Genomic DNA, 54,662 nt, shown 5'->3' with positions numbered 1-54,662 from the left:
AGTTTCAGAAGCACAGGTTGGAGCCCGAGGTTTCGTCAGCACCCACCGAGCTGGCCTGCAGACGCCTCTCCCACCCACCAGCAGGACACCGGGGCAGACAAGCGTATGGGTGCATGTGAATTCCTGAGGGGGATGAGTGTGATTTCCACCTGATGTGCCATCCAGGCCTGCCACAGGGGCAGCAGGATCCCCAGCACTCAGGAGAGACTTGGCCGGTACCCCCACCCCACATAGGGTCTCCCCCTGGTGCAGCTCCCCTGCACGGATGGGCGCTGAGCCCAAGGACCAACCACCCCAGACCCTGGGGTGCCTGAGCTGGGCCTGGGTTAGTACTGGAGGGTTAGCAAACCCACCCTCTTCGCTCTTGGCTCAACAGGGGGAGATCACCACGCCACAGGTTTCACGTCAGGTTTCACAGCTGCAGCGGGAAACAGCTGATCTCCCAGCCCCCAGCAGTTTACAGGCATGGATAATCATTCTGGCATAATTACCAGCTTACTCCCTTGGAGGAATTCACTGGTGAGAAGTCACTAGGAGCTAATTACTCCAATTACTCCCCGACACACAGAGCCAGCAGGCAGAGCTTTCTGCAGGAGCAGGGCTCCCCGCCGCCAAGTCCCCCGTGCCTTCCCAGGCAGGTACCCATGGCTCACCCGGGGAGGCAGTTCCCCGGGTGTGCTGGGGGTGCACAGCTGGCTCCTTCCCTCACCCTCGCTCCCATCCTTCTGGGATGGTGCACCCAGTACCTGGCTGCTCTCCCCTACTGGACTACAGGTCTCTTTCCCCACTGTGGATTTTCAGAGGGGGGATTGGTGGCAGTGAGAGCTTGGCATCGCTTCCAATCCCAGTGCCAACAGAGTAGCCCACTGCCACCAGTGACAAGTAGCTAAATGCTTTCTTAAGAGATGCCTAACCGCTCCATCACATAGCTCAGGCCCCAGGAGTACCCTGAGCACCTATTTCTCTTGCAAGTTGATGCAGAAGAGAGCTTGGAGGGGCTTTCTACCATAGGTCCCCTCTGCCTACAAGGCTACTGGGTAAAGCTAGGCTATTTCAGGGCTGCAGCAGGCTGCGAGAGGCCTGACAGAGGAGGGTGCTGGAGCCACACACTACACCCTCGCAACCACAAGCACTGCCGCTACAGCACAGAGCTGCATCCAGCCACACCTCTGACCTGTGACACAGCTCCTGGCCTCTCAGTGGGCAGCACAGACCCTGCCAGGCCTCCAGAGCATGGTGTAGCACTCCATGCCTCTGCCCCATCACATCCTCACCCCACAAGCAGTCAGCAGCTTCCTCCCATTCTTGTGTTAGGCCCACAGTAGCACACAGCAGTTGAGAGCTAAACTCATCTGCTCTCTGCAGGAGACCCCTGCACAGAGACACGCGCACTGTGCGCTGGGCTGACCGTTAGCTCTGGCAGAGCCCAGTAAGGCCCTGCAGCCCAGGGGCAACAGGCAGCAACTGGAGAAGCAATCCAGGCAGTTGTCATCCCCAGTCCTGCCTTTCCTGGAGGTAGCCTTTGGCAAGCAGATGCCCTGTGGTCTTGCCAGTCTGAGTAGGCAGGAAAGGACCCTCACAGTAGCACGGCCTAAGGTGTGCACAGGCCCTCTCTGCTCATAGTGTGTCACTTTGCCCATAGGCCAGTTTTAAAAAAAGAGATAGGGAGAGGGGAACAAAACCTTGCCCAAAAAGCATGCATGCAAGACAGACACCACACAGTACTAGGAGTGGAAGAGTCTTTATTGCTTTAAATTCTTACAAGTCAGATGTATTCATCCATGTTTGCCATAGGCTTGCTGCAAGGAGACACCCACATCGCATTCAGCTTGTGGTATGGCTCAGGGAAAGCAGGGACTCTGTACCCACAAGCTTTGGTCTCTCTATCCCACAGCAGGCTGACACCTTCTCCCAGGCGAGAAGGGAGCCAAATGAAATAAGGCTGATGCCAGCTGTGAGAGAGTTAAGGGTCACATGAAGGTTACTGCTGCAAGAGCAGAAGGATCAGGTACAGTTTCTCCAGTGCCTACAAAGGACACCAGTTCCCAGCTTATCAAGGGAACCTAATGTGCTCCCAGCAGACTACAGAACAAATCCCCTCCTCTGCCAGCCTCTGGTCCCTCTGGGGAAGATCAGGGCAACCAGAGGCAGGTGCTAAAATCCAGAAAACCAAGCTGACATCAGTGCTGACCCTAAGTTAAGCCTTTATTCTCTCATTAGCTAGGAGGAGTACAAGCAGATTAAAGATACTGCTCCCCTAAAGCTGGGCCCTCCTCGAGATCTCTCCTCACCCACAGTTTAATCAACACTACTGTGCTTGCTGAAGGGAGGCTGGGCACCTCCATGCTTGGTTCTGCATATCCATATTACTCACTCAAGCACACCCCCAAGGCAGAGAGGCCTTCAAGTCCTCTGCCTCAACTACAGACTAGAGCCTGACAGCATCCTGTGACACTTACGCAGGACTGTCTCTCCTGCTCACCCTCTGAGCACCAGGAGAGGACAAGACCACTCTGCCCCTCTCCTTTGGGGCAGCTCAGACAGACCAGTGCCTTCCTTCCACTCCTCCCATCTCTGGGAATGGGCACTGTGCAGATGCTCCCATACCTGATCGAGCCACACAGAAAAGAAAACCAGAGACTAGGAACAAAAAAAACCAAACCAAACAGGAACAAAAGCTAGAACTGGGCTATGACCCAGACACCCCACCAGAGAGCCAAAGGACACGTCAGCAGAGAAGCTGTGGCTGAGCCAGCTGGCAAGCAGTGCTCACGCATCCACGAGAGTCAGCCCATCGTGCAGGGCACGCTTCCACATGTAGTAGGTGGAGCGGGCTGTGAGGGGGAAGCGGGCACTGAATTCTTTGTAGGTGGGGAAGGTCTTCGATTCAAAGCGCTGCTGCAGGAACAGCTTGGCTTGTGCCTTGAACTGGGCAGTGGCAATCACATCCATCACAAACATCCGACTGTTGGCTCTCTCTGACATGGCATAGCCTGAAACAGTGGCATTGTATGGAGTGGCTGGTGCTAGCTTGTGCAGACGCTTGGTAGCCATCTCCACTGGGAATTGGGGCTTGAGGCTTGCCTCAGCTCTCTGAGGTGCCAGGGAAGTAACCTGGTTCAACGGCTGGCAGGAACTGGTCCAGGGCAAGCGATGCTGGTTGAGGGCCCGGCTGCTGCCCTTCCAAAACCAGTAGGCTGTGGAGGAGAGAGCTGGGTAGCGCAGGCGGAACTTGCAGAATGGCAGCCGCCATTGCTGGACTTGCCTCTTGGCCATATCTCGCAGCTGCTTTCTCCAGCACAGGGAGGGTTTGAGCTGCAGGAGACTCCTGGGCGCTGGCCGGTGTCCATTCAGCCTCTTCCTAACAGGTAAGCCTCTTGGCTTCATTTGCAGGAATGGCTTTCCTATCACTAGAGGTTTCTGGTTATCCAAGGGAGACTGGGGGGGTTTGAAGTTGGGGTTCTCCTTGATTGCTTTTCTTCTCCAGTTGTAGTAAGTGGACCTGGAGATGCCAGGGAAGCTGCGCTTGAAGCACCTGTAAGGCACCAGAGTGTTCATGGAAATACATTTCTCCAGGTAGGATTTAGCTCCTTGCATGAAGATCCCTGCTTGAATGGGGTCTAGAGAAGGACTCTGAGATCTTAAGCTTCTGCCTGAATTTGCTGGCTCATCCACATCAGCCTTTTTTGGGCCATCCCTGTGAAGCTCCTGCAACCCCTGGGCCTCAGCCAGGGCAGAGGCATCACCATTGACCATGCTCTGCATCTCATGCTTCCAGGCATAGTAGGTGGATCGGGAGATTTCTGGAAACATTTGTCGAAAGTGCTGGAGGGGGATTATATTGCCCTCTTGAAAGCAAGACTGAAGGAAGTGTTTGGCTGCAAATCTGGCAGCAGCTTTTTGGCGGTGTTCACGAGACTGGCGCTTCCAGCGGTAGAAGGTGCTCTTGGTAATGCTGTACCTGTCACGCAGGTTGGAGTAGGTCAGTTGGGGGTCACTGTTCAGCAGCTCCAGGGTCTTCATGGGCTGGACAGGAGGCTCTGGCAAAGGTGTAGTGGGTTCTAGCTCCTCCAGGCCAACCACAGCCACAAAGTACTGTGCTTTGAAGACCTGCCTGGAGAGCTGCTGCCCTGACCACATGATGTGGAGCGTGGAGGTTCGTGGGCCACACTTCCTGGGCCGGATGAGCCGGTTGAAGTATGGCCGTATCTTCAAGTTGCTCATGGGGTAGATGGAGTAGATGTTACACTGCAGTACCGAGGCAAGAGCATAGACGTGCCACATGTTGGCAAAGGTGCCAGGAAAACAAGTAGCCTTGATGTCGGCATCGAAGATAGCCTCCAGGATAGCCATGGGGAGGCTAGTCATCTCTGGAGATTCCTCAGTGCAGAGGGAGTAGCGGGCAGCCTGCAGCATCACTTTGGAGTCAATCATGCCATTCAAGTAATACTGCTTGTGTAGCAGCATCTCCACAACTGTACGCACCTGCAGCTCCAGGCTCAGGCTGGTATTGCCCCAGAGCAGCACACTGGCTGCCTCAAAGAGGCGGTTCCCCTCTCCTTTGCAAACCAGAGGCAGCATGTTGCTTGGGGCATCCTCAGGATAGAGGCTCCTAGCTACACGGTCAACTTCCAGCTCCTCTTGGAACTGTCTCCCGCAATAGCCAGGCAGGGAGAAAGACGACAGGGTCCTCTCAGCCTCCAACACAGCACTGGTGAGGCCCTCCAGACCAAAGCATTCAGTGGCTTCCTGAAGCTCCTGCAGCACAGACTGCACCAGCTGGTGCCGCTGGATCATCCTGAGGAAAGGCAAAAAGAAGAGTCATCGGAGGCCAAGACAGTGCACGCTCCAGACTACCAGAGGCCAGGCCTCCAGGTCCAGCTCCTTCTGAAGGGCCAGGAAGGCTGGGTGAGGCAGGAGGGGGGAAAAGGGCCTCCACTCTCCCTCATTCCCAGGATACAGGGAGAAGCCCAAGTCCCTGCAGGCAGATCTGGCACAGGGACACCAGCTCGACCTGCTCTCCAGTGACCTCCTGTGGGCAGAATGCACAGCACACAGCCTCCAGAGACACTTGTCTGGAATGAAGGAGCAAGCAAGCCCACCCTCTACCTCCTGCACACCTGGCTTTGTGCTCAGCCTCACCCCTGCACTTGGCTCTCCCACAAGTAGGGGCTCTGTCCCTTACATTTTTACCACCTCTCTGCCAGCACCCAGAGCCAGCAGAGAACAGGGCCTGGAAAGGAAGCGTTTGTCACTTCTGTAGTAAGCCATCTGTGACAGCAACACCATGCAGGACTGCTCAGGGCATGGAGGAAGCTGACTTCAAGGCGGAAAGTCCAATAGAAAAAGGAGCAAGGAGCTTTCTCCCTTCTTCAAAGCAGGGCACAGAGGCATTTTTGCAGCTACAACCACTGTGTGCATCTACGACAACTGTTACAGAAAATCAGAGATGGGATGAACAGCCCAAACCAACCCAAGTGTTACTGTTACCTGAACTGACACTAGGTGTCACTTGCTGCTCAGCAGAGACAACCACCAGCCAGGGAGAAGGGGCAAGAGGAGGCTGCCCCCAAAAGCACTGTCAGTGGCAGAGGCAAAGAAGCCTTGACAGGCCCCAGCTGAAACTCACTCCCAGACAACCCATCAGTGCAGAGGGAGCACATGTGTGTGCACTGGGTGGGTAGTTCAGAAGCTGCATGGAGCTCCTTTCCTTCCCCATCCCAACGCTGTCCTCCCTCCTCCTCCTGCAGGCCAAGTCCCACTTAGACAACCTGAAGGGCCAAGCCTACATCCCCCCTTTGTCGACTTTGGTCCCAACACCCACACATCTCCGCCTCAATCACTCGAGGAGCTCCTTACCCAATGGATCAGCTCCATCAGTGTATCTTCAGCACTTTTCACCACAATAGGTCAGGCTCCTCACCCCTGCCAGCCCAGCCTCTCCCATTCCCATCAGCCCTGCTCACAGCAACCATCACTTCACTCAGCAGGGCAGTCCTTTCTAGTCCGTTTTCTGCTAATGGATAGCCCTGCCTCTTCATGTGCCATCCCCAACATGCAGGTCACTTTGTAATTAGGCTACCTTATTCATACCCCTGCTGAAGACCCACCTTTTCACAACACTTCATGGGTATCGTTGTACACCCACAACTGTGCAAGGAGATGGGGAAACAGCAGCACTAGGCAGGAAAAGCAACAGTTCTAAAGTAAAACAAAGGTCCTGCCTGAGCTTTCCCGACTTTCAGTCCTGGGCCCTACTGTAGATCATGTTACCACTGCTCTAAAATCTACAATCCCCAGCTGTGACCAAACATCAAATAAAACAAGGTGCTAAATAATCACACTGCTGCATCCCGGCTACTTCACCGCAAGGAGACCTCTGAGCTATTACTGACCCTTGTCTTTAATCGGTCCACAGCTAGTCACTAAATCAATTCCCTTCCCCTATTTCAAGTTCCTCCATGGTCTCCTTTAGGGTGGTGTGCAGAAGTCAGGGCCTTCTCTTACAGCTGTTCTCACATCTGTGGTACATCAGGTATCAGAGAAACAATACAGAAGAGCCAAAGCTGTGAAGCAGAGAGAGATTTGTCCTATTGTTCTGGTCCAAGTGAGTTTGTAGTTGTCACTTGGGGCCAGGTGTTTTTTGTTCTCCTGGAAGTTCATAGACACTTACTCTGCAGAGCAACATTTTGATTAAGCCCACGGTGAACAATGTGTGCTTGAGGAGCAGAAACAAGAGGATCCTTCAGTGCATAAAGCTAGGAAGAGAGCTGCAAGTACAGGCAGAGCTCAAGTCCTCAAACTCCATGGCCTGCCAAACCCTTTCAGGGCTTGCGACATCCCACCGCTGTGGCAGCCTCCCCTTTCAACCCACGCAGCCAGGCCGAGCATGTTGCCCCTACCACAAAGGCAAGGAAAAGGCAATACAAGGTGCTCCCTTGGAAGGGGTGAGGGGATGACACAGGCCAAGGGGCATCAGGAACATACTTGGTCTTTATGGCCTGATGGGCATTTCCCATACCCTTATATGGGGGGGGGGGGGGGGAGAAGAGCAGAAAGGAAGAGCTGGATGCACATACCTTTCTTCAGCAGTAACCCTACACGCTCAATGCCATTACCAGCTCCTATTGCCCAGAGCCTGAGCAACAGGATCTCTAAGACAATCCTAAAGCAAAACCTTCAATTCATGCTACCCCAGCAATTTCTCTCGAGTGTTTGGAGAGGGGCCCAGGTATGCCAAAAGCACTAGAAGACAGTTAAGTCAGATACTGCTAAGCTAGGAGCTTGGTTCATCACCCAATCAAACCTAGTAGCTCTAATATAGACAACCCTCTGAAGCAAGCATTTTCTCTGCACACCCCTAGCAGAGCCAGCTGAACACGATAGGCAAGTGCTCCCTAGACTGCCCGAGCACCAAGGCAACCAAGTGAGCTTTTCACCACTGATAAAGGTGATTTTAGCTAACCTGGCCACTTTTGCATTGTAGCAGATAAGCAAGCACTTGCAGATCACATTTCCTCACCTAAACTGATGGGCTGGTGGCATCCAGTAGTGCAAGTTCCCCAAGCCAGCCCAGAAAACTCCCCAGCCAGAAGGAATCCAAGAAACTTCAGCCCCCTGTACTAGGCAAAGGGCAGATAGTCTCTGCAGCCCATCCCAAAGCCCTTGCAGGAACAGTTTTGCTACTCTGGAGGGAGTAACAGGAGCAAGAGTATCTGTGCTACTGTACGCTCAGCTAGGCTAGAGATTTCTTGTTTCTGAGCCCCCAGCTGTGAGGCTCTCAAGCAACCACCAGCATAAAGGCTTTGGTTTGAAAGGAAGACATTTGAACCACCACAGCTGCACAAGGGAAGCACAAAAAAGGGAATCTCAAGGAACTGTCTACACTGGAAATACCACCACACTAGAGCTCTCTTGGGATTTTAGGTGGTGAACAGCACTAATGGGCCAAGTAGCAAAAAGTCTGCTCCAATAAACTACTATCTGCATCTCTACAGAAGCCTAGAAACAGGCTAACACTTGTATGGAAACACAAGAACAGATGACTTGCATTAGCCAAGGCCAAACCAATACAGTTCAGTCTCATTTAAAACTTGTCTGGTTGGAAGGGGAATTTGCTGCTTTGAGTGTAAGTGGCACCTGACAACAGCCTTAAGAAATGCGAACAGCCCCATTCGTTTAACACACCCATAAACACCTCCGCTGCCCCTGCCGCTCATGGCAGTCTCAAACAGATGGGAGCCAGCTTCACACAGCTCTCAGCAGCGAGGGTACCTTGAGCTTTTTGCAGCAGCCTTAGCTCAGGTGGGACAGAGAAGAGTCTTTAGCACTCATCGAGACCCAGGTTAAAGCACCTGAAGCTGTTCCTGTCGTCTAGGGGGACAAAGGAACGAACAGGCACGGGGGAAAAAAAGGTCACCAGGTGCTTCAGGAGCCCCCACACCGGCAAGGCACCGAGCAGCCAGCGAGGCACCCACCCGCCGGGTCAGGGGGGCTGCACCTCAGCACCGGCCGTCAGCCGCCTTCCCGGGCCAGGCGGGCCGGACCCACCCGGGGCAGGGCTGCTCCGCCCGGTGCGGGCAGCCCCTGCACCGGGGAAGGTGTCGCTCCGCAGCGGGGCCGGGCCCGCGGCAGCCTTCGGGGCGACCGAGAGGAGAAGGGAGGGAGGGGAGGATGCCGGCCCCGACGGCGCCCTGCTCGGCTGCCCGGCGGACGGGGCAGCCCGGGCCGGGCCGCACTCACCTGGCTCGCCGGGTCGCGCCCTGCCCGCGCCCTCGACCCCGCCGCACATTTAAGGGCGGCGGCAGGAAGCGGAGCGGCCCCGCCGCGGCCGCCGCCGCCGCCGCGGCCCGGTGTCAGGCCCGGAGTGACCCCTCGGGAGCGGGCGGCCGCGTGCAGGGCCGCCCCTCGCCGCTCCCCTCCCCTCCCCTCCCCCGCAGGAAGCGGGCCATCCCCGCGTGCCCCGGCCCACATGAAAGCCAGCGGGTCGGGGGTCACTTCCAAAGCTAAAGTGATAATGGCCATTGTCCCGGCCCGCGCCGCTTAAAGGGCCCGCGCCGCCCCCGCCCGCCCGCCCGCCCGCCCGCAGCGCCCCACGGCGCCCCGCGCCCCACGGCACCCTGCCGCCCTACAGTGCCCTGCTGCCCCACGGTGCCCTGCACCTCGCAGCATCCTGCGCCCCGCAGCACCCTGCCGCACTGCAGCACCCTCTGCCCCATGGCGCCCTGCTGCCCCACCGTGCCCTGCACCCTGCAGCACCCTGCTGCCCCAGGGCACCCTGCCGCCCCACCCCAGAGCACCCTGCACCCCGCAGCGCCATGCCACCCCGCAGTGCCCTGTGCCCCACAGTGCCATGCCACCTCGCAGCACCCTGCCACCCCACAGCACCCTCTGCCCCATGGCACACCGCGGCCTCACAGCACCCTGCTGCCCTGCAGTGCCCTGCTAGCCCACAGCATCCTGCCGCCCCACAGCACCCCTGCCCCACAGCACCCTGCCAGCCCCAGCCCAGAGCACCCTGCTGCCCCATGGCACCCCACTAGCCCCAGCCCAGGGCACACTGTTGGCCCTGCTCCACAGCACCCTGCCACCCCACAGCACCCAGCATCCTCACCACACAGCACCAATGCCTCAAGCCCATAGCACCCTGCCATCTCTGCCCCACTGTATCCTGCCACTCCACAGCACCCACAACACCGCCCCACAGCTTCGTGCCACCCCATGGCACCTACCAACCCACAGCACCTGCCACCCCTGCCCCACAGTAGCTCGACACCCCACAGCACCCTGCCGCCCCACAGCACCCACCCCACCACCCCTGCCCCACATCACCTTGACACCTCACAGCACCCACCAGCCCTCAGCACCCTGCCGTCCCACAGCACCCACCCCACCACCCCTGCCCCACAGCACCTTGACACCCCACAGCACGCCCCACCTGGCCCCACGGCACCTTGGCGATGCCCACGGCCCAGCCCCACAGGCGGGGCCCCAGGTGGCAGACGGCCACAGCGGGCCACCCCTGCCGGGGCTGTGGCTCAGCGTGGGGCACCCCTTGCGCCCCCCAGGGCAGAGGCAGGCCGGCGCCCCGCACGCGCCGGGCCTGGGCTGCCACCTCTGCGGCCATGGGGGCGGTGGGGCGCGCGGCCCACGCGCCTGGGCACGCAGGCACTGCCTCAGAAAGCCACCCGGCCTCGGCAGGCGCCTCCGCCCTCCCGCTGGCTCCCACCCGGCACGGCTCCTGCTCCGCAGCTCCTCCCTGCTGGACATTCACCCTGTCACGCTGCCCTCCCCAGGCAGTGCCCGTCCTGCCCCGGGCCGGGTAGCGCCGCCGGCTCCCAGAGGGCTGGTGCGGCTGATGAAGCGCAGCTGGGCTGCCTTGCAAACCCCGTCTCGTTCATGCGCGTCGTATCCTATCTAGCGCCGCGAGGCACCCCAACGATGGCAGCCTCCTGACCGGGACTCACGCCAGCTGGCCTGCCCGTGCCTGGAGCAGCCCCTCTCCCGGCCCTGTCTCTGTGGGGCAGCCTTCCTCCCTGGAGCCACCCCTGCTGTCTCTGCCCCTTCCCTCCTCAGCCTAATCTCTGGACCTGAAATCCCCCTCCTTGGTTCCTGCTCACACAATAGCTCCATCCCGTCCCTCGGGCCTCACATGAGGTTGTGCAAACAGAGCACGCAGCAGATATTTCGCTCCGACATCGCTAAGCCGCTAAAACCAACCGCACCCTACAAGCCCAGAGCCTCCAGAACTTCCTCCAGGACCTTCCTCTTGCAAAACTTTCCCTCTTTCTGCATCTAAACCTATGCCTGTCCCAAAGCCTTGGCTACCCTCCGAATCCTGGGGCCTCCCGCTGCTCTTTGAAGCCCAAGCTGGAGCACCACTAGCTCTCACGTGCCTCTCCTGCTGTCGCCCTGGGATTTGCCGGGAAGGAAGGAGCGCGGAGGAATGAATGGTATGGCAATTCAGCAGCCTGCCGGTCGCAGCCACCAGGGATTTCCGGTCTCCTCTGGGTGGGCTGGTCACCGATACAGCCAGCGTCCAGGCCCCAGGGCTGGGACAGTTCAGGAGTTTCACCACCTGTTTGGATTTAGAAGCACTTTTTCTTCAGAGCGAGCTCTACACCACCTCCAAAGAGGTCCCTGTGGAGCTGGTCTGTTCTTGGGTGTGAGGGCTCAGCGTGTTTTACTGCTTGGACAACAGGGAAGAGGCAGGCTGTCCGCCAGCTGGCTTGAGCGCTTCTTGTCCTGCACCCATTTTGTGCAGCCCCAGCTGCAGGCAGCCTCTGGTTTCCTTTCCCCAGCCTACTCTCTGGGGACAGCCCAGGCCACAGCACAAACCCCCATCCCTCGAGATGCCCAAACCCAGGCGTGAATGTGGGATGTGACACAGCGAGGGGCATGAAATAATTCCTGATGCAGGAATGTCAAACATGCCAAGGGCTTCCTTCCCCTGTGCAGCTACCTGCAGGGAACCTCACTTTGGCCATTCCTTCTGCTGTAATGTTTGGCAATAAGAGGACAGAGGAGATAACCAGTTAGGTGATTCTTGTGCCATTTGGGAAGAAAACAAAGTAAGGGCCTTTCAAACAAGGGAAATGTGCCCAGATCCCTCTTCAGCTGGGGCTGAATGAACCCAGCTGCCCTGCCCTACGCTTCAGTGTGGGACAAAGAATCGCTGAATAAATCAAGGCTCACCTTCATTGAGGTACTTTCTACCTCCTGCAAAAACACATACCCCAAAGCATTTTTCCCACTCCTCTTGTCTCACATCTTAGTGCAGGAGTGCAGGGGGAGGAAGGATGAGAAGTCTGACAGGAGGAACGGGCTCCCTGCAAGCTGTGGACTGGCCCCATTCTCAGCTACTTGTGAGTCCCCCCAGCTTGAGTTAGCAGCCGTCACCAAAGCTGACACTGAACCCTGGGATTCAGCATTCATTGAGATCACTCTTCTTAGACACAGAAAAGCTAAAATGCAAGGAAGAGAGACCTAAACAGTTGTCTGGTGAGCTTTATTCCCCATCAGGTAATCTCCATATCTCCAAAGCCAGCTCCACTCTCGCTAACAAGCTGGCCAGTCCTGATTCTTTTCCCTGGCAGGCTGGTGTTCATATCCACAGCTGCTGAGTTCCCCTTCTCATCCTTCATCCTTTTAACTTCTTTGGTTGCAAATGCAAAGTAGTGCTCACAGGGCAGTGAGACACTGGTAAATGCCAGAGTCAGCAGGGTCAGTGATTAACATAGGAGCTGGAAAACACACAAAGAGACAGCCTGAGCAGTTCTGTTATGCAGATCACTGCACACACAGGCTTCCAGCACATAAACAAGTAGTTAGCATTTTTCTGTTCCTTAGAGGACTTCAGTGGGAAACCAGAGTGCTCCCAGGTCCCTGATTTGGCGCAGGATGTTTCAGCAGGACGGCAGGTCATGGAGACCTCTGCAGTTTAGCTCTGGTTGCCAGAAGCTTTCTTTCTGTTGTGCTTTACCCTGCCTGCTGCAGCCTACCCTCTCTCAGACAAGTCCCAGAGCAAAGGTGCAGAGACATCTAGCCACATGTGGATCTCAAGGCACTTGTGTTCTCAGCTACACTGGATGTTTAACTGCTCTAAGATTGGCCACCGAGCCTTCCCCATGTTCAGTAGACAATAATTCTCGTTGGTTTGAAAGCAGCGAGGATGGGTGTCCCCAGGACATGGTGCTGGGTTCCTGCATGCAGCGAGGCTGTGTTACTGGAATGTGACAATCCTGACAGGGCCAGACATGGGGACACCATTCAAGCACTCAGTTATTCCCCCCAGCAGGAAAACTCCCCAGTCCCACCTCCACTCCCATCTGTGGGACCTCCAGGAGTGGAGCAAGTCAGAGTCCTCTGTCTACTGCAGTGTTGTCCATGGCTGAACCAAAGGAGACCTTGGGATAGGATTGGGCAGTAGGATGTTGTTGAAACTTCTGCTACAGCCAAATGCCATTTGGGCAGGTCAGATTGCCAGCTAGTTGCCAAAACCAGCTCTGGAATTGGAACAGGCTGACTTGAACGGGCTAAATTGGCATGTCCAACCCCCCAAAGCAATTGCTGGTGCCCTACTTCTGTTTTCCCCATATTTCTCCCTCCAGACCACTACAGTGTCAGAATCTGAGCACTCTCAGCCCTCTGGGAAGTCAGGGGCAGCTGGGGCTGCTGAGAGGCTGGCAGGACTGAGAGCATGGACTGATGGCTTCCAGGAGGGTGCTAAGTGTCTGCTGGGTTTCTCCCTTGCCTGACATGGCAGCAGAAACAGGGTCAGCTGCAGTCTGCTGACTAGTTTTAGGGGGAAGGAAGATCAAGTTGCATTACAGATGGTTTTTTGTGGTTCTGGTGCAACTAGGCCTGACAGAGACCTGGAAAACAAGGAGGCAACCCCAATCTTTGTAGTAACTTGTTCTAACTGAATGCTAGAAGTCCTGGTTTTGTGTTTACGTTGTCTGCACTTTTCATTCCCAGCCCAGAAACCAACTCTGAACCCACTGCCTCACACTTGTGCTACAGCTCTTAAAGGGATGCTCAGATAGACAGATTGGTGGGCACTGCAGAGATGTCCTGTGAGGCACCCTGATTTTGTGCATGTCCCTGGACAACGCTGGGTGCCAGCAGATGGGCTACCGTGTTCAGTTCTGCTCAGTCCAAGAGGGAGAGTGACAGACTACAGGGAATTTTCAGCCAGGAGCAACAGGAGTTGGAGTGATTGAATTATGGAAGAAGATGAGAAGAGCAAAATCTGTTTTTGCAGTGTTGAAGTGAAGACTGGAGAGCAGGGACAGCTGAATGCATACATCTCAGAGTGAGAGGAATTAATGGGAGTGACTTCAGCCATGTGTCCGAGGACAGGGGAATGGCACAGAGGGCAGAAGAACTTAAGCTGAACTTTAGGAAACTTGGTGGGAAGGTCCAGCCAGAAGTTTCATCCCCCCAAGGGAAGTGGGGAGTTGGCCTGAGCATTTGATCTCACCTTGAACAAGAGATTGGAGGCCCCTGAGGCTCTCCTACATCCTGTTGCCCACTTCCTCTGTATTGACTCAGAGTTCGGTGTCATTCCCCTTAAAGCCCTTACATAAGACCCAGCAGCCCTCAGTGCCTCCTCTTTCCCATCCTGTCCAGAACACCTGGGTCCTGGGTCCCTCATACTGTTTTTCTCTCTATGGCTTCAGATTCCCCCTTCATTCCTCTGTGGAACCAGGGGATCTTAGTGCTGTCCCCTGAAAGTGACCCAGAACAGCCAGTCCCTGTGGTAAAGGCGGCTGCCACCCAGTTCATATTCAGGGTGATGTTCAGGACTGGCCAGTCTAATGCATTAGGAGCAGACAGGAGAGCCAGGCTTGCCCTGTCCCCTGCCCTGGGGTAGCTGAGCCCTGAAAGTAGGTCTCATCTCTGATTACCCTCTGCCTCTGCTCAGGGCTCTCTTCCCTTCTGGCTTTTGTCTAGCTCTGTTCCCCCTTCCTGCCTGCTCTGTGAGACTGGAGGGAAATGGTTTGAACTTGGTGCTGGCACTGTCCCCTTGCTCCCAGAGACACCATGCTCCTGCTGAGACAGTAGGGAATTAATCGTGAAATACCAAGTGCAGTTCCATGGCACTGGGGCGAGGAGCAAGACTCTTAGCCATATCCTGAGCTCCCAGCCATAGGTGGGAGGGGTGGAGGACAGCCGGGAACCCCAGGAGATTCAAAGTCAAGATCAAAGCGTTTCTCTCTGAAGGCCTCACACTCTCCTTCCCTCCCACTTGCACATAAAAGGACTCTGCCCTCAGCAGGCTCTCCCCTCTGGAGGGTGGGTGGAGGAGGGGAACGGTTTCCCCCCTGCTTTTCCTGTGTTACTAATAACTCTTCGCAGAGGTGAAATGATGAAAATTCTTGCCCACCCCTCCTCCCTGATTCCTGCTTCTTTCCCAGATCCAGAGGACCTGAAGTTTATTTTAATGACTGAGATTTCATGGCAGACCTGGCCTTCTTTGGGGTGTTACCAGCCAATGCCAGCACAGAGGAGATGCAGTGAGCAAAGCCTTTGAAGTGTACAGTAGAAAGACACTGTTAGAGGCAAAGTAAAAGGAAGAAAGATTTGAAAGAAAGCAGAGCAGTTTGGCCCACAGGAGGGTGAAAGGCTAATTAAGGCACAGACCATGGAGGAGGAAAAGACAGAATCATTAAGATATCACAGCAGGAATCGATGGTGCGGCTCCATGGTGGTTAAGCCAAGCTGAGCCTTGTCTCTGCCACTCGCTCCCCCTTGATTCTCCATTCCCATCCTCTGCTTCGTGTTGGCACTGTAGTGTGAGGGACTGTGTATGAGCCAGTTCAGGTAGCTGATACAGCTGAAAACTAGTTGGTTTAGTTCATACCCTAGACGAGACAAGAGGTGAAACTCAGGACAAGAGTTGGCATTACACCCAGACAAATACCCCTTACTTATTAAGGATTAGAGAGGGGGCTAAAGCTTGCAGGTGATGCTAGACTGAAGAAGCTGCAAGCTCCAGTGAGGACGGGCACATATGAAGAGGCCCAGAGACTGGAAACAGGCAGGAGTCACAGATAATTTTGGAAAGACTGGGAAGAAGGCATTCTTACAGCAATACTTCATTACGAGCGGTTGCAGAAAACTGCCAGCAGTAAGAAAGACCTGGGGCAGGGAGACTGAGGGAAAGAAGGCTGAGATGCTAGACACTCAGCTGCAACACTGTGGTTTTGTGTTTCTTTCAGTGGTCACGGCAGCCCAAGCGGTCCCTGCTCCAGCTTGTGCCAGGAGGACCCGGAGCTGTATACTCCTCTGCCACCACTGAGAGAGAGGTTTGTCAGTCTGCTATCTCCATCCCAGCTACACACGAGAGAGGGCAGAGAGAGCGAGATGGAAAGGGGCTGCAAAATGCAGCGAAGAGGGATTGCTAGGAGGCAGGGTGCTGAGAGGCAAGCAGTGTGGAGGGATGGCTGGGTGCCAGGCAGGATCCAGACCAGGTCTAAGGAGAAAATAGAGTCTGAGGAGCCCAGGGCGAGAAGGGAGAAGGACGGGGGATGGGGTGTTTCACACCTAGCAAACAGGAGCAGATGGGGCTGGAGTTACAACACCACAAGGAATTAAACCTTCACTGCCTCAAGGAGCCTTGGATTTAGTAAACCATTCCCATCTCTCCCTTCTCGGGGTCTATTGCAGGCTGTTTAGTGAAGAGTTAGCAATGCGGACGGGGTTTCTCTTGGGTCTGTAGCTAGTTGGGGAGCTGAGATATGGCCCTGCAGTGTAAACACAGCCATACAACCCTGCAAAAGCTGTGATTCCCCAATCCTTTCCCAAGCCCTGCCCCCAGGCACACTCTGAAATGGCCATACTGTTTGCTTGGGGAGAAACGTGAGAAGTAGAGCAGAGTGCTGTAAAAGATGTAAATGTTTCGGTGCCGAGAGCAGCTCTGAGTGTCTAGGGCACAGCCCTGGTGGGGGATGGAGAGGCCCTGAGAACTCACTACTCTTTTGTTCTTGATCTTGGCTGTGTTAAGAGAGGTCCCAGGAAAAACCTTGGATTTCTGATTCACCAAAGGGAGCTCAGAGTCTGTGCTTTATCAGGTGGTGGTCATGGAGGAACAGGGACAAGACAAAGGGCAGGGAGGGACAAGGTAGGGAGAAGGGTTTGGGGTAGCCAGTTGTGGCCATCTCATCTCTCTGCCAGATCCCCTGGCTTCCTTGATGTTGGCAAGCCATTTCATCAGCAGGGGAGGGAACAGGAGGACTATCCCCCAGCTATAAGGTGCAAGAGGGAGCAAAGGAGTCACTTCAATCCCAGTAAGCACTGACATGGTGACACATACAATTGCCACTGCTGCAATATTGCACCCTGAGAGAATGTGACTGCCTATGAGCAACTGTCACCCAAGTCTGACGCAACAGCTGAGAAAAAAACGGATCCTTTTAACATAAAAATTAGTCACCACCGAGGTCAGGCTTTTATAGGGCTGATCTCTGCCCTTTGGAGCTTAACCTTTAAATATGACTGATAGCATTGGGAATTCCAGTAGTAAAAGGGCTGAGAGAAGGAAGATGAGAGCAAGGAGATGGGGACACTGCTTAGGGACAGTGCCATTTGCTAAGGAAAGACTGATGAGCCTTCTTTCATTCCAGAGTATGCGTAAACCAATTTTACATTTTGATAGTGCCTGGGCCCATGAGCGGATAGCAACAGAGCAGAGACGGAGGAGATGAGGCTGAGGGAAAGGATGGAGAAAGAAGGCTGAGAGGCGAGGAACTGGCAGGAGGATGAAGCTACTCAGCATATGAGTACAGGGGATGTGCGCTGGTCCCGTGGGGGTATGTGCAGGAGTACGTGCAAGGGCTCAGGAAGAGAAATGGTATAAACAGAACGGTAGGTGTGAGAGGTGCACGAGGAAGCTAGAGACTTGAGCTTGGAGGATCCTTAATCTTCTATGATCAGACCTGTACAGAAATTTCCTTGAGGTAAACCTTTCATAACCTAGAGCTCAAGTGACTTTCCAAACCTGGAAAAAAACTGAAAGTGAAATCACTGCAAAGAGTGGCACAGCAGTCACCACAAGTTCTGTGTCTTTTTGAACCACCCCAAAACTTTGTTGCCAGCCTTATCCTGGGCTTCTGAAACCCAAATGCTCACAGATCAGCCACTCGCCTTCCTTCCCGTATCCCCTGCGACAAGAGGGGTCCGCTGGCTGCCCACGGGGACCTGCTCTCAGCCTCTGGGACCCTCAGAGCAAAGAGGTGTCGGTGCAGCTCCTTCCTCAGGAGGACAAGCGGCAGCGCCCTTTTCCCGGCTCTGCCGCCTGCGCCAGGCAGGATATGGCACGGTGACGGAGGCGGCTGGGTGCCGAGCACGCAGCGCTGCTGAGCCGGGGACCTTTTCAGGGTGGCGCTGAAAGAAGCTGGCCCTGGCACAGACACTAAGTTCACCTGGTCCCCGAGGGGACCGACAGGGCCGCAATCCTCGCCCTGCATACCGCCTGTGAAACAGCGGAGGCACCACCGGCCGCACTGGCAGAGATCTGCCACGCAGCAAGTGAGTCAGCTGTGTAAAAATGTAAACGATAAAGAAGAGATAGCGGACGAGAGCACCTCTCCCCCCCGGCCCCCCCGGCTCACCCGCCGCCTGGGCGGCACGCTGGAGCCCAGCCCCGGCCGGCAGCGGCCTGCGCTTTACACCGCCCAGCGCCGCTTGACAGCGCCCTCGCTCCCTGCGCAGCGCAGGCCCGGGGCGGCGGCCCCCGACCCCGGCGGCAGGACGAGCCCCGGCGGCCCTCGGGCGCCGCCCGGCGCGGCGGCGGGGTCCGGCCGGGCTCGTCCCGCGGCAGCGCCGGTCGGCGGCGCCAGGGGGCGCGCTCGAGCGGCCGGCGGGGAGAGGAGGCGGGGCTTTGCGGTTAATGGCGCCCACGGAGGGCGGCGCGCGGCTCTTCTAGGCGCGCCGGCGGCACCTCTGTAGCACGGGCTCGCCCCGTCGCCACCACCGCCGGAACCACCGCCGGAACCACTACCACCGCCGCCGCAGGCCCCGGCTACAGCGGGGGCTCATGAATATTGAGGAGAGGTCATGAATATTCATGTCGTAGCGCCCGGGGGGCGGGGCCGGGCGGGGCCGGGGCTGGAGCCGGGGCAGCCGCGCTCATGGCGGGCGGCAGGGCCGCGGCGGGGGGCGGCCGGTGAGAGGGGTCGCGGCACGGCTGGGAGCGGGTCCGGGGCAGCGTCTGGGAGCCGGGGTGGAAAAGGGGGAGACGAGGGTCCCCTCGTAACGGACCAGGGGGGCTGTTCCTGCGACGGCGCCTCCAGCCCCGGAGCGCGGTGGGAGCGTTTGCGGCAGGACTGCTCGCTCCTGGGGAAGCGCTTGGCCCACCCCGAGGCCCCGTCGGTGGCTGGTCCACGGGCACCGCTGCCCGTGGCTCGGCAGGTCTCGGCCCTCCGGCTGGCCCTGCCCGGTCTGGGGAAGGGGCCCTGGGCCCGCGCTGCCCCGGGAACCTCCTGGGTGCTCCGCTGGGAGAGGTGAGGGTGGGTGGCACCTGCAGGGAGCTCGTCATGCCGCCTTCCAGCCTTGACACCTCTCTCTCTCTCTCTCTCTTGCGCCAGGCCTCGGCCCCAGCTAGACCTGTTGTTCCTGCGGCGGTTCTTGAGGATCCAGGCGATCCTGTTTCCCAGATGGCCCTCCCCGAACGTGCTGATGTTCCTGACCCTGCTCTGCGTTGCCTTGCTGGGTAAGCCCGCGAGCACTGGGGTCGGGGGGCTGTGCGTCACTCTTCTGGTGGAGCGTGCGCCCCGTGTGTGCACGCTCGTCAGGAGCGTGCTCCCGATTCCTCTGTGATCATCCCCCCTCTGCTGTGCCACCGCAGTCCTTCATTTTCTCTTGGTGTCTTCTTGTTTCCTCCAGAGCAGCTGGTTATTTACCAGGTCGGTGTGATCCCCAGCCAGTACTATGAGGTCCTAGGGAACAAGGACTTCTCCGGGTTCAAAACACTGACCGCCATTGCTCTAACTCTGATCGTAGTCAACTCCACGGTAAAACAGGCCAGAAACTCCCTTGTCTTGGGAGGGGAGGCTGGGGAGGGCCAGAGGGGACCTCCCTGGAAACAGGGAGGTGCTGTCATTGGAGGAAGGGAAGGGGAATGCTGCCAGTGGTTCCTGGCATGACCCCTTTGCTGAGGGATCTAGGTCTGCTTTTGCCCCATTCGGTAGCCGCGTATGGGATGGGTCACCTGAACAAACTTGTTTTTTCTCATTTTGGGAAGTGCATGTTCTCCTGGCTCATTCCTTCCCGTTTGTCTCCTTGCCCTTGTTCCAGCTAAAAAGCTTCGACCAGTTTATTTGCAACTGGATGTATGTGAGCTGGAGGAAATCCCTCACCGAATACCTCCACAGCTGTTACTTCCAGGGCCAGGTCTACTACAGCCTGCACGTGCTGCGCGAGGACATCGATAACCCGTAGGCTGCCTGCGGCTTCTTTCGGCCTCTTTCTTAGCTCCTCCTGAGCTGCTCCTCACCTTTTCCTGACCTCTCTGCGTCTCTGGGTAGGGGCTTGAGCCCTAGAAGCTTTTTCAGTCTAGGCACAAATACTCTTGTCTGCCCCGGATGTAGGTGGTAGGTGGTAATGCTGTACAGGGAATTCCCGCGGCTGAGGGTCATGACGGTTTAAGGGTGCATATGAGGTTTGAAGAGGTGCTCGTGTTTTTGTTGCAAGGAAAATGGAGTCCCAGCAGAATAGGGATCTCGTAATTGATACAAAATGCACTGTCTGCAAAATGAACCCTTGTCACTCTGCATATGACTTTGCAAAGGGCCTGACTGGAGTCAGAGAGTGCTGCCTCTCCCTGCCGTCACGCAGTCAGTGCACTCAGCACAGCCTCTGTTGTTCAGTTTGAACTTCAACCACCAGAGTCTCCAAGTGAACAGAGTTTTGTTTAGTTGTTTTTTTCAGTGGTTTCACTAACCTGCAGGGAAAGCTGGGAGCCACATCCAAGAAGAGCTTTGTTTTGCTCTGGACAAGGGCTGCATTTCCTCTTTCCTGTTCCCAGGGAGGAAACGTCAGTGGTGACTTGAAAACTAAGAGAAAAAGGAGGAGCATTTAGTCCCTCCTTGCTTATTCCAGCCCATGCTGAGAGCCCCTTCCTGTCCCACCACAACAGCCACCTGCGCAGCTGCAGCGAGGAGGAAGTTCTGCTTCTCACACTGGCCTTGTTACTATATGGCTGCTCATCTACCCAGGCTGCGTAGCAAGAGCTGAACACCTCCCTACCTCACAACAACATCTTGACCCCAGCCTTTTTGCCTGTTCTTGTGCACAGGGCACTGCTGTCATAATTACCAAGTTTGAAGGGTTAAAGATCCTCCCTTAGAGACAGTGTGAGAAGTAGAGACTGATATTTTTTCCCCAGAGCTAAAAAAAGTTATTGTTAAATACGTGATGAAAAACTAGAAACCAGCAGAAAAGTTCTTCCAACTTACATGGCTTTATACAGCTGTGTTGAGACCCTTGGCTCCGTCTCTCTGGAGGGCACACCTGTGGTCTAGTCCCTTTCACTGCGTTGGTGCCATCTCCCAGAGAGGTGACCAAGGCTGGGGTCACTGACAGAAATGGCTGTCTTGCAGGAACGCCTAACTGTTGCCGATACGAACCTCTGGGCTGCTGCTCCCCAATGCTCTTGGCTGCCTGTCCTTGCCATTGCATCGTGCTACGTGGTGGTTTGTTTGGCCATGCAGTGACCTGGAGCAGGATATGTCATACTTTTGTGTGTGTGTGTGTGTGTATTTGTATCATTTTTCAGCCAGATCTGTTCACTGGCTCCTTAGGCTTTCCCAGATATGGCCAGGCTAAGAACAAGCAGCAGGGAGCAGGGGAAACAACAGCTGAGGAGAGGGTTCAGCTTGGCTCAAGCACCCCTTCTGCCACGCAGGAGATATAGCCTCAGTGATGCTGATGCATTTTCCAGCAGCCATCGGAGTTACTTCCAGGCTCATTAAGTGGTGATAGTATTTTGCAGTAGGACAGAGTTGCAAGGACAGAGCTAAAAAGCTATGCCTGTCACCAAGACATATCCAGTGTGTCCCAGGCAGTGCAACCCATTAGCCAAGGCTAGAAGCTTCTGCGCACACATCTTTTCCTTGTGGTAGGGGCCCCTCACCATGTGATGATACTGGTCAGGTTTATTTTTAACCAGGGAATGTGTTCAGATTATGCAGTTCAGTGTATGAGATAACTGGGTCTATCTGCTTTGCAGCAACAGAGCCAACTCTTCCGACCTTAGAGCAGACCAAATGTTGGGATAGTTGCAGAGTATTTTTCATTACCCCTTGCTTCTGCTCAAACATCCAGCCTTATTGTTTAGTGTTATTTTTTGCTGCATCTGCCAAAATTCTCCTTATCTGAGGATTCCTTGATGAGAATTTTTTTCCCTGCACCAGGCAGTTAGAGCATGAACTAAGAGCAGTGAAGTGACTTCCTGTTATGTAGTGCAAACCAAACTGGGTGTTAGAAGCACTGTGTCATCCTTGTTTCCCTTCCAGAGGAAAAGAGGAGTGGATTTTGAGTGACATCCAAACACTTGTGGCTCCTAACAGGGCATCTGAGTTGATGTTTATATGTTATCATTGCATATTGCTTAATAGTTCATAGAAAGCAATATCCCTGCTGTGAATCTATGGTCTGGGTTAATTTATAACTTGATGGGAACAGTTACAAATAGTCCAATAAAAGGAAAAATGATGGCTATAAGGTCAGTGGGATGGGCGATGCCTCCAAAAGGAGGCAGCTTTCCTCCTTGTTGGACTCTCCATCATCCACAGTTGAGACCTTTCTGCCTGTGCTTAGAGCATCAGAGGCGCAAGCTCTTATCCGTGTGTTCTGGACAGATCAGGCACAGAGGGACTAAATACTTGCTGGCAGGGTGGCTTTGATGGAGGAGTTTGCAAATATCCAACAGCTGGCTAAGGACTGGCTGGCACTCTAACCAGCCCCACTAGCTCTGCTACCTGGGATGCAGCACCAGCACTGAAGGTGTGGAGGAGGCAGTGGTTTTGATCGTACGGGGTGGGTTCAGGAGAGGAGTGAAAAAACAAGGATGTAGAGACCTTTAGCACATAGCAGGACAGGATTGTTTGAGTGTGGAACAAGGGATTAATACAAGGAGCAGGGCAAAGGTAACAGAAGGAACCATTCTGCTTGAGTGTCAGAGAGGCCCCGGGGTGAGTCCTGCTGTGCCATGGTAATTGCTCCCAGTGGGGGCCATGGCAGTCACAGCTCCAGCTCCCTCCCATGCGGGCTTGTTCACGTTCATTTTATTCTAACTGCAGGCTGCAAACAGCTTGGCTTGTGCCCTGTTGGGGAGTTACTGCGTCCTGCACTGACAGTTTCTCACTCCTGAGCTCTAACGGTGTCAATGCCTCTTTTTGTTGAGCAGAGACCAGCGCATCAGCCAGGATGTGGAGAGGTTCTGCAGGCAGCTCAGCTCCATGGCCAGCAAGCTCATCATCTCACCCTTCACACTGGCCTACTACACATACCAGTGCTTCCACAGGTAAGGACCCATTCTGGCTCTGCTTTCGTGCCTCTGTCCTGGGCTCTGTTTTGAAGCCTGGCACCCACACTGTAATTCCCCAGATGAGTGCTTGTGCATGTGGGTGAGGTGTCTCTGACTGCACCCCACTAGGCCTCTTGCCCCAGGGATGCTGGGGTGTGTGGTGTTGACTCCATAGCTCCTGCGAAAGGGAAGAGAGGCAGCAGCTGAGGGCTCTGGCTGCCCAAGCCCAGGGGTGCTGGGGTGTCCTTTTGCTTGGGTTGTTAGCTGACCTCTCTTTCTCCTCTCCTGCAGCACAGGCTGGCTAGGCCCAGTGAGCATCTTTGGGTATTTTGTCATTGGGACGGTTGTTAACAAAGTGCTGATGAGCCCAATAGTGTCAAAACTCGTGCAGCAGGAAAAGCTGGAGGGGGATTTCAGGTGAGTCACGGCAGAGCAGCATTCTCGCTGCCTCTTCTGGTAACTCCTGTGAGAGCTCCATTTTCCTCCCTGTTCAGTGCTATGTATGTGTCTACTTCTCTTCTCCATGGCTTTCCTGGTCCTCACGCTCACGTCAGTTGCCTGCCAGCTCAGAGAGACCTGCCTACTTGACGCTACCCCACAGTCAGTGTCCTGAGCCCCAGCCACCCCTTTCACTGCCCTGTGTTGTGTTAGGCAGTGCCCTTGGTTCAGTCTCCTGGTCTCCACTGCTGCTCCTTGACTGATCGCTCCTGCTGCTGTTGCATTTGCTGATGCATTGGATGTGCTAGAGAAAACTGCGCATGGAGCATCTTTGGGTGTAGCTGCAAATTCACTGACAGAATCACTGACAAGAAACCAGACGGGTTTCTGGTTTGTTACTTCATGAATGTGAATACCTAAAATGGCACATTCTCTCCATATGCTCCTCCAACTCATCTCTTCGCCGTTCCCTGCAGGGTCGGATGGGTGTATGGTAGGGGCTACCCAGCTTTCCCTGGAGATCAGGGCATCCCAGGATAACAGCAGAAGGGGGTGTGGCACAAGGAGGCAGACTGAGCTTCCCAAAGGGAAGGGATGTCCAAGGGCTGAGAAGACTTGCACAAAGAGCAGGTTGCTGAATGAGGTGTGCCACTGAGCTAGCCCAGAATGATATCATGGTGTGCTAAGCCTTGTTCAGCGTCTTTTGAGCCTGTTAAACATTTCTGTCAATAGATATGTCAGATCATTGCTCTCACTGATGCAAGATGAGTGTCCTTTACACAGAATCACAGAATCGTTTAGGTTGGAAGGGACCTCTGGAGATCATCTAGTCCAACCTCCCTGCTCGAGGAGGGTCCTCTAGAGCATATTGCCCAGGATCACATCCAGACGGGTTTTGAATATCTCCAGGGAAGGAGACTCCGCTACCTCTCTGGGCAACCTGTTCCAATGCTCTGTCACCCTCACAGTGAAGAAGTTTTTTCTCTCTTTTAGCAAGAGCGTTGGCTACATAATTCACTGGGCAGTTGTGTGTGATCCTTAATAGTGTTTTTTGGGTTGTCCAGGTTCAAGCACATGCAGATTCGTGTCAATGCAGAGCCAGCTGCTTTCTACAGGTAAGTGGTAGGCATGTTCGTTTCTTTATGTGCTCTTGGGCATCCTGCCATCTTGGAGCATCCTCACTGTAGTCATGTATTCCAGGGGAGTGAGAGTCCTTTTGCTGCTGCCTGAGCTTTCCTGTCCCCTCCATGCTGCTCCAGCTGCAGGGCCTCTGCTGGGTCATACAGCCTCCTTTCCCTGTCACTGTGTTCCGTTTGCGTTCTGTGCATTGTCTGCAGGAATAACTTCACAATAGCTGGGTCCTTTTCTCTCTCTCCCTTCCAACCGTTTCCAGAGCTTGACACAGATTTGATTATGGCTTAGAGACTGTTTCTGATGTTTTTGCCCTGGGCTTTACCTGGAAGATTGATCCAAGGTCTCATTGCATCCTGTCAGGATGTTCCCCTGGGAACTTTCTGCAAGTTGCTTCTGGCCCCATCCTGCTGCTGCTAGCCTGCATGTCCTCTGTGGGCACGCCACGCCGCTGCCTTGGCTCCTCATCGCTGCTTGCTTTTCTTGCTCTGTCTTTGCCCTGACCCTCCCAACGTTTTATTGGTATTCTCTGAATTCACTCTGTGCTATTTACATCTGGCTGTTACTGAGGTTTCCAGAGCTGAACGTGCTGTGCGGAGCCCAGCAGCACTTAGCTGTTTAGCAGCACCCTGAAGTCTGAGTTGTGGCTTGGAACCTTTATGCTATTGCACGGAAAAGGCTAGAATCCAGCAAAAGGGCCATAGTTTTACTGTGACTTTTGTTGGGGTGCCTGGTAGGTCAAAGTCTTTGTTCCTCTCTCCTCAAGCATCTGCAGTTGGCACGTACGTTGTGGAATCATGCTTCTTCCAGGAATTTAAGAAAGCACTGGCTGCCATCTCTCTGGCTTTTCCTGGCTGTGATCTGTATTTGGCTCATTAATGTTGTCATAATTGAGCACTTCAGGTGTTGAGGGCTTGTCCCCAAGGTAGCTTGATTCAAAAATCTCTGATTTTATAGAGACTTAAACTGGCAAGCAGGAACCTCCGTAACTGAAATCCTTTTGCATTGGCAAGTCCTAGTTCGTTCCTTGTGGGCTGGTTGGTTCTTATTGGTTGGTGCTGATTTTTGTGAATCAAGAGGATACTCTAAGTACATGCACTTATTTAAGCTGTAGTATTTTTTCCTCACATTTTTGAAGCTTCTTATTCTATTATTAAGTAGGAAACAGAAATGAATTATTATACTGGAAAATGGAGTTTCTTGCTTTAGTTTTATACAGCTCAGTAGTAGAAAAGCTTCATTTAGTTGGAAATCAAAATTTAATTAAAATGCACAAATCCATGCTTTCTTTTGTATGTGTCTTAATTACAAATACAGGAATCTTTTATGAGGGTTATTCCTAGAATTCTGCGAAAGGAGGAGCACTTGGTTGTGTCTGGTTTGGAGTGCCTGCCTTCTCTAGCTTGTAGAAGTTGCTAAAGCTTGTCCTCTTGTACTTGTTTAACTGTAGATTGTTTCGGTAAAGGAAGAAACAAAACCTGAGCATTGTCACCTTTTTATTTCCTTTGGTTTCTTAACTTGTCGCAAACTTGCTTTAGAAGTGAACTGACTGTGAGGAAAAGGTGACAGCAATAAACAATCTCTCTGCATCTGCAAAAGAAATAGCAGCTGCCTAATATTGGTTTTGCACCAGCTGAAACCTCTGATCCCCAGTGCCTTGCCTGTAACTCCTCCTGTTTGAGGCTTTGTCCTTCTTTGAATGTTCAGCAGCAAAGATTAGCGCTCAGTACTTAACTGAGATGGATATCACAAGCTGAAGGTTAATAACAGATGCCGAACTGAATTCTCAGTGCATTTCTTTTTCAGAAAGAGAATGTATTTATCTAAGAATTGAGAATCTTTAAAAATCTTATTTTTTTGTATGAATCCTGTTTTTTTTAATCTCCTCAGGCCCTAGTGCCTAGTTCCCATTTGCATTAATTGCAGTTATGCAGGAGTATGCATGAGTGCTAGGCACAGATGTATGGCAGGGTGGTACTGGCAATAGTGGTAATGGGGATTGCACTGAGCTCTGTCTATGTTTTGCCACCTGAGGGCAGCCCAGCCCTTGTGAATGAGCAGGAGGAGCTGCCCTGCTTGGCTGAGGAGGTGGCTGGGAGCTGGAATCCCGCTCCTTGCCGTGTGCTTAGCGCGAGGGGGGGGGGCAGGGCTGCTGGCACTGCAGGCAGAGAGGCCATGGGAACATCACCTCCAGCACAGGCGGTGGGGGCACCCACCGATCTCTGTGGGGGAGCTCCTGGCAAAGTAGGGCTTTGGGGCTGGGATCACCCAGGCCGGTGGCTGTGCCCCTTCCGGGCTTGAGCTGTGAGAAGGGCAGAGGTCGTGGATGTCCAATCCTGCTCCCCTGGGCTGGGGAAGGGAAACAGGAGACCTCTGGCTCCTGGCCACACAGGCAGTGTTGGCCTGCCTTCACCTCCCAGCTCCCCTCTGCTTTCTCCCTCCTTTCTCCTTTTCCCAGCTGTGTGGCTGTGCTCCGCCCCTCTTCCTACCAGCCTCTGCTGAGAAAGTGTGTGCAGCCTTGGCTGTGCTCTGCTCAAGGGCTGGGTGTTCAGTTCTTGCTCAAAAAGAGCTGTTGCTTGGAAACTATGGTGCAGGCCCTTGCCAGGTCTCAGTCCTAGAGATCCATGCTTTTACCCCATTGCGGTGGCCTCAGGAAGTCTGTGACATGTTGCAATCTTACTTTACAGGGCTGGGCGAGTGGAGCACATGCGCACAGATCGCAGGCTGCAGAGCCTGCTGCAGACCCAGAAGGAGCTGATAGGGAAGGAGCTCTGGCTGTACAGTGAGTGGGGAGTTTTGAGGGTGAACTGGGACGTGTGGTAGCTCCATCGTGGTGGTCCACAGGCTTGGGAACCTGATGCTAGAGGAGCAGTGCTGGGTCATCCTTTCCCACCTCCTTTCCTCGAGGCTTCCTGGTGCAAGAAAGCCCTGAGAGTGAATAGAAGGTGCTGCCGCACTCTTAAATGGGAATCCTGTTGTAAAAACAGTCCGGTAGAGAGCAAAGCTGTGGAGGAACCAGCTAAGCTGAGGAAACCAAGCTCAGAAAGAGGAATATGCAGGAATCTGCACCCCTTTGTGGGGCAGGCATTCAGTGGTCATGAAGAGAGGAAAGTGCTTGGGCTCTAGGGAGAGAGAGGATTCAGTATGTGTGTGGCTGGGAGCACTACAGAGATGTCCTGTAGAGCCTCTTCCTTGAGTGTAGCTGTCACCAGAAAATCTCCTTTCTCCTATGGTCACTGGGTCCAGGTTTGTGGGTTAAATAACTGGTGTTAAGACAACTCTTCCTTATCTCATCATCATGGTGAGCTTCTGAGCACTGTAAGAGGGGAAGAGCCCTGCATGCAGGTACCTCTATGGGAGTTTGGGGTTTTAAGTCTTTCTGCCTCTCCTGTGCTCCAAGGCAGGCTTTGTGACCAAGCGTCCTGCCCCAGATCTTCCTTTGTGCCTCCCTGCTCAGTGGATGACTTTATCCCTGTTTCTTGGAGTCACCTGGGCCCTAAAGAGTAGAAACAAGTAGGCAAAGTGGCTCTTGCCCTTCATGGTTCCCAAGCTGTGTGTCTGGGTCATGTTTCCCCACTCTGGTGCCTTCCCCAGGGAGCTCTTTGCTTGGCAAGTAGGTTTGCACCCCAGTGCTTGTGCTCTCCTGTGAGATGAATTCCACATGGGAGCATTTTGAAGGGCAGAGGCAGGACATGGGTATCCCTGTGACTGGACTCATGAGCTACACTTGAGCCTGGATGTGACAGAGGTTCCCCCCTCCATCTCACTGTCTCCTCTCAATATGCTTCTGCCCAGTTGGCATCAATACCTTCGACTACCTGGGCAGCATCCTGAGTTACGTGGTCATTGCCATTCCCATCTTTTCTGGGGTATACGGTGACCTCAGTCCAACAGAACTCAGCGCCCTGGTCAGCAAGGTGAGTTAAGGATGATCTCCCAGACTGGGCCAGGGGAGAAGTGTGCTCTGTGGGTTGTGGTGGGTTGTATTTATTATCTGCACAGGTTACCCCAATGCCAGACGTGAGGCATCCCTGAGCTCATGTCTGTATGTTCATGCAGCTGGACTCCATCATGGAGGGTGAGCAGGTGCTGAGGATGGAGGTTTCGTGTTGGGCTGCTGGCAGTGGGGCTGGCTGACTTGCACTGAGTGACCTCCGGATAGGCTGTCCTTGCCCATGGTGGTATGGAAATGGGAGCTTGGAGCCAGCTAGTGTATGATTAACCTGGGGGTGAGAGGTGTCAAGGACTCATCTGCATAAATGTTTCAGACCCCTGCTGTGCAAAAATGGAAAGTCAAAAAGCTCTGGCTTTCAGTGGTGTCTGTGGGGGACTGGACCTACACTGTGCTGCAGATCTGGGTTCCCTGTTGCTGCTGCCCACAGGGAGCTCGACAGCCTACAAGGCTGCCAGACTGCTGGACAGGAGCCTTCACAGCCTGACTTGTTTCCAGCTATTCAAAACTACAGTGGAGAACAGAGAGCTAAAAATAGCTCAGCGAGCATTGCAGGCTGAGACACCCTGCTCTGAGCCATGTACAGCCCCAGCACATAGCTGGTGGGATGGATCTGCATGATGCCAGGAAAGAGCACGCTAGGCCCAGCACTGGCCAAGACTAGTCCCAGGGGGCAGGACATGCAGGCACTCTGGAAACAGCATCCCTTGGTGGGTGGGAGATGGGTCCCTCTCGCCAGAACTACTGTGCTGGGCAGGGAGGCCCTGCTCAGTCTTCTGAATACAGCCATCTATTTGCTCCCACTGCCATGGGCGACTTCTCCATCCCTCCTTCCTCCCGCTGGGACTGCTGAGCTGGCCGGATGTCTGGCCTCCTCGCAGCTGGGGAGGAAGGGGCAGCGTCCCAGCTCAGCTCTGACTCTTGCTCTGGTATGTGATTCCACAGAATGCCTTTGTTTCCATATACCTCATCAGCTGCTTCAGCCAGCTCATAGATCTCTCTACCACCGTGAGTGATGTAGCTGGCTACACACACAGGTGAGCTTGTCTGCAGGCAGCTATGTGCAGGAGAAGGGAGTGTGGGATACGACTCATTTAGCTCTGTGCTAAATACTTAAACACAGTTGCGTCTAAGTGAGCGTTGACAATAGTGAGTGCTGTGAGGAGGGAGGGCTGCTGGAGTTGTCCTGGGCACTCATGCAGCTTCTTTCTATCCAGGATTGGAGAGCTGCAGGAAACCCTGCTGAGCCTTGGCAGGAAAAAAAATGCTAACTACTCAGAAGTCAAAGCCAGCTGGGACTTGGACAGGTGAGTCTCCTCTCAGCAACGTGCTGGCTTGCAGCTGCATGCCAGAGTGTGGGACCATTGCTGGATGGAGGTGGCCTGTGGTGTCACAGCCCGTTGCATGTGGTTAGCTGGAGCAGGCAGCGTTGTGCTCGATGTGACCTGTCATTCCTGGGTGCGTGGGACAGGGCTACTGTCACAGAGACACAGGATGTCTAAGGTGCAGGGAAGGTGTCTGATCTTTGCCAGCCTCAGCGTGATCACTTACCCCCAGATCTCTCCTCCTCTGTCTTGGTGGTGGCCTAGCAGCTATTCTGGGGAGGACCCAGTGCCGGGGGACACAGCTTTCCTTCTGGAGCAAGTGACGCTCTTGGTGCCATCTTCTGGTAAGCTGCTCATCAAGGACCTGAGCCTCAGGATCTCACAAGGGAACAGCGTGATGATTGTGGGGAACACTGGCACTGGGAAGACGTCTCTCCTGAGGATCCTCGGGGGACTCTGGGAGAGCACGCAGGGTAAGGGCTACCACTCTCCATGACCCCCCTCTTGCTTGGCCAGGGCTGCTCTTACTGAGTTTAGAAGGTGGCAGTATGGGGTTGTAAGGCCAGCGCCACTTGTAATAGTAAGTGTGACACTGGTGCACTTGAGCCACCACTTCTCTGTATTGCTTTCTCTGGCTTTCTTTGCTTTGCTGTGTTACAGATCTGCCTTTTCTGACATTTGTTGGCTAATTCGCAAGACTCTCTATCATAGGACTGTGCAGGGGGTGGTGGGGAGCTGCTGGCTGGTGCTGCAGGCTTGGCATGTGTGTCTCTGTGCAGGGAATGTTGAGATGCTGACGTGTTTTGGCCCCCACGGAGTCGTGTTCCTGCCGCAGAGACCGTTCTTCACCGATGGAAGTCTACGTGAGCAGGTGAGCCGGGGGCCAGCTCCATGGGCTGGCTGGCTAGCTGAGCTCAACGGGGCTTCTCAGGGGCCAGGTCAGACCCTTTGAACCTCTGTGCTGTAGAGAGACTGGCAAGAGGGGGGACGTGTGTGGGTGGCTGCTTCTTCCCTCATGCTGAGTTTGGGCCACCACTGTTGCGTCTGTGGTGTACTCTGTGTCCAGCTCCCTCTGACATGGCTCTTTTTGCTCTCTTGATCAGGTGATCTATCCTCTGAAGGAGATCTATCCAGTTTCAGGTGTGTGGAAATTCATCAAAGCAACTAACCAACCATGTGGTCTCAGCTCTCGCTGTCCTGTGCCCAACCCCCATCAAGAGTGCTAATCCATTTCACTTTTGTTGCTTTCAGCTTTTCCCTGGAAAATTCAGCTTTCTGTAGCTTAAGATCCAGCTCTGTGTTCCCTCACTTTCAAGGTGAATATATCATCTTGATAGTATGAGGTTGAGGTGGTTATAGCACAGCATGCAGAGCACAGTGTGGTATATGTTGAGGCACCCTGCTGCTTTCTGAACTTGCTCTTGGGTTACATCTGATCTGTCTGGTACAATCTGCCTTTGGGCAAGCCATGCTTGCCTTTATTTCATTTTCTATTCACCTTCATCTTTAATTGCTCCTTTTCTTCACATGGTGTCCTGGGGCATTGCATACTATCATGTTTAGACTAAGTGGATCCTTTCTCTCCCCTGCCTTCCTCCCAAGCCAGAGATTGTACATCTGATCAGAAGCTGCTGCAGCCTGCAGTTACCCAGGTTTAAGTTTCTCTCTGAGTGATACGTGCTGCTTTCAGACATTTGGCGGCAGCTGCAGCCTCAAAGAGAATGAACTGTAGCCATCAGATATTCTTGTGGATCTTTAGTAGCTTCAGAGGGGCCTATGGCAGATACATAGCCCTTCTGCTCAGCTTCGACCACTGGTGACTGCACTAACTCAGGTGTCTGTTCTGCTCCCCAGCTGGTTCACCCTAGCCCTTAGATTTTTCCTGTGCTATGTGGGATCCTTCTGCTGGCTGTTCCCCGTGCTTTGATCCTGTGACTCCACCACCTGCAGTGTCCGGAGCAGCCAGGCATAAGACAATGGCCGATAGGCAGGGCCTTGGCAATTGGAGTCTGGATCCCTGTGTTGCTGTGCCCATCTGCGGCCACAGACTGAACCAAGTCTCAGATGCATCTGTGGAGCGTAGCCTCCTGTCATCCTACTCACAGACATGGTTAACATATTTAAAGAAGGCCGGTCTCTGGGAGCTGTCTGTGGGTCAAAGCTCAGGACCTGATATATTAACTGGTTGAGACATCAGACCTCAGGAGACCCATTCACCAAACCCTCCAGGGAAACCAGGGAAGCTCCTGCCCCTTGCTGTGACTCTTCCTTGCTCCTATGGCCTCAGCACATGTTGCTTCTGCTGAGGCACTTTCTCCCCTAGGGTCTGCAGATGATGAGAGAATTGTGCGGTTCCTGGAGCTGGCAGGGCTGGTAAGTCCCTAGTAGAGTTGCTCTGCTCTGGCCTAATGCTGCCAAGGTGGGGGAAGAAGGGATGAGGTATTTAATCAGGACAGCGTGACCATGTGCTGGACAGGTGTGGGGGAATTGTTTGCAGCTGGGACAGGACTGTCCATGGGAACAGCAGGGGAGGGGGGATATCAGAGCGACTTCAGATCAAGTGGGAAAAGGCAGAGTAGCAGGGAGGAGGTGGTTATGCTCAGCGCTGTCTGCTCTGGGCTGCCATGGCTGGGGCTACATTCACAAGTCTCTGCTCTGCTCTCTGCAGTCTGATTTGCTGGCACGAGCTGGGGGACTGGACCAGCAGGTGGATTGGAACTGGTAAGGGAGCTCACCATCTGTGTGAATTTGGATGATCCCTCTGCTTGGGAACGTTTCTGAGCAGATGCCCATTGCTACTGGACTTGTGACTGTCTTCTGTGTCCAGATGTGCCTTGCAGGTGATGGGCCCGATGCAGGGACAAAGGCTTCTTGCCCCAAGCCTCAGTGCCAACGTCACCAGCCACATTGCTCTCAAGGCAACCGACTGTGCTCAGGGGTGCACGCCCAGTCACATGCTGCATTTGAGAGCCCAGCCTCGAGGGGAACTGCCCTGAGAGTGTGCGTGCATGTGGAGGGAGGAGCAGGGGGGACACACAGGGACAGCTGCTTGCTGTAGTCTCTGATATCAGTAACCATAAGCTCTTCAGCAAATGAGCTGTCTTCATGGAGGGAGATTCTGAGTGTTGACCCTGCTGTAGGTATGATGTCCTGTCCCCAGGAGAGATGCAGAGGCTGTCATTTGCACGGCTCTTCTACCTCCAGCCCAGATATGCAGGTGAGCGAGTGACCGCAAGCTGGACAGACTAGCAAGGCCTTTGGTGTAAAAGGAAACAGGAACAAAGACACCTCATGAATTCCCTTCTCCTTTGCCAGGAACATGCTTGGTCTTAGTCATGATTTTAGGTAGAGTAGCACACAGAGGATTTAGAGGTGAAAACATTTCATTATGTGTGTGGAAGGAGGTAAAACAGATTAAATTTATCTGCTCAGGATCTGTGGTATTTCCCTTAACTGACAGGAAGCTGCCACAAGCTGTCCTGGCTCCTGCATGTAGGGTCCCAGCCAGAGGGGTGAACAGGTTGCAGTTCAGCCAGGGACTCTGGCCCACAGCCCTTCTCTCACAGGACTCAAGGGGGGGTCGCATCTTGACTTTCACAAACATGGAGATGAGGCAGTGGCTGGCAACCGTTGAGGGAGATGCATGAGGTGAACTGCACTGTGTGGTGGGTGGGTTTGAGGGCTTGTGGAGAAGGCCATCTTTCCCACCTGGCTAACAGCAGTGTGTTAGTGTGTCAGGTAAACAGGACCTTAGGCTTCTCCTTATTTGCCTTCTACAGTTGCTGTTGGTGAGCTCTGGTTAGTAAGTGCAGTGCTGTCAGCCACTGCTGCTCCTTTGCCAGGGGTGGGAAAGAGATTACAGACTGGGGGGGTGGGCTTTGTGGAGTTTACAGCTTTTCTCATAGTGCTAGATGAAGCCACCAGTGCCCTGACAGAAGAGGTGGAGCACGAATTGTACCGTGTGTGCCTTCAGCTGGGCATGACGTTGGTCAGCGTGGGACACAGAGCCAGCCTGGAAAAGGTGAGATGGGGGGGCAGCACAAGCCTCCCTGCTGGTGGTGAGACAGGGCAAGCAGCAAGGGTCCCTGATGAGCAGAGAGGCATGAGCAAGGCTGGAGAATGTCAGTATGGGAGGACACACCCTTACAGAGACATCGCTCAGTCACTGTGTTTCTGAATTGCAGTTCCACAGCTGGATTTTGAAACTTCATGGGGAGGGAAGATGGGAGCTCACACGATGCGAGAAGATGAAGCGTCTCCCAGCTGGGGAAGGATGCTGAAAAGCATGCCCTACTCTGACCAGCTGCAGAACCCACCCACCCTTGCGAGAGCTCCGAGTAGCAGACGTGGAGCTGCAGAGCCAACAGCTATCAACAGGGAATCAGTTCGGTGCAAGACCATTTCTGGATTTTGCTGCTGGGATCCAGGGCCAAGTCTGAGCTCATTGTGGGGTTCTGCCAGGAGCAGACAAGTCTACCCAACCCTTCTCCCTGCCTGCTGTTCCCTCCTCTCTGCTTCTCAAGGGGAAAGAGGCTGAGTGCTAGGCTGCAGAAAGAGAAGACACCACCTCTTGGAGCTGGTAGAAGCAGTGGGCCACCTCCACTTGTCCAGAAGGCAGTGTTGCATGGCTGGATGCAGGCTGCTGCTCTCACCTCAGTGACCTCGGCCTCTTTGATATGCAGCTCTGCAGAACAGACTTCAGTACCTGTGGCAGCAGCCGTGGTCAAAGACTTGTCCTAAGGGGAGGAGAATGCTGGCAGAGAGAAGGGCATATCTCTGCTTTCCTTATTACACAAGGTTACTGGTCAAAGGAACATTTTTGTATTAAAATCTGGGGCCTGTTGGCCAAAGATTTATGGAGAAGAGTCAGTATTTGTCAACCAGGCTGCTGTATCTGTCCTTCTGCTGTTTGGAGGAAATGCTTTCATGTTGGCAGTGGTCTCGAAGTAGACTATTGCTGAAGAGCAGAGCAAGGGTAGGAGTAATATACCTATCCAGGGCTGGCCACAGCATCCTGCCCTGTTCCTCACTCCACAGCTACTGCAAGGCACAGTGAGCATCAAGGAGGGCTTTTGGCCCTCTGCTTTTGGGGAAGGAAACATCTGTACATGTTGCAATAAAATATCTCCCATCTCGCACATGCGTGCAGAGGCAAAGGTTTTGAGGATCTCTGTGTTACGGAAAGTTTAGTTTGAGACTCTGCTGTGGAGATTCAGTCTCTGTCACTTAGCGAGCACCGGTTGCCCAGTGATGTTTCTGGGCCAGGCCCTGATTTTTACGGTGAAGGGAGAGAAGGTGGCTGCAGGGAGAACCAAGCTAGTAGCTCCTCTGCCCCTCCACTAGGCGCTTGTGTCTCTCTATGATCTGCTGCACAGCTTCATAGTCATCTAGGGTAGTGAGGTCTCCAAGTTCACTGGCCTTGTCCTCCACGATCTTCCTTAGCACCCGACGCATAATCTTTCCGGAGCGCGTCTTGGGCAGCCTGTGTGTGACCTGTGACAGGAAACAGCAGAGTTAAGGCTGAGGGAAAGAGAGGTTGACCAGGCTGTAGGGGTGGGTCTTGGACAAGCCTGTAGGTGTTACCTGAATGTAGTCTGGAGCTGCATACTTAGCAATCTTCTTTGAGATCAGCTCTCGTAGCTCAGCAGTAAGAGTCTCCTGTGTGTAGCCGCTATCCTTCTTGAGCACAACAAATACATAGGCTCCTGGCAGAAGGACCATCACATTACTGATGACAACAGGCAGTGTGTGTTCCTGCAAGGCTATGTGGGCCTAGTGCCAGGAGAAGTGCTTCTCTGCTGGTTAGCCTCAGGGAATGCTTTGCAACCTCAGCTATAAATGCTTTTGGCCACAGTGTTGCTCTCTTGGTGTTTCTGCCTTATGCAAAACTGAGCTGGTCTCGTGTGTAGGTTGCAGTGACTGATGTGACTCCCAGTAATGTGCTGTACTATGGGGGTGAGTATGATAGTGCTACTTGCTGCTGCAGGACATAAGCCATGGGAGAGGGATTTCAGGAGCAAGAAAGCAAGTGCCTCACCTTCTCCCTTGATCTCATGCGGGTAGCCGATCACAGCAGACTCTGCCACTGCCACGTGGTGATTCTGGAACAGAACAGGGCTGCGGCTCAGTTCAGTGCTCTTGGCAGACTAGCTGCTGCCTAGGAACTGCAGTGGTCACGTGGAGAGACAGGGAAGGGCCTCAGATGGCCTTTGCTCTTTTCCCTTCCTGCCTCAGCAGATCTGTTTGCAAAGACCAGTCCCTGCCTCTGACTGCTTTAAGCTTGTGCCTCCTAGAGCCTGTTCTGTGCCTTCAGGCTGCTCCAGCAGGTCTCATAACCCTTACTGGCCCATAGATGTGCCCTGGTATCTCACAGGGATGGGGAAGGGCACGCCACTGAAGTGCCTGCTTGGCTGCCAGTTTGGAATTCACCTGCTTACAGCATGAAGCTTATTAGGCTTTGTCCCTCCCTTGCTGCAGAGGCCAGGGAGACGTATGGGACGAGCTGAGCTAAATGTCTTGACCTCAGCACTAAACCAATTAGACCCGGCAGAGGAAGGGGGAGTTTAGTGCTGGGCATAGCACAGCCATGGTATAGATTAGCTGGGGACATCCCAGAGCAGAAGGAAAAGCCTAACCCTTGCTAAGGTGGTGGCAGCAGTGTCAGGCCTGTGTTACGCAGAGGGAAGAGTCCGGGGGAAGGAAGTCAGGAGCAGAGCTAGAAAGAGAGGGAGGTTGTTTCCACAGGCAGGCAGTGGTCCACACTGCTCCCTGCCGCTAAAGCGGCAGAATGTTTTTGGCCTGGTATTTCAAAGGGGCTTCTCTGAGTGCTACTGCCTCCTTGGACAGCTTTACCTCCTACCCACACCTCTTACCACAACATCCTCCACCTCTGCAGTGCCCAGCCGGTGCCCACTGATGTTGATGATGTCATCCAGCCGTCCTGTCAGCTGGTAATAGCCCTCACTGGTACGATAAACACCATCTCCAGTGAAGAAAAACCCTGCAGTGGCCAGAGCCCTCAGTCATTTGTTGAGCATGAGCAATCCCCCCACTTTCTTCCCTTGCTGTTCTCTGGGATGTAGTAGACCCCCTTCTCCCCTCAGTCAGCACGAGGGCTTGTGCACTCTGCTTCTTCCTCTCAAACACTCGGTGTGAAGGTGCCTACCTCCCTTGCTAGTCTTTTGCCTCAGTTGGTACCTGGCGCATCATGAGGGCCTCTCCCTAATTCTGCTATGTGTTGGCTGATACCAGACCTTCATCATCACTGTGAACCTCAGGCATTTTGCCCTAGTATAGCGCCCTGAGGTCTTGCTACTTCTCCCTTTGCCTTCATGTTGGAAAACCCACGCTCTTGGGTTTGCTCAGTGCCTCAGGATGGGTAACAGGAGCTTACAGGATTTACAAGACAGAAGCACCAAGAGGCTTCTGCCTTGCTTGGGGGTTTCTGGGGCAGAAGGAAAAATCCACTGTCCTAAAAAAAAAATGTGTCCCTGGGGGGAAGGTGGATTAGAAAGGCCCATTCCCATGAGAGTACTGGGACCTGAGGCATGGTGAGATGCAGAGCCTCGGCACAACTGAAATTCTGTGAAAGAGCAAAGTAGCAAGGCCATCTCCCCCAAGTTCCACCCCTGGGCAAGAGACCAGCAGTCAGACTGTACCCAGCCCAGCACCCCCTCAGTGACCTGCCTCTCATTTTCCTTACCTGGATAAGGAGTCAGGTAGGTTTCCAGAAATCTCTTATGATCATTATAAATGGTTCGTGCCATACCTGGCCAGGCCTGAGAGATGCAAAGGGCTCCAGAGATATTGTTTTCTAGAAGGACATTTCCCTGTGAAATAGTTAGCCTTTTTAATAACTGTGACTGAGAGATAATTGGGATGTTCCGTCATTGCCTTACTTCTGCAATTATGCCCTGCAACAACCCCCTACCAGAAATGCCAGAGAAAACAGTGAGGAGAGTCCTGTGTACCCAGCTCCAAGGGGGCAGGCCGTGTCTCTCCCAGTAGAGCTCTGCCACCAGCTGCCTACTATACTGGGATGCACAGCCCCTCCAGCTAGAAGCCCAGCTACCTCAGTAGGGCCTTAACTCCTCTTTCTTATTTTGAGTACCAGTAACTTGTTTTAACCAGAGCTGCTGGCACAGTTAAATGTAGCACAGTCCCGGGGTGCTGGAAAGCTAGGCCAGGGAGCCTTAGCAGAGTGTCGCTTCAGGACAGAGCAGTCTAGAAAATAGCAATTTCTACACCAGTTGGAAGAAGTTGCCACCAGTGTCATCGTTAATCCCATTCCAGTAAAGAAGGTTGCTGGCTAACAGAGGTGAGAAGGAAAGGCACACCTGTAGCTCTCCACTCCCTTCAGCAAGTACAGGCTACAAGGAACTGTGGGAAAGTGGGCCAGTGTCTGAGCTGCAGATTATTAAGGTACCTTATCGTCCAGGAGGCAGGGGCTGATCCCAAAAAAGGGTCTCATGGCCATGCCTGGAAGGATCTCATCTCCAGGATTAGAAGGACGGGGTGAGATACAGATGCCTCCTGTTTCTGAAACGAACAAGAAAGCAGTCTTCACCGAAGGCGGGAAGAGAAGAAAGCCAGGTAATACTACCGAGACATCAGCCTTCACCTTGAACGTCGCTACGCTCTGCTGGACCGTAGGCTGGGCCTGGGCTTGCCAGAGACAAAGTCATTTGGACAAAGAGCTGAGAAAGGCTCTTTGTAGGAGGACGATCCTGCTTATTTACTTTAGCAGAGATCTGCTCCCTGCAGTCTACTTCCCCAGGTTTCTCTAGGTTAGTTTTAAAGATCTCTGTCACGTTTTGATGCCCATGGCCTTTTGTCTTATGGGATTGCTCATACAGGTGTGACTGCTCCCTCTTGGGGGAACAGTCTTTAGGCTTACTCCTAAAGCTTGGAAGAAGAGAAGCTGGCCATGCCTGGAACAAAGGGTCTTATGCATCTTACCAGTTTGCCACCACGTGTCCACTATCGGGCACCGTGCTTCGCCAACCACACGGAAGTACCACTCCCATGCCTCCTTGTTGATAGGTTCCCCCACTGCAAGGGGAAAGGCAGAGGGACAGAGCTGAAAGGCCAGGTCAAAGCCACAACAAGGCAGAGCCATCCTTGCAGTAAGCTACTACTGCTTTAATGGCCTCTCCTCCTTTTCTGCTGCACTTGGCACTCATGGGGAGAGGCCCTCTCCTGGCTGTTTTACTCTCTGAGAGCAGCACAACCTGATGCCGAGGGTCCAGCCCAAGGATTTGCTGATCCAGCCCATGCCACCAGCGCTTACCTGAGCCAAGAACCTTGAGAGAAGAGCGGTCATATTTCTTCACCCATTCATCACCATATCTCAGAAGGAGGCGGATAGCAGTGGGCGCCCCATAGAACTGATTAATTTTTAACCTCTCTACTGTTTCCCAGTAGCGTCCTGGAACAGAAACAGGGCCAATAAGCACAGGTTCCTCCAACCTGAGCCCAAGATAGGGAGAGAGGAGGTAACAGCAAGGGCTCTCTAGCAGTATGTGAGCCAAGCTGAGCTCCCCAGGGCAGGACTGAGCAGTGGCAGTCCAAGAGGAGCAGTAGCCTCTTTCCTTCCACATGACCTAGCTTCACTGCTCTCCCTGCTGCAGGGAGGGATAGGGAGAAACAGCATCATCCATGGAGAAATAACAATGACTTCCTAACAAGAGAGAGAGACACTTCCTCTAGCAGCTCTGCCTGCTCCCGCTACATGTGGCACGGTCCATAGTCTCCACTGAACTGTTCTACTGTCAGACTCCCATCACTCCCACAGCAGCAGAACCAGTGATCCCTGTGAACTGGCATTCAGGCCTTCCCTTCTCATGCCATTCTGCATGGCAGAGATGCAAAACCTTGCTTGGCATCAGCACAGTCGGCTCCTTGCCTGCTGCAGTTCTGGCAAGGTGATGCTACATTTCCTTGCTCCCACAAGTTGCCTTCTCACTCACCAGGGTTGGGATGGACAGGAGTGCTCTCAAAAAGGACTGTTGTGCCACCATTGCAGAGGGGGCCGTAGACCACATAGCTGTGCCCGGTGATCCAGCCAATGTCTGCCACGCAACCAAAGATGTCCCCATCCTGGTAGTCGAATACATACTGAACAAGGGAGGACAGGCAGTGAGTGGTGTAGCCTGGATGCAGGACCTTCCCTCCTGCCAAAGGGGATGGGGGGGGGGGGCACTGAGATCAGTGTACCCTCCCAGCTCTAGTGCTATTGCTCACTGCATCCCTCTGCCCTCCCACCACGCCCAGCAGTGGCACCTTGTCCCCGCAGAGAGTTTTTTTAAATATTATCAAAAAAAAAAAAAGTAATTCAAATTCAGGTGCTTTATGAATGCACAAGAGAAGAGAAACAAATTTTTTAAAAGCCACAGGCAAATTTGCTCTTTTCCCTGGAGGAGAACAGCAGAGGAGAACTCAAGCACTCTTATGGCTGGAGACCATTCAGGGTGAGGATGATCCCTCTGTATCCACATGACTGTATGGAAGGAGAGGAATTGCAGGCATAGGCAATGTGGTAGAGGATGCTCATGAGCCACCTCCAGACACTGCTGGACTCCACACTCCAGACACTGCTGGACTCCACACCCGCTGTGGAGTCCTGAGCACAGCAGAGAGCTCAGCAGAGGAGCACTGAGGCAGCAAACAGAGCTACCTGTGGGACAGATCATGCCACAGTGCCATTACACAGCCAGCAGTACAACCCTCTCAAGCACTGTGCTCTGAGAAGCTCTGCTCTCCTCAGGCAGGATGTTGTGAAAGAGAAATTATGAAGGACCTGCAGTGGTCAGCGGAGCTGCTCAGTTCAAGGAGGAGAGGAAGCGATTGTGGCACCGTACATAATAAGGGCGAAACACGTGTTGGGGGTTCCTTCCCTTCCCCCAAAATACCACAACAGAGCACAGTCAATGAGAATGAACAGCAGTTAAGGTGAACCTGATAAGGTCCTTCCTAATCACTGCTGAGGGACCCCTGAGACAGATCCCTAGGGTTCCCTGTGCCTTTGCCTCTCACCTTCCCTGCTGGAATGAGCAGCTCTGACCTCTTGCCCACCCCTCAGACTATCCCTAGACTATAAGACTAAGCAGGGTCTTTCCCCGTCACCTACTATGTGCAACCCAAGTGCTACTGCTCCCATTTTATGAGAAGACCCATTTTATTAGAGGCTAGATCCCTCCCTCAGCCTGGAGCCACCCCAGCTGCCCCCTGGAGCTGACACCTCTCTGGGTGCTGAGCTCACCCTCTCAGCTGGGTGAGCTTGGCAGAGAGCAGGACATGCCCTCGTTTCCTTTGCCTCATGTCTTCCTCAGAAGACCCCTGGCTCTAAGGCTGGAGTACTGGGAAATAAAGTCTGTTCTATGCAGGACAGGATTTACAGCTGTCAGAGTGACAGCAGCAGGTCTACTTTCCTCAAGGACTTGTCATTTCCTTTGCTCAATGCCAGGAAAGTTCCTAGGGACCCGACTTCTACTAGCCCATTGTTTCTCGCCTTTTACTCTGGAATCTGCTATTTCAGACCTTCGTATCTCTTATTACTGTTCCTGGTGTGCAGGGTGCCAGCTCCCTGTGAGGGAGAGCTGGCCAGGGCCTCACGTGCTCGAGGGAATTGGTCATGGAAACTTTCCCTGCTTGGTCTGTCTCTCTTTAACTCAGCAGTGAATTATGGCAGCAGCAGTCTGCCACATCCAAATGAGGGAACTGAGCAGTAATTAATGCCAACCCTGTGTCATGTTTTCCAGAGCACCTGGGTGCTAACACAGCCACATGCTGCTTGCTCCCTGCATTTCCATCCCAGGATAGAAGCCCCACCGCTCACAAACCAACTCTGATGTGCTGGGGTTCCCAAATCAGGCGTTTCATGCTGAGCTCATGCCAACAGGACAAATGCACAACAACAGGGCACTTGAGAGGGTTAAGCATCATGCTGGGTACAGCTGTACAGATAGTTTAGCTCACAGCAAAGCCAATGGCTTCCACACATCTCCTCCCTCCTTCCGCAAGGCATATACCCCACAAAGTCTGGCCTCCAGCATTTCTGACTGACAGAGAGGCCCCAGCCAGCACTGAGTTTGCTGTCCCATAGGGTGCCTGGTCTGAAAGACTATTGAAACTGGCCTGGCCATGTAGAGGGAGAGCCAGACCCAAAGTAAAGGGAGTGTTTGAAGAACACTCCTTCTTCCAAGGCACTCTATTTAATGTCTTAGAAAAGACCTCTCCCCCAACCGCTTGGAGGGACTCCTGAAGCCAAGTGCTGCTTCATACTGCACTCAGTGCCCTTTTATCCAGCCCAGTTTGCTTTGGGAATACTGCCGCAGGGATTAGAGGCTTTCCTCTTCTTAGAATTGATCCACACTGTTCAGGTGTGGACTCTTTGTTTTTAGGGCACTCTCCAGTTTTTGCAGATATCCCCAGATTTGCCTCTCCCAGAAACACTACCTTTGATCTCCCACCTGAGCTAGGATAGTTAGGCTTAGGGGAGAAAATCTGGGGTTTCTGGAGCAAATTGGCTACTTCCTCATCACCCATCAAAATAAACTTTCTCTGGCAAGGCTGAGCCACCCAGCCAGTGACTCAGAATAGGATAGGGCAAGGAAAGAAAGAACACAGGCCAAAAATGTAGCTTGTAGGGGTATATGTTGAGGAGGCCCTATTCCAGACCACATGTTGCTCTCCCCCACTACCTGGATGGAGATGCACTCCACAAGGACTCCCAAAGACTCTGCTCTGGATAAAGGTGTGTCTTTGTGCAAGAAGATGGCAGGTCTATTCCCAGCACTGCCTATGAACCACTGGCTCATGAGTGCTGTATGCCTGGGATTCATTACCTTGTGTGTGAGGGCAGCATAGAGCAAGTAACCAGCTTGGGTATGGACCAGGCCCTTGGGTTTGCCAGTGCTGCCTGATGTGTAGAGAAGGAACAACATGTCTTCGCTGTCCATAGTGACAGGCTCACAACACGCATCCTCTTTCATCATTTCCTGCAACAGAGACCATAGCAGTCCTAATTCAGAGTCTCTCAGGTTTCCCTGTTTTGTCCACACACCTGCTTGGTTCATTAATCATTTGCTGGAGTCAGTAGTCCACTACAGTGCACTTCACATAGGCACACTTTTGGCTCGCTCCTCTATTAGTCCACACTGACTGAGCCCACAAAGTCAGGTCTGGCAGTGTGGCAGCACTGAGCAACACAATGACAGTCTTGGCTTCTGCATAGCACTGCTTACATCCCCAAAACACCTCCTTATCCTGGCCTGGCTGGAAGTGGCAGGAGACTGCACCTCAAAAACATGTCTGCACAACACACTCCACCAGCCAGTCCAGGCCCCAGCTCACAACAGCCCCAGCTCACAACAGCCCCAGCTCACTTGCCTTCTCTTACGCCTGCTGCTGGGTGTTGCAATTTCTTCTTTACCGCATCTCTCGGATCTGTCCCCAGAGTGAAAGTTGAGCCTACACCTCAATTAATTGTCACTTTAACCACTGGATCCTCCATTTCTCCCCATCCAGTAGATGTCAGATGCTGCTGCCTATAACCATGCAATTTGTCCACCACCAGATTCCTTCACTGGCTTCCTTTCATCAACTGATCAGGACTTCTTCTCCCACAGGCCTTGCCCACCTCTCCTCCAAGTCTTCTTCTGACCACCTGTAACACCCTACTCCCAATGTCTGATCCTTCTCTGCTTTTGTACCTTCTCTCCCTCTGCTCAAGAGTTTGAACTCTCTTTTGCCTTGGTGAGCTGGCAAAACACTCTCCTCAGAGGAGATCTGCTGAGTAAGAGACAGCTATTTTTACACTGTCACTTCTTGGACCAGCAAAGAAGTCTTCCAGGAAGCCTTTCTAATGCTAATTGATTTCAGACATGATGAGCACAGACAGAGAGAACTCTACTCAGTTCCAGGGAGCCAACAGAAACGCATGACAGGGTCTCACCTCTACAGAAGGAGTCAGTACTTCATCCTGGCAGCCTGGACATCACATCTGCCATGAATAACAGGCACACAACCACACTACCTGCTCACCTGGGCACAAGCTGCCAGCTGTACTCACAGAGAGTGCCAGGTACATGAGCAGAGCTGTGTGTGATCTCTGTGGGAGACCAGGGCTGGGCTCACAGCAAGTGCATCGGCATGGGGCTGGGGGGTTTTTTAGCTCCTGGTCTACACTGTCACAGGCTCTTGTTGGTGCTGCCTGCCCCTGACAGTAGAGGGATGGTGCTGTGGGAAGGCTGACAAGTTATCCCTCCTGAGTGCTCCAGGGACTGTCCTGGACTCACAGGCAGCTCTCGCTCTCACTGCTGCTGCAGGACACCATCTCCCTCCGCTCCCAGAGTGCACTATCCAGGGGACGTGGAGTAATTCTGGGCAGCCTCTCACCTCCTCCAGCGGCACATCCAGGGCTGTCATGGGAACTTTGTTGTCAGTCCTCATTGAAACTAGAACACGTTTCACTCCTGGGCACTGCTTCACAGCCTCGTCCACCATCTTCTTCAGCTCAATGACCTTGCCGCCTCTCAGCCCCTGGTTCACTGTGATCACTGTCTCTGACTGGGCTGGAGAGGGCAAAAGAAGAGCCATGTAAACAGCTCTGCCCCTCACCACCTGTCACACACCAGTCTGGCTCTATCATGTACCCAGCATTTCCTACCCTGCTCCTCTCACTCCATCTCCCAGTCCATTACTCATATCATTTAACAAAAGCAGTGGCTTTTTATCTTTGTTTCCCATTCATTGCTGCCTTTGTTATGCCTCCTCAGAGGAGAAGCTGTACTCCAGCCCCTCACTCCCTTTGACGAAGGAAAGAACCGGTCCACCCCTCCCTTATTGCAGGAAAGCTCAGCAGGCCACTGCTGCTCAGAGGGGCTTATGCGGGTCCATTGCAGCTAGGCAGAGTCCCACAGGCTGAAGAATATTTAGTGAACCCATGACACCTCCTGGGGTACCAATCCCTGCTCCATGGCCATATATTATGGCAGGACACCCTCACCTAGCCCAGCGAGTCTTACTCAGAAGCACAATCTGTACCAAGCCTACACCTTGGCTGGGCTCTGCTTTGGTGTCATGGCTTGAGAAATTTGCCACTGGCAGTCTTGGTTGCAGGAGGCTACAGGTATAGTCATCATGCCCCGAGCTTCCCAGCTATGGAACCAGCAAGCTCAGTAGTACTCAGCAGTCCCCAAAGGGATACATGGGATGCGCCCCTTTTACCTACTGGCTCTTACCATCCTGGATCCTGTCTGCCAAGGACTCCGCACTGAACCCAGCAAACACCACAGCGTGCACAGCCCCTATCCGGGCACAGGCTAGCATGCTGGCCACAGCCAGCGGGCATGGGGGCATGTAGATGATGACCCTGTCACCTCGTTTCACCCCTTGCCGTTTCAAGGTGTTTGCAAGGCGGCATGTCAACTCCAGCAGCTCCCTGCTCAAAGAAGCAATCATGTAGTTAGAAACTTTCTTTCAGATCTTACCCACGTGCATGGCGGGGGGGACCTCCCTCCTCTTGAGAGCTTTTCAGAGTTGCAGATACACAGCTTACATCCCTAAGCACCCTAATCTTCCCCTACACTGGAAGCCCATGGGAGAGCTGTGAACATGTCAGTGGGAAGGAAGGGAGGAAGCAGTCACAAACGTGGGCTATTACTCATGGAGATGAAATAAATCAGAATGACCTCTGCCTCTGTATAGAGCCTTCCTCTGATCCACACATCACTAGCCAGTGCTAGAAGCAGGCCAAAGGGCTAGCAATGGCCACTGGTGAGTCCTGTGGCTCAGCAAATTCACACCACCTCAGTCATCTTGTTGGCTTTTCCCATTAGGGCCTGCACTTCTCTCATCAGCCCACACAACTGCAGCAACACTTTCTGCGCTGCAACACTATGGGACATGCAGGAACAGTTAGGTATCTTCCCCCTCCTGCAAAAAAACAAAACAAAATAAAACTGTGCTTTGTTAAAGCTGGGAAGGCCAAGTCTTCTGGAGCTTGTGCACTACCAGAGAGAACAACAGCTGTAGCAAACCAGTGAGCAAAACAATGGCTTTCCCAGAGGAGGAGCGTCACTCCCAGAGACAAAAGCTTGGCTGTCAGTGACTCGTTTCTTGGAAGGTCTCTCCAAAACTAGATGGGGAGATTGGTGGGGAAAGAATGGTCATTTGTCATGTGAGGCCTGGAGCCAGATGAAACAAAGGACTTGTTCTGTGTGAGGAGAGATTGAAGTGGAAGCTGCATGGAGACTCAGAGAGCAGGTAAGCAGAGCAGGAAGGTTAGAGTTCCCAGACCAATCTGCAGGGTGGGACAGGCAGTCTCTGCAGAGATCCAAGCCCAGCAGCAAAGACCATTTATGCATGAGCACTTAATTTCCCAATACCCATGGCCACCACTGGTTCCAGCAAAGAGTAGGGCCTTTCCTGCAGCTGTGAATCTGGCCTCTCCTGCAGAGCATTTACCTGCAAGTTTAGGCACCAGGAACACTGCTGGGAACACGCATATGGGGCTCTCCCACAGAGTCTTACCTATAAGCATTGCAGTACTGTCAGGAGAAGTTTGTGTCTGCCTCCCCAACTGGGTAGGAACTGCTCAGGGACCAGAGGATTAATCAGGGGGTAGGCTGAATTCTCAGATGTGCTCAGGCAAGCCAAAAGCCACCTGCTGTTGATCTCTCTAAGCTAAGGGATGCTGTATTGCTCAAATGACACACATCAGCAGATCAGTTAAGCCCTGTGCAGCACTGGTGCAGGCTGCAATATGTCTCTTGCGCACACTCAGAGATAAGTACCCACCTGTAGGTGACCTGCACCTGCTTCCCTGGTTCATCCTTCTCCCAGATTAAGGCCACTTTGTCTGGGGCTACGTGGACATGTCGGTCCAGACAATTCACTGGAAGAGAAGACCCACTGTCATTGCTGGGGCAACTCTCAGTACCTTTTAACTCCCAGAAAGCCAATACTAGCAGTCCCATTTTCAAATTACACTGAGGGCTGAGTGGGATTTTGCTTGGCATTAGCCTTTTGCTTCCACTAGAATACATCTTTGCTGACACCCCGCAGCAGGTCACAAGCGCCATACCAAGCCTGATATACCCCCCACCACACCAATACTCACTAATCCTCACTATCAGCCTCCCCCTTATTTGCCATCTAACGCAGTTCAGTATACAAACGGCCTCAAGTCCCTTTGGAGGCCACATCCCCTGTAGCGCCCTCTGTGGGCCTCAGAGGGCCTAGCAAACATCAATTCCACCATCACTCTCCCCAGCACTGACTTCAGTAGCGTGCTGCTACTGAAACAGCAGCTCCTAAATAACAAATTTAGGACTAAGTGAAGATCTGTGCAGGAAGGCTGCAGTGTCCAAGATAGAACAGAGCCAGGATGATGACTGCAGAGTCCCTAGGGTTTCATGGGAGGCTGAGACTTTGGTTGTAATTCTTCTGCCAAGAAAACTTCCTTGCATTGCTGGCAACTGTAGTTTCATCAGGAACCTTATACCACTCAGTATTTTCCTTAGATCTGCTCCTGAGGTTACGAGATGATGCAAGAGGCATCATTTGCACGTAAAAAAAATCTTTTTCTCATGAACATTTGTGGTTTTCCAGGAGAAAAATAAACAAACAAACAAACCTGGAAGTGGGAACAGTAGGATCTCAAAACCCAAAGGCAAATAACTCCGGCTCTCCTGCCCAAATGTATTACTTTACTTACGACCTGATTTCTGGGAGACCTATCTTTGATTTGAACTCTGGGATCAACAGTGGGGCGCGCACATTCACGTACTGAGCCCGGTGTGATCAGTCCCTATTTTTTCCGGCGGCGAGATCCCTAAGGCAGTCGCCCCCCAACCCAAGCTTAGAAGAGAACACAGCTATGAGGGTCTACAGTATTACTCATTGCTCCTGTATTTTGCTGCCTGCAGATATGCATTTCCTTAGCTGGGCAGGAATAAATCAATACAACGCTGCCTGCTGAACGCTGTGGGTTCAGCTCTGTTGTCTGCGGTCCTGCACAGCCGAGCAACTGCTGTGCTGAGGGACCCAAGGGGGCCGAGTGGGGTTTTGATTGGGAGAGCAGCAAGGCTCCCAGCTCACACCAGTCCAGCTGCAACCACTCCAATGTGACCCAGTCCCTCCCTCATGACCGGTCATGTCGGTACACAACAGTCACAGCTGGGCCAGCTGTATCTTAGGGGGATCCCCTCACTCTCGCTCTTCACCTGTGCGCTCAGATCTGCTCCCGGGGCCAAAGCACGTCACAGGGAGGCACTTGTAGGCACTCGCCGGGCTCCCGCGCAGCGAGGGGCAAACAGGTCATCCCGGGACAGCCCACCCCCCGCTTTGCTCTCCTCCACCCAGAGGCCAGCCACTGGATCGCCGTGCTCAGCCGCTTCCCGCAGGCAGAGACGCCTGCCTCACCCCCCACCCCAGCCATGGGGCAGCTTGGGGGCAGGGAGCTGCTCCTTGCCCTCCCCGCTCCCAGGTGCAGCGAGCCACGCTCTCCGCCTGGGGAGGTCCCTCAGCCGGGCCCAAAAGGCACGGGGTTCCCAAGGGATCGGCCACGCTCCTTACCGGCCACGTTGAGCTGTCCTCCCAGGAACCAGGCGGCCCGGCCCTCACGCAGGCTGCAGTCCTGGACGGAGCGGAAGGGGGTGATCCAGGTGAGCCGGCTCCTCCCCAGCGCTCCCCAGAAGGCGTCCCCCTGCTCCACCGACACCTTGTACAAGCCCTGGTGGTCCTTTGGCCCCGGGAACGCAACGGCTTCGGGCATGTACGCCGTCAGGGGCCCGCGGCTCCAGCCTCGGGCCGTCGCCAACCCTCGGGGGCACCCGGAGGCCTGGAAAAGAGCTCTGGGGCAGCGAGCCCTGGCCAGCAGCCAGGCCATGGTCTCAGGGCACAGAAGGAGGGGGTCTCACACTTCGCGGAGGAGACGGATACCTGGAGCCCTCTCTTCTGTTCGGGGTGCTCAGCCCGGGCAAGACGCGCCGCGATCACAGCTAGCCGCGTCTCCCTCTGGCCGTCAGAGGCAGGCGTGCCCCGCGCAGGGAGCCCCCGGCACCCCTTCTGCCCCTGCCTGCCTGCCTCCCTCTCCTCCTCTCTCTCCCACACCAGTACAGGCAAAAGAAATACAATCCCTTTTATGGGAGGGGAAAGGGGTGTGTTGTGGAAGTATTTGACTGAAAGTAACCTTCATGCTAATCTGAGTCCTGACGGCCTCTCTTGAACGGGAGCCAGGTTCAGCTGCTGCCCGGGCTGCGCGCGGCAGCCGAGGCGCTCGGGGCCCGGCCCCAGCAGCCGGCTGGGCCCGCGGCCAGCCAAGATCCCGGCCCGGCCCCCTGCTCTCCCCCCAGCTCGCCCCTCGGGGCAGGCACCCTGCCCTCGGTCCCCACAGCTCCCTCGCCACCCCGCAGCCCCCCGCCCAGGGCAGCCCGGCTGTGCTCGCGGCGAGGGGCGGCCGCCCGCCCCCGGCTGCTCTCCGCCGCGGCCGCCGCAGGCTGGGGACGCGTCCCCTGCCGGCCCCGCCACCGCCGCCCGGGCAGCCTGCGTCCTCTTGCCCCTGAAATGGGGATGTCAAGGTTGGCTCCCTCCCTGTAACGCCAAAGGGTGTCGTTTCTGCCTTGTGCGCCTGGCGGAGTCTGGCGCCCGTGTGAAACAAGGGTCACCTCCACGCCGAACCCGGATGATAGCAGGTCGTTTCCTTCCCAGGCTTAAGGCGTAGTCCCTGCGTGCTGTTCCCTCTAGCAGGCGCAGGCATTTCCCCCCACCAAGTCTCACCTCGCTGCTGTCAGGGCTGTCCCCTCCTGACAGCCCTGGGGAGGGGACAGGAGTTTCCTCCGGCGAGCTGGGCTGGGCTCTCTGCCTCCTTCCAAACACTTCAGACCAGTCTGTAACCACGGGAGGGACTAGGACCACTAAATGAGGCCTTGGTGGGGCAGGGAGCAATGGCTTGGCATGAAACGCTGCAGCACATCTCCCTGCATCGGGATGTCCCACCCCCTGAACAGCTTTCTTCTGCCTTCCTTTGCTTCAGGCCCTACATAAGTAGTGTTTTTTAAGGCAAAGAGCTTGGAGATTCTCTTAGGTTTATTGACCAGGTTCCCCTCCCTTCCCAGGGGCACAAGTGAAGAGCAGAATAAGCCTCCCTCCAAGCAGCGCTGATCTCAGCCAGCCACACCAATGGGATCAGCAACAGAGGGGTTAATACGTCTCCACTTTACTCTTCGTAGCGTGACTCCACTTGTGCTCCGTAGGTCTGATAAGTTTGGTGAACAGGTTCGGCACGAACATGGGGAAGAGGCACTACTTGAAGGCAAGTGCCCTCATTGCAGACCATACCTCTGGTTTCATACCAGAGCTGCCCCCAGAGCTGTCTGGGGACATCCTAGGGCTCTGCTCCTCAGGGAAACGCAGACCTGGGGGTTTACAGCACCCCCACAAAGCCAAGGCCACAGAGCAGCTTGTCATTCCACAACCAGGCTCTCTCATTTCCCAGGCACATCTGCTCTTCCTGTCTTTTCCCCCTTTTTTTTTTTTTTCCATAAGGGCATCCCCATACCCCCTTAGCAGGACAGATAAATCTCAGCTTCTTCTCTCGTAATTCAGTATGAGCTTCCAACACTTTCAAATCAGAGCTCACATTGCTGGAAATCCTTCCCTCTGAGTAACCTCCCCAGCACTTGCACCAGCTGGCTGCAGCATCTCCTCTTCAGGCCAGCTGGGGCCTTGTAACCTTGCTCTTGCCTGGCAGCGCTGGTGAGTTTGCCCAGAGGACTGCCCAGCTCTCTAGTGCTAGGGTGCGTGTGATATGAGGTGACCCAAAGCACCAGCGTTGTCCTGGATGCTGAAATCATTTGTTCTCTGACCAGCTGCACACAACGGTGCACAGCTTCCACCAGAGGCATAAGTGCGCCCCCTTCAGCTTCATCGTCGGCTCCGGAGGGAAAGCAGCACCCAAGCCCTGTCTTCTCCGTACCTGGGTGGAAAGGAGGATGTAGATCTCTCTGTGCTGCTTTGGAGCTCACTGAAATCAACCCCTTCCTGGCTAAGACCTGACATCTCTCCCCTCCCCTGCCCCGGCTCCTTCTTTAGCTGTCCATTGAGAAGTAATGCACCACCCGGCTCTATTAGCTCCCCTCGGAGCTACCTCATTAGGAATATTGCTAACATCCTCAGATCATGAGACATCTTAAACTCTTAGCTGTCTTCCTGGGTTTGCTTGGGCTCTTGGGCTTCTCTGCCCTCAAGCAGTGTGTGCACATGTGTGCTCAATCCTGAGGCAGTTAGTGCTGCTTGCTCTGCACAAGTGATTACAGTCATTAGGTCTTTTGCTGCTCTGTTGTAGGAGATCTCTTTGCCTGATACTTTGGAGTTTCTTCCTTTTCCCTAGAACCAATAGTTCAAATGAATAAATTTTCTATCCATCTCCTAGGATTTTTCATTCTTTCATTCTCTGCCAAGCCTCAGCTGTGCACGCTTCTCCCCTTTCAGAGGAGGGGGATGAGGGGAGGGAAGGGAAGGGAAGGAGCAGACTTATCCATCACCCAGACAAGAAAACACTGTAGCCCAGCAGAAATCAGAGCAGTTTCTGTGTTGCTTGTTGTTTTTCATGGCCAAAGTCTCCTCTGGACTTCTCTGACTGCTTGGAAGAGATGGTGATGCTACCAGCACAGCTGGGGAGAGTATTAATAAAGCTTGGAAAGTATCTGTAAGGGGGAAGGACTGGATAAGTGGATAAGTCTGAACTAACTAGCTCCACTGGGGAGTCCTGACCATCTCTGGTACAACTGGGTTTGGTCAGAGCCCTGGTAGGACTGTGCCCTCTTACCACTAAGACCAGAATCTTTTAAATCTGGGAATGAAGTATATGAAAAGACAATTTACCCAGTAGCCAAAATATATCACAGCGCCTCTTCCCTCTAGGACAGGGAGATGCACATAACCCTTCTGCCCTGTCTTCAGAGACGGAACTCCTCTCTGTGGGAATATGTGAGGTGGACATTGACAATCAAGGATGCCAGAGAGATGAGGCAATGCATGACAGCTGTCATCCATACTGTGTAATATCAGGGGCTATTCTAAAAACTTCCACATCCGAAGAGAAGAGTCCCCAGGGCTCAAGTGAAGGAGCTGTGATCAGAACTTGAAATAGATCCATTTCCCCTGGATCAGCCAAAGCACTGGATGGACAGCACACACGTCCTGTAGGGGCTGCAGACATAAGGCAATCCACTGTCACTGGATCCTGGAGAAGCAGAGCTGATGGTCATGTAAAAAGTTGGTGATGCTTGCTAAAGATTAAGCAAGTGCTGCAAGACCTGGCAGAGACACCACCATGTAGAGATAGACCAGCAGGATGTTTGATCTGGAACTTATTGTCTTAAGGGTAATTGGAAGAGGATGAGGAAATGACGTTTCTGATTTAGCAGCCTGATGTTGCTTTCTGCATGATTGCTTTTCACCCCCAGGAAGACAAAGAGGACCCTTCAGTGGGTATGATGGGTTACCCAGGCTTTCTCTACCACTTTTTATTGACATTTCTGGTCCACTGAGGAACTGCAACTCTCACACCTTGTAACTTGGACACAGGTATAAAGTCATATCCTACAACAGGCATCCTGCCCAGGGCCTGATCAAGCTCTGAATGTCAGACTGTTTTCCCCCATTTATTTCAGAGGAGGCTGTTCCAGTTAAATGCTCCTGTTAGTGCCCAGCTCAAAGGTATTTATAACCATCTGGTTTTGTCCAGCATGTTCCATACTTTAGAGCTGTAGTCCCCAACCTTGCTGAGACAGGGTCGTGCTGCAGGTCATATTGTACCTTGCTCTTTCCTCTTGCTGTTAACTCTCTAATTTCCTGTGGTCATGAGCAACACTGATCAATCTCACTTGCAGCAGGTCTCCTGCAGGCTTGTGTGAGGGAAGCTGTGTCATCGCTTGTGCCCCTCAGGGTATCCTCTCCTTGAGTGTTTACAGAGAGGAGTCACACCTCCTCTCAGCTTTTTTTTTTTTTTTTAATCTCTTCTCATATGATAACTCCTCATTCCCTTAACTGAGCAGCCTTTCTCTGTACCTTCTTTGGCTGAATTCACCTTTCTTGAACATGGGTGACCAGACTTGTACACAGTATTCCAGTTTAGTTTTATTCTTGATCATATCTTTACAGAAAATGGCACATAAATCACATATCTGAATGACTAGAAGTTGTTACAGTTCCATACCTCAAACACCTCAATACTGAATTCTTTTCTCACTGTATATACATTATTTACACACCATGGGCTATAATCTAACACATCAAACAAACTGGGGACAAAGACAAACGAGGCCGTATGGAGGAGGTTAACCTTGACAGAATAAAAACAGTAGCTCTGGGGAAAGGGAGCTCAGAGTTGAAAGCAGGGCAGAAAGGGCTCTGTGGAAGTCACTGTCCTAGGGCCTTCAGGGCGAATAGTGCCTTATCAGGGTGGAAAGGTGGTGGTACCATGGAGCGCTGCTAGAAACAGCGGGTTTGGCTGTTCGGGTCTGTTTGTATTAGTGTAAGGTCAGTCAGGAGGTGTATGTACATGTTATAGTGTGTACTGGGGTGGGGGGGGTGTATCTGCATGGCTGTTGTTCCCTTTAACACTCAGAGACAGAGCTGGGCAAATTTAATTCAATAAATATATTTGGCAAGTGCTGTTATCTTGCCTGGAAGGATTTATTAGGTGAACGTTTTCCCTGGTATTTGACCTCTCTGGAGGGGTGTAGGACACTCTATTGGGCTGCTGATGTTTGGGGTGCCACTTATTCTCAGAGCTCTTCTGGGGGCCACGGACACATCTGGATCTCGATATCAGCCTCGTGGGCGCAGCCTGGCTCCCCACGCACGTTGCAGAGCCAGGGCCATGTTAATCCCCACGCTCAGACCTCAGTAGGGAGGGAGAAGCCAAGCAGTTCTCGGGAGCAGTTTGAGGCAGCCTTGATCCCAGCTGAAATGAGCCCATGTCCAGAGCACAGCACAGCTTCAGGGACTGCACCAGCCCCGTGGGCAACAGAGGCAGAGCCAAATCATCTGCGGGGCTGGGAGCTGGCCTGTGGTTACCACGAGCGGGCACAAGCCTCGTGTGCTGGTGGGGCTGCGCCAGGCACAGTGCGCACACAGTCAGGCAGCACTGGCTTCGAAGCTGGCCCTTGATCGCACATGGAGAGAGGGATGGCATGGACCTGGGTCACCTCATGTGGGAGGTGGGAACAGGGGGCATCATGCCTGCAGGTGAAACCTGCTGCTCCCTGGAAAATGGAGACCAAAATCAACTGCTCAAAATCAGCCACCCCTTTCCCCGCGGACTCCAGCGCTGAGTCGGGAGAGACACACGCGGAAGGTGCAAACCACCTTCCGAAGAGACTGTTTCATGCAAACGTTGCTGTGGCTTTGCCCTGCGTGACCTGGGGTGGGGAGAGGTGGCAGCGCTGGGGAGGCCGGGTGTCTGCACTGCCCCTGGCTCCTGAAGCGCTGCAGGCCGGGTGCCCGGGCAGGGCAGTGGCGTCTGCACCACCCCAGCAGGACGCCCAGGCCTTTCCCATGGATGGCCAAGGGTGGCGTCTGCATGGGCAAGGGGGAGGCTGGCCGGGGGCTGCTACGGGCCATGGGCTGGTGTCGGGAGAGGTGTGCGTGCAGGACAGAGATGGCAGCAAGGGATGGACTCGCTCCATGATGGCGGAGGGACTCTTCACATGAGACTGGATGGGGATGGGGTCTGAAACTTGATGGGCTGGACCCAAAGCTGGTTGTGAGGCCGTGC

At 53.8% G+C, this 54,662-nt stretch overlaps 3 protein-coding genes across 15 annotated transcripts; 1 reads left to right on the top strand and 2 right to left on the bottom strand.

Moving 5' to 3' along the window:
* Window positions 1-1,723: 1,723 nt before the first annotated feature.
* On the bottom strand, window positions 1,724-8,914 carry VRTN (vertebrae development associated). The gene is made up of 2 exons (XM_068946544.1): window positions 8,743-8,914; window positions 1,724-4,798 (listed from the first exon to the last, which is right to left on the bottom strand). Exon 2 carries the CDS (start codon window positions 4,795-4,797, stop codon window positions 2,770-2,772), a length of 2,028 nt encoding a protein of 675 aa, XP_068802645.1. The 5' UTR covers window position 4,798; window positions 8,743-8,914; the 3' UTR covers window positions 1,724-2,769.
* A 9,406-nt stretch (window positions 8,915-18,320) lies between these two features.
* On the top strand, window positions 18,321-35,013 carry ABCD4 (ATP binding cassette subfamily D member 4). 12 transcript variants are annotated; one of them, XM_068946551.1, is made up of 19 exons: window positions 18,321-18,555; window positions 19,089-19,213; window positions 19,387-19,514; window positions 19,798-19,937; window positions 22,910-23,026; window positions 23,321-23,446; window positions 24,532-24,582; window positions 27,286-27,380; window positions 28,394-28,515; window positions 29,496-29,587; window positions 29,768-29,857; window positions 30,143-30,348; window positions 30,655-30,746; window positions 30,979-31,015; window positions 32,199-32,248; window positions 32,544-32,596; window positions 33,016-33,092; window positions 33,781-33,896; window positions 34,060-35,013. In XM_068946551.1, exons 1-19 carry the CDS (start codon window positions 18,539-18,541, stop codon window positions 34,153-34,155), a joined length of 1,830 nt encoding a protein of 609 aa, XP_068802652.1. In that variant the 5' UTR covers window positions 18,321-18,538; the 3' UTR covers window positions 34,156-35,013. The 12 variants fall into 12 exon arrangements, with proteins under 12 accessions (XP_068802652.1, XP_068802651.1, XP_068802660.1 ...); XM_068946550.1 differs by having other exon boundaries at window positions 18,347-18,555; window positions 30,140-30,348; window positions 34,060-34,729; XM_068946555.1 differs by having other exon boundaries at window positions 18,366-18,555; window positions 19,392-19,514.
* A 28-nt stretch (window positions 35,014-35,041) lies between these two features.
* Window positions 35,042-48,989, bottom strand: LOC104141582 (acetyl-coenzyme A synthetase 2-like, mitochondrial). 2 transcript variants are annotated; one of them, XM_068946546.1, is made up of 15 exons: window positions 48,821-48,989; window positions 48,455-48,719; window positions 46,676-46,772; window positions 45,118-45,317; window positions 44,273-44,448; window positions 42,721-42,873; window positions 39,844-39,991; window positions 39,165-39,302; window positions 38,834-38,926; window positions 38,301-38,413; window positions 37,578-37,704; window positions 36,748-36,875; window positions 35,913-35,976; window positions 35,459-35,580; window positions 35,147-35,368 (listed from the first exon to the last, which is right to left on the bottom strand). In XM_068946546.1, the coding sequence occupies exons 2-15, from the start codon at window positions 48,651-48,653 to the stop codon at window positions 35,192-35,194; spliced, it is 1,935 nt and encodes a 644-aa protein (XP_068802647.1). In that variant the 5' UTR covers window positions 48,654-48,719; window positions 48,821-48,989; the 3' UTR covers window positions 35,147-35,191. The 2 variants fall into 2 exon arrangements, with proteins under 2 accessions (XP_068802646.1, XP_068802647.1); XM_068946545.1 differs by having other exon boundaries at window positions 35,042-35,368; window positions 48,455-48,911.
* Window positions 48,990-54,662: the final 5,673 nt, after the last annotated feature.

Source organism: Struthio camelus, chromosome 5 (genome assembly GCF_040807025.1).
Source record: "Struthio camelus isolate bStrCam1 chromosome 5, bStrCam1.hap1, whole genome shotgun sequence".
Taxonomy (NCBI): domain Eukaryota; kingdom Metazoa; phylum Chordata; class Aves; order Struthioniformes; family Struthionidae; genus Struthio; species Struthio camelus.
This window is presented reverse-complemented; position numbering and strand designations above follow the sequence as displayed.

Bases quoted from the DNA above. Each gene is read 5' to 3' on its own strand.
- VRTN (XM_068946544.1), bottom strand. From the start codon at position 4,797: ATGATCCAGCGGCACCAGCTGGTGCAGTCTGTGCTGCAGGAGCTTCAG.
- ABCD4 (XM_068946548.1), top strand. From the start codon at position 18,633: ATGGCGGGCGGCAGGGCCGCGGCGGGGGGCGGCCG. The intron at 27,381-28,393 runs GTGAGTGGGGAG...GCTTCTGCCCAG, and splicing joins GAAGGAGCTCTGGCTGTACA to TTGGCATCAATACCTTCGAC. The intron at 31,016-32,198 runs GTGTGTGGAAAT...TTTCTCCCCTAG, and splicing joins GGAGATCTATCCAGTTTCAG to GGTCTGCAGATGATGAGAGA.
- LOC104141582 (XM_068946545.1), bottom strand. From the start codon at position 48,767: ATGGCCTGGCTGCTGGCCAGGGCTCGCTGCCCCAGAGCTCTTTTCCAG. The intron at 38,927-39,164 runs GTAAGCGCTGGT...TTCCCCTTGCAG, and splicing joins TCTCAAGGTTCTTGGCTCAG to TGGGGGAACCTATCAACAAG. The intron at 35,977-36,747 runs GTAAGAGGTGTG...GTTCTGTTCCAG, and splicing joins CAGAGGTGGAGGATGTTGTG to AATCACCACGTGGCAGTGGC.